Source organism: Capra hircus (assembly GCF_001704415.2).
Source record: "Capra hircus breed San Clemente chromosome X unlocalized genomic scaffold, ASM170441v1, whole genome shotgun sequence".
NCBI lineage: Eukaryota > Metazoa > Chordata > Mammalia > Artiodactyla > Bovidae > Capra > Capra hircus.
In genome coordinates this window covers 46,580,563-46,652,651 of record NW_017189516.1, presented here as the reverse complement: position 1 = coordinate 46,652,651, position 72,089 = coordinate 46,580,563, and the positions used below count along the sequence as shown (strand labels likewise).

At 43.6% G+C, this 72,089-nt stretch overlaps 1 protein-coding gene across 1 annotated transcript; it reads left to right on the top strand.

The window, feature by feature from the left end:
- Positions 1 to 15,911: 15,911 nt before the first annotated feature.
- PTCHD1 (patched domain containing 1) lies at positions 15,912 to 67,339 on the top strand. The gene is made up of 3 exons (XM_018044009.1): positions 15,912 to 16,313; positions 52,835 to 53,495; positions 65,510 to 67,339. The coding sequence occupies exons 1-3, from the start codon at positions 15,963 to 15,965 to the stop codon at positions 67,162 to 67,164; spliced, it is 2,667 nt and encodes an 888-aa protein (XP_017899498.1). The 5' UTR covers positions 15,912 to 15,962; the 3' UTR covers positions 67,165 to 67,339.
- The last annotated feature ends 4,750 nt before the right edge of the window (positions 67,340 to 72,089 follow it).

Sequence of the window (72,089 nt, the reverse complement as noted above, 5' to 3'; positions counted from 1 at the left end):
TTTTATAAAAATAAAAAAAAAGAAAATATTCATGAGTCATCTGACACAAAACTTCAAGTTGGACTGGAAAATATATAAAATATACAAAGTAGGAATTTTCTCGTGTTATCATTTTCAAGTCAAGGGGAGACCTAAAGCACTTCCAAAAAACATGGGAGAGTCACCAAAGTTTCTCTTGGACTCCAAATATTACAGTAACTTTTAGTCCCAGTTCTCTCATATGTGGAGAGGAGGCATCAAGAGGGCAAGAAATGCAAAATGAGTATTTTATGTCCTTAGTGTCTAGTTGACAGCAGATTTCTACTTTGCCTTGATCTTCACCCCGAACCATCCTATCAAAGAGCTCACAGAGACATTTGGGCCTCTGTGGAGGTGGTATTAATGTCTATACCCTAACAGTAATCTATACCACATGATAGGTTGACCAGTCCACCTCCCTCCATATATTAAAGGCCTAACCCCTCAGTACCTTATTTGAAAGTAGGGTCACGGCAGTCATTAGTTAAGATAAAGGCATACAGAGTAGAATAGGCCTCAAATTCAACATAACTGCTGTGCTTATAAAAAGGGTGGAATCTAGAGACACACACAGCCAGCAGGATGACACTCCCCTCAGGGGTGCCAAAGGTCACCATCACGCCACCAGAAGAAAAAGAGCATGGAATAGATTCTGCTGCACAGCTCTCAAAAGGAACCAAACCCTGCCCGAGACACCTTGACCTCATACTGGCAGCCTCCAGAACTCTGAGATAGTAAATCTCTGTTGTTACCAGGGGTCCCCACCTCTGAGATCTAATGCCTGATGAGCTGAGATGGAGCTGATGTAATAATAGAAATAATGTGCACAATCAATATAATGTGCTTGAATCATCCTGAAACCATGGTCCCTCTCCCTGGTCTGTGGAACAATCATCTTTCATGAAACCACTCCCTGCTGCCAAAAAAGTTGGGGACCATGGGTTTAAGCCATGCAGTTTTGAGTGTTTGGTTACAGCGACCCCAGGAATTTAACACAACAGATTCATCACTGCAGACTCCAATGGGTGAGTTCCCAAGAATCAGCTCCTCCACATACTATCTTAACTGCTGCTAAAGAACTAATTCCACCACAGTTTTCAGTTATCTTTAAGTTGCCTTCTGCCTCTGGTCCCTTCTTATATGTTTACTTCCTTGCCACGGTTAGAAAAATCTGTGTTTACTAATTTCTAAGATGGGACTGATGCAAAGCCATCTGTTAAACGAGAAAAAATTCTGTATATATGAGATAATCAACAAATATGGTTCTAATTAATGATTTTTAAATTATCATTTAAATATTGACTTGGACTGTGCCCATATGATATCAAAATAACCGATTTGCATGTGAATATTTCGCTCAAACAATTAACTGTTTTGTCTGTATAATTCCAAGTAAATGTGGTTGGTTGTTGTTCTATTACCATATTGACTGGATTGACTGGTGGGTTTTGGCATCATAAAGCAGAGCCCAGCTTCTCTTATGAGTACCGAGAGACCAAGCCAGATATATAAAAAGGTATTTCTTTCTTTTAAACTCCCAAGGACTATTAATAATGAAATATTACAGTGGAGGGAATTTTCACCAAGAAAGCATCACTTATTAACATGAGTTAATAGTCCTTCCTGTGGGATTCTGTCATCACCTTATTTCACCTTTATTGTTCTATAGGGGAGTTCATTACCATGACTTAGGTAATACAACTGCTTTATGAAAACCAAAGTGTTATCGCTTCAGGTGAGGCAAATTAAACAGAATGCCCACCGGGCTGATAATAAATAGGGAGGTGCAGAAATAGAGGAAGGGTCATGAACACATATGTTCATATTATTCTCTTTTACATACTCGTTAATTTTCCTCACCACCCACGGGCCAGATTGATGGGGACTGGATGCATAAATGCAGGGTGGAACTGGAAGGAATAAACTGGGGTAAGTAGTTTCAACTGGAGAAAGGGTAAGAAGTGAATTTGACAAGCTTCCAAGTAGATTCAAACCAGACCCGCTATGGTACCTCAGGCACTAACACCTCTGGCTACCTTCAGAGCTATAAAGGATAGTTGGCACATTAGGTCTTTATGATCTTCCCACAGCTCTCTCTGAGTTTTTCATCTTCTTTTGGCTTCCCCCTCCTTTTTTTCCCCTTCTGATTGGAAAATGAGAGAGCAAAGATAGTGGCCCCAATGGCCCCAACTGCCATCTTTGCTGTTGCATGACTTAAAGGAATGCCCTCAGATTGGAGATTCTGTGGAGGTTTGGGCATCTCTGGTAAGACGTAGCCCTCACAATCTGAAATTCAAAATCCCCAAACAATGAGCTTCCACATGTATCTAACTAATACAGTAGTCCAACTAGTAGTAATCTAGTGTATTTTCTAGACAATCTCATTATTTGAATTTTTCTTATGATATCATGGGGATTTTCAAGTAACATTTTGAGATGTAAAAAAAAAAACAAAAACAAAAAAACAAACAAAAAGAAAACCAAAAAAGAAAAAAACACCTCTTTCACCAAAAAGGGAGAATTTAAAAGACAGACAAATCCAGAAAGAAATTGCAAAGGTTTTGTGAAACTACCATCTAATAATGGTCTTCCCTTGTGGCTCAGATGGTTAAGTGTCTGCCTACAGCACAGGAGACCTGATTTCAATCCCTGGGTCGGGAAGATTCCCTGGAGAAGGAAATGGCACCCCACTCCAGTACTCTTGCCTGGAAAGTACCATGGACAGAGGAGCCTGGTCGGCTATAGTCCATAGGGTCACAAAGAGTCTTCACTCACATTCACTCACCATCTAATAATAAGTAGAGAAAAAACTAGTATAAATAATGATTAAAACAAACAATCAAAGAAACAAAAAAACATTGCTGGTGCTAATGTAAAATGGTTCAAGCCCTTTGGAAAACAGTTCAGTAGTCCCTCAAAGTGTTAAGCGTGGAGTTACTACATGACCCAGCTATTACATTTCTATTTGTAACCAAAAGAAGAAAGAACACACATCCATACAAAAACTTGTACACAAATGTTGATAGCAGCATAACTCATAATAGGATTAAAAATATTTCATTAAAATGGTCTAATATTTACAGTGCCCCCATATAGACATTAATAAAAGAATGAGGTCTAATACTATAAAATGTTGATTTCTATTCTCTTCAATGTGATTGCTAATTGTATAAATTTTTTTTCCAGGAAAACATATTTTTCTCTTTTTTTAATTTTTATTTTTACTTTATTTTACTTTACAATACTGTATTGGTTTTGCCATACATTGACATGAATCCACCATGGGTGTACATGCGTTCCCAGACATAAACCCCCCTCCCACCTCCCTCCCCATAACATCTCTCTGGGTCATCACCATGCACCAGCCCCAAGCATGCTGTATCCTGCGTCGGACATAGACTGGCGATTCGATTCTTACATGATAGTATACATGTTAGAATGCCATTCTCCCAAATCATCCCACCCTCTCCCTCTCCCTCTGAGTCCAAAAGTCCGTTATACACATCTGTGTCTTTTTTGCTGTCTTGCATACAGGGTCGTCATTGCCATCTTTCTAAATTCCATAAATATGTGTTAGTATACCGTATTGGTGTTTTTCTTTCTGGCTTACTTCACTCTGTATAATCGGCTCCAGTTTCATCCATAAAAGTACCCACATGTTGCCTGCATGTGCATTTCCTAACAAAAATATAAGTTTCCACCAAGGAATGGGGCCTTATATTTAGGGTATGGTCTTTGGTCCCCTTCAGGGATGGGTTCTAAAAGGTTATCAGAGGGGAAATCCTCAGGGGTGCACTACAAAGAAGAGAACTGAGATGAACCAAAGAGGGAGGTTTCTGGGAAATTCCACTCATGAAAGCCATACATTTCACTTTCCTCCCCACCCCCAGCACCTCCTCCTTATTTATCTCCTTTTCTTTCTCCCCACAATGAAGTTGTCTCATTTAAGCAAACTGGCCTTAGGATACAATTCAATCCACATGAATCACCATATTATGGATTTGACCTAATTGACTTTAGCCTCCACACTGTTGTCTCCTTCAGGTTACTGACCTCTCTTGTCCAACTCTTATGTCCAAACTATTACATTCAATCTCTACTTGGTGTAGCTTAGAGTTTTGCACAGTCCATTTTTCCCTTCTTCCTTTACCCTGGCAAGAAGCTCTGTTCTCCAAAAGAATTTGGCAAAACAAACTAAAAGTTCTAAGGTTGGACATAGTTTAGACTAGCTCTTTGGAATGAAACTGTCTTCAAAACTCATGATGCAGTGACTTAGCTCCATTCTGCAATCACATCAGTCCTATCAATTCTATCTCCCTAAAAATGTATCAGTCCCTCTCTTGCTCTCCATCCCACTAACCTCCACCTTGCTTCAGGAATTAATCTCTTCTTGTCCTAATTATTATCATGACCTCCAATCCTGCTGTCCCTTTATCCACCTTCCACATGGCCACTGGTATAACTTCACAAAGCATGCTGCTGCTAAGTCGCTTCAGTCATGTCCGACTCTGTGCCATCCCATAGATGGCAGCCCACCAGGCTCCCTCTTCCTTGGTATTCTTCAGGCAAGAACACTGGTTGCTATTTCCTTCTCCAATGCATGAAAGTGAAAAGTGAAAGTGAAGTCGCTCAGTCGTGTCCGACTCTTCGCAACCCTTTGGACTGCAGCCTACCAGGCTCCTCCATCCATGGGATTTTCCAGGCAAGAGTACTGGAGTGGGTTGCCATTGCCTTCTCCATAAACCTGGCCATAAACTCTCCCATTTAAAGCCCTGAAATGACTCCCCAAGACCATCAGAATCAACACAAAGCTCTTCATCTAGGCTTATAAGCCCTTTTTTAACCCAGCTCCTCTCTACTGTTGCAAACTACTGCCCATCCATCTTGAGCTATCTGTAGTTCCCACAACAGGCTATGCTTCAAGGTGAAGGAGATATAAAAACTTTCTTAGACCAAAAAAATGACAATTCACTGCCTGCAGAAGCTAAACTCTCTATGGCCACCCTTATCATTTCAAATGTTATTCTCTCTACAGGAAATATTCTTTCCCTCCATGGTAGGTTGGCCAATTCCTTTTTTTTTTTCCCCAAACAGATTTACTAAAGTATAATTTACATACCATAAAAGTCACTAGGCTTGACTAACCACTAACCTTTGAGAGTCCATTTGGATGTCATCTCCTGTTTTCATATGGGTTCCCTCAAAGACAGATCCTGAAACCAAGATGTGGGGGTGGGTAGTTTATTTTGGATGGGATTTTCAGAAAACAGAGTGAGGGAGTGGAAAAGGGAGATAGAGAAGAGAGAAAAGTCAGTAAAGGGTGTGTTCACAATTGGGTTCTTACTGTGGGCAACTGAGGGAGGTGGTCAATTCACTGCAGTGTCTTTGAGGGCCTGTGTGAAACACCTCTCTGAGTTGTCCTACAGAGCCAAAGACATTGGGGTATTTTTTTTCCTGTCCCTCATTAATTGAGGGTCACTCCTAGAGGTGTTGGCTCTCTGGCACTTCCAGCGTGCCTGCCATGGTCAGAGAATATCTCAGCCAGAGAGAGGAAGCCATCAGTACACATAGGAACTACCTAGAGTGAACTTCTAGAGCAGGCCAAGAGGATAAGGATGGAGCGCCAGATAGCAGCTCCACACACACTCTTTGCAGCCTTTCCAAATCCTACCTCTGCCTTTCAGATTGGGTTAGAGGAACCTTCTCACTGGACCCATAACACCAATATCCTTGCCACACTACACAATTCTCTTGTTTCACTAGTTGACCTCTGGCCACTGTAATGTAGACATCTCAAAAGCAAGGTCTTTACATGTCTTCATTCTCCATATTTAGCAAGATACCTTGGACTTATCAAGTTCAATAATGGATATGGTTGTTTCAAAGCACTTCATATTCATTATCATGTTTTATACCCAAAAATCTCCCTCCTCTGGAGACATCATCATCTTTATTATTCTGATTTTTATGGGTAGAAATCTGAAATCCAGTGATGAGAGAGAGCTAGATGGAAGACCATATTTGCTGATGGCTAGGCCAGTAGCCAAACAACTTCAGTTTCTGCTGAAGGTGGACCACAGGAGGTAATGGCATTCACCCGAGGCTAAACCTTTCAACTCACGGTAGAAAAGGCTTTTCATATCTAGAATAGTCCCCTTTACAATATTCAGAAGATGCCTGAAGGTGGAAGCAAAGCAGCCCTAGAAATGCCAAGTCGTGTGCTTTGTCTGAAAAAGGATTCTTTGATTTTTTTTCTTCTCTCATTTACACTCTCCTAGGAGCTGCCTCCTGATGTAACTTTTCTACAATTCTAATATTTGTGAATATGTAAATCAGATTTTACTATTAATTAATTCACCAGCATCATGCCATTCACTAGAAGGAAGTGATCAGCCATGGGGAACAGAATGCCTTATAGCTCTGTATTTTTAAAAGTCAAAGCAAGAAGTACACAGTTCTAATAACAGAAGGGATGAAGTGCTTTGTTCTTAGGTTATGCTCTGGAGCCCAATTTTTAAAGGGATTAAGTATATAAACATCAAAGAAAGACTGCCTGAAGCTAAGAACTGTATCAGGAAACCCCCTGCTTTTTTATGTCCCTTATGCTCATACATAAGACAATGCATCTGGTGATTATAATGGTCTCTGTTCACTTTATACAGCAAAGCAAAGGAAGAGAATTAAAGAATCTTTCCCTTTGCATTCTAATGACTAGTGGTGAACCACTAAAAAATGGAAGAATTTCAACCGGCATAAGATCAGAGTCTATTTGGTTGCTTTTTCTGCTATGTATTTTGGAAACCACTTGAAAGTTTTCCATTTTAATATTTTGAGGGATTTTCCTTGGTAGAATCCAGACAAGGACTGCAGAAGTTTTGCCATCTGCAAAAACAGTGGGTTGGATTAGATCAGCAAACACTTTGGGTTCCACAACAATATTTTTGTTGGTCCACAGAACTCCTCTAAGGAGTACCAACATCAGAAATGAATACAAACACTGAAAATCTGATTAATGGATCAGCCATTGATATTGCCACTTTACAACACTATTAAATGAGTGGCAAATACAGAAATAGCATCAAATTTTTTATAATATTCAGGGCACATTATATTATCTGATTACAATGTTTCTGACTGACAAGTATGATATCAAGTAAAGGTATTTTAGAAAAGGAATTAAGTGATTTTCTGCTTAAAAGAATGATTCAATAGAAAAACATGGATTTTTATATCAGATAGGCCTGGGTTCTATTTATACTTCCATTACAGTACAACACTGCACAAGACAGTTAATCTCCTTAATCCTCAATTTCCTCTCTTTAAAATGGGTTTGACAATACTTAATAGCTCACAGAGTGGTTTTTACAAATTGCATAGGCTAAGATAGGGGAAAGTGCCTAGGGTTAAACTTTGCACATAAAACACATGAAAATATCATTTTCCGAATTTTCTATCATTCCTGTGAGCTTTCAGAATAATCGCTCCCAAACTTCAAAAGATTATATTTCAGAATTAGTTCTAATGTTTTCCTTTAAATGTTGCCCCTGATACAAACATATCACAAATGAATAAAATTATTAGGCACAATTTTAAATATGATCATATTGAATTTAGCTGTGTTTAAATTTATTTCCACTTTAATTAACCTTGTTTAGAAAAAGTTATCAACTCCCTGATTATGTTAGTTCAAAGAAACTCTTTAGCTCTATAATTTCCTTAAAAAGTGATAGAGGCTTGAAAAGGAAGGAGTAACTCGGTTTGAATGGATCTGTCCATGGTGCTGAAAGTTAATAAAGTACCTAAACTCTCCTCATTTAGATACAGTGGAAGGAAAGCTAGTTTACCTTAAAGAAAAACCTAAGTTGCACTTAGATTTCAACAAAGTGGTATTACTCAGGAATTCCTAGAATGAGAAGTGGTCATCTTCTTTGACCAAGCTCAAAACTTTAGGACCATTCCAAGGGAAGAGAGAAGGGGACATCTATCAGCCTAGCCCAGCAATCAAAAGCCTATCAAAAACTGACATAATATTTACATTTCATTAACATGTATATATCTATAACACTAGATAATAAAGAAGCTCAAAACAGAAAGATGTTAACTCTGGGCTAAAAGTATTCTAAGACTGGAGACCAACCAGATATCATTTATGTCTTTTTGGTTGTGACCTCTCCTCTAAACATTTCCCTTACTCTGGTTCCTATTTTAACACTCAGTATATTTATTCAACCCATTAGACTAAAAATTTCATAAGAGTAGGGAATCCCTTGCTCAGTTTCTCCTAGCTGTTGACCACAGTAGAAACTTTCTCACTGAAATAATTCAAATAAAATTGTTCAATTGAGTTAAATTAATCAATGTTGCTTTGGCAGTCAGAAAAATCTTATTAGATATACAAGCTAGGATTTTAAGAGAATCTTGAAGGACAGAAGAATTTTGAAAGATACAGAAAAATGTTAAGGCCATGCTTTCAGCTTTTTAGGAGGAAAAAAAAGCGAAGCAAAGATCTGGAACCTAATGATGACATAGTGAGCCCAGACATCCAAATAGTGTCTTCCAAAATGTTTCTTCCTGAATCAGTGCATGAAATATCATTCATTCCCTTAGCCCTGAGTCCTATGTTTATTCAAAAAATAATTTTGCATGACTTTTTTTCTTTTGTCATGACTGATCATTTTTCTAAAAGACTCATGATGATAGGAGAGCCTACTGAGTTGGCAGGATATCCTGAAAGACTCAGATATCCAATCAGCACACTTTTGAGAGGGGATCATCTACACAAAGCAGTGTACCTCTTTATCTTAAGCAATCTATTAGGACATGCCACACACAGGTTCTCTCTTCAGCTGCAAGTTCTCTCTTTGCAAGCCCCCCTTCGTGTAAACTTCTGTGAATACAGTGTTGCTTTACATAAAATTGTTTTTCGGTCAAAACAGGGCTGAGTGCCAGTAGATATTTAATACAGGCATCCTCAGACATACACACACAAACAACAACAACAACAACAAAAACCTGATGTTTGTCAGGGGACCTTCCCCATTCTGAAAAAAAAACAGTTACACTCTTTCCTTCCCTGCATGTAAAGAATGTGTTCCCATTCTCCAGAAATCTTACCTGGATGGCATCTTTTAGGATGGCAGAAGCACCCAACACTTAGAAATCTATCAGGGTTCTTGAGATTAGGATAGCATAAAGTGATGATAAACACACTATGCTAAGAACCACCCTAAATTGCAGCCACCCAAATATCCTTTGCATGACCCTGCTATGCACAATGACTTCATGGTTGACAGAGATCAGTTTAGGTTTAAGAGATATATTAATACATGAAAATATTTTGTTGTTTCTCAGGCAGACGATGATGGTGTGATTATTGAAAGCTAGTGCTTGACATACTTGTTTCTAACCTTTTCAAACCAAAAAAACTTTTGTTTGGGTCCACATTCCCTCCACACCATGATCAATCCCTCTACCATCTCTGAGCAATAGTGAGCCAAGAGACCGATTCCAAATGTAACAGATGACAGAAATTCCCCATCTTGCCCTCCAAACAGGAATTCTTCACTTATTTGACCAAGGAATTTAGCTTCCCAGGTGGTTCATGGTAAAGAATCCACCTGCAAAGAAGGAGACTCGGGTTCGATCCCTGGGTCAAGAAGATTCCCTGAAGAAGGAAATGGCAACCCACTCCAGTATTCTTGCCTGGTAAATCCCATGGATAGAGAAGCCTGGCAGGCTACAGTCCATGGGGTCACAAAGAGTCAGACATGACTTAGTGACTAAACAACATGGTGTTTCCAGTAGTCATGTATGGATGTGAGACTTGGACCATAAAGAAGGCTGAGCACCAAAGAACTGATGCTTTCAAACTGTGATGTTGGAGAACACTCTTGAAAGTCACTTGGACTGCAAGGAGATCAAACCAGTCGATCCTAAAGGAAATAAATCCTGAATATTCATTGGAAGGACTGATGCTAAAGTTGAAGCTCCAATACTCTGGCTACCTGATGTGAAGAGCCGACTTATTAGAAAAGACTCTGATGCTGGTAAAGACTGAAGACAGGAGGAGAAGGGGACGACAGAGGATGAGATGGTTGGATGGCATCACCAACTCAATGGATATGAGTTTGAGCAAGCTCCAGGAGATGATGAAGGACAGGGAAGCCTGGCGTGCTGCAGTCCATGGGGTTGAAAGGAGTAAAACACGACTGAGTGACCAAACAACAACAAACATTACATATGCCTTGGCAAATCTCTCCTGCCAAAGACCACCAGGACCATGCCAGTAATTGCACAAGCTGGTTTCATTTTTCTTTGCAGCCATGGAGAACTTGCACCATGGAGAACTGAAGGGCGTCTCAAGAAGTAGTTGTTAGAAAGGACTTATTAGCGGATTTGAGCTCATGTTAAAGATTTGGCATAAAGTTTAAGGCAGTGGGGCTTGTTCTGGTTTCAGTGCTCTTCAGAAATTGCATAGTTTTATCACTGGGTATCTTACTGAATCTTTATCTGGAGGGACAGAAGACTAGAACAAGGCTAAAGCTATAATGTGTTTTTCAACATGCCACAGTAGTCTCTCTTATTAGCCAGGGTAGAAACATGTTTGATCATTTCTGCGGCTTGGATAAAGTTCCTGTTTTGTCCATGTTCAGACATGATTATGGAGTGTTTCTAATTTTGTCTAGATCCATCACAGTTACAAAATGACCTTATCTGCCATTAGTGTTTGCGGGAATGGATATTGCTCCACAGAACACCAAAGCTTAGCTGTGAGTACCAGGACAGGTCCTAGTAATCCCAAGTCCCAGCAGGTTATACCAGGCCAACTTGTGGATGGCAGGGACTGATTTTCTTTTTCCCACACACACATTTCAGAAACTTCTGAAAGAGATAGGAATACCAGACCACCTGATCTGCCTCTTGAGAAACCTATATGCAGGTCAGGAAGCAACAGTTAGAACTGGACATGGAACAACAGACTGGTTCCAAATAGGAAAAGGAGTACGTCAAGGCTGTTATTGTCCCCCTGCTTATTTAACTTCTATGCAGAGTACATCATGAGAAACGCTGGGCTGGAAGAAGCACAAGCTGGAATCAAGATTGCTGGGAGAAATATCAATCACCTCAGATATGCAGATGACACCACCCTTATGGCAGAAAGTGAAGAGGAACTAAAAAGCCTCTTGATGAAAGTGAAAGAGGAGAGTGAAAAAGTTGGCTTAAAGCTCAACATTCAGAAAATGAAGATCATGGCATCCAGTTCCCATCACTTCATGGCAAATAGATGGGAAAACAGTGGAAACAGTGTCAGACTTTATTTTTTTGGGCTGCAAAATCACTGCAGATGGTGACTGCAGCCATGAAATAAAAGATGCTTCCTCCTTGGAAGAAAAGTTATGACCAACCTAGATAGCATATTCAAAAGCAGAGACATTACTTTGCCAACAAAGGTCCGTCTAGTCAAGGCTATGGTTTTTCCAGTAGTCATGTATGGATGTGAGAGTTGGACTGTGAAGAAAGCTGAGCGCTGAAGAACTGATGCTTTGGAACTGTGGTGTTGGAGAAGACTCTTGAGAGTCCCTTGGACTGCAAGGAGATCCAACCAGTCCATTCTGAAGGAGATCAGCTCTGGGATTTCTTTGGAAGGAATGATGCTAAAGCTGAAACTCTAGTACTTTGGCCACCTCATGCAAAGAGTGGACTCATTGGAAAAGATTCTGATGCTGGGAGGGATTGGGGGCAGGAGGAGAAGGGGACAACAGAGGATGAGATGTCTGGATGGCATCACGGACTCGATGGACGTGAGTCTGAGTGAACTCCGGGAGTTGGTGATGGACAGGGAGGCCTGGCGTACTGCGATTCATGGGGTCGCAAAGAGTCGGACACGACTGAGCAACTGAACTGAACTGAACATATTCAGTCAGAAAAGACTAGAATGTAACAAATATCATTTACTGTTTGTGATACTCCAGCACAGTGTCCCATGGACAGAGGAGCCTGGTGGGCTGCCGTCTATGGGGTCACACAGAGTCAGACACAACTGAAGTGACTTAGCAGCAGCAGCACAGTGTTAAGTGCCCTACATCTTTAACCTATTTAATCTTCACAGCAACTCTATGGAGTAAGTACAACCAATATTCCCATTTTCCAGAAGTGAAAAGTGTGGCATAAAGAGGTTAAGTTACTACCCAACATAAGCAATAGAGCAAGAATTCAACTTAGCGGCTATAGACCAACAGCCTCAACCTCTACCTATTGTAGAGATTACTGTCTATGTGTACAATAAATTATGAGCAGAGATTACCTTTCAAAGACAATGGGAGTACAGGGATACAGGTGCCTTTTTCTCTTCTCTTTCTTGTCCTTATTTTCTATATTATCTACAATTAATATGTATTCATTTTCAATCAGAAAAAGGAATAATTTACGAATGTACTTATGGAAGCTCTGTACCCAAGCCAAGGTCACCGTCCTAATGCAAACCCAAGTCTTGGGTGCTGTCAAAGCTCCCCTGAATGTCTGAATCAAAAGAGAAGACATCAAATGGGGAGGAGGCAACGCCCTCTCTGCACACGCGCTTTCTCTCTCTCTCTTACTCCAACTCAATTACTCCAACTCAGTTTAGATCATATTAACTGGATTTCCCGCATTAAAAAGTGGCAGGAAGACCCACTCTGGGGCCATTCCGTGTCTCTGAATTAAAGCCGGGAGAGTGGAAGTCCCCCAACATGCCCCATATACAGAAGAACAATTAGGAATTGAATTGGGAGGACTAGAACCAAATACCTTGGTCTCCAACGAAAGACCCTTTCCTGGTGGGAGAACAACACTCCTACTCGTCAGGTGAGCTCTGCTGAGTTTGTCTCGCTCTAGGACGCAGCCCAGGCACTGAGAGCGGGACACCAGCACTGCAGCCTGCGTGAGGGCTTACATGAAAGGGCTGAAAATTCTAGGGAGGGCAGTGAACCGAGGTTAGGCGGGAACCATTGGGAGGGACAAAGACTTCAGAATGAAAAGAGCTTTGTGGAAATGTTAAAGGCTCCCGATCAGACCTGTCGGCTGCTTTCCCTTCTCTCACTGCGCTGGCGGCAGAGCACACGAAACATCTTTGTTTGCTCCCCGCGCAGAGACCGACTTCAGGCCTCCTGAGAGGTGCCCACCCACCAGCTGCCACTGGCTTGGCCGCAAAGAACTGGGCTCGCAGTCATTCCCGCTGCCATCGCACCGCCCCCCCCCCCTCCACCCCACTCCCCCGGCCCTTTCCTTCTTTCCGTCTGCCCCGGCCGAGAGCCACGAGAGGCAGCCTCCCTGCCATTTAGCACCTCGGCTGCGCAATGGTGGGTGGTTTCCCAAAACGTGTGCCCTCGCAGCCGCTCGCGCTCGAGTCGCCGCTTGCAGGGGCACAAGTCAATGAGGCTTTTCCCTCCGCGATCATCGTGAATCAGCAAAGCGCTGCAGAGCCGCCGCGTCTCCGCGGGCAGAAATTAAGATGATGGGGGAAGGGCACAAGTAGAGTGTTGCAGGGGAATTTCTAGCCCCTCCCGGGAATGGCAGTTCGGGGTTGAAGGGGGCGGGGGGCGATGTCAGCTGGAAGCTGCCAGAGGGAACCTTCGGAAATCGAGAGCGATGAACCAGAGGAAGCCTTTGGAAACAGAGAGCGGTGTGGGGAAGAGTGAGGCTAAGCTGAGAAAGTGGACGGGAGTCCGGCTAGGCAGGAGGACCCCGGGAGCGCAGGCTGAGCTGAGCCGGTGCGCCCCCGGGGTAGGCAGCCCGGACGCTGCAGGTGTTGCTGAGGGAATATAGGATGGAGGGTCTGGAGTGGGGGAAGGGAGGAGAGGAACCAAAAAAAGGAGGATTTCCCGGCCCACGACTTCCTGTTTCTAACGTGCAAGTTCCCAAGTTCAGTTGGAGAAGTAGAGGGCCGCTAGGCATTGGGGAATCTGCGATGGGAACGTTAGGGAAATACCTCCCACAGTCGCGTTCTCCCATCCGTTCCCCTGTCCCTCTCTTCTTTCTCCTCTCTCTCTCTCCGGCTTCTTCCTCTTCCTCGTCCTCCTCTCCCTATCCCGTCTTCCTTCAGCTTTGATTAATATGCATGTCCATGCTCAGTAGTGCGGGCCACACTCCAGGGACCGCGCCTCCTGTCACCGCCGCCTTTCGTTAGACCCTTGGCACCAAGAGGCCAAGCGGGAAAGGCTGGAGGCGTGGGATGAGAAGACCGAGCGCTCAGAGCGCGAAGCCCGGGGACCCCTCTCCGCGCCCCGGTCCCCACCCCCCTAGCTGGACAGAGCGCCTCAGTGGCCCAGACTCCGAGGTTCCGCTCGGTCTGCGTGGCAATGGATGGATCCCGCGGCTTGGAGCGCGCAACAAACCGCGCTAAATTGTACCTGTGCGTGGCCGTTCCCGCCGCCGCCGCAGGTCTATCCCGGGCCCAAAGCCGGCGCCCGCCTTCTCGGGGAATTCTCTGGAGGGGGTGTGCGAGGGGAACCACCGTGGCCGCCTGCTAGCTCACGCCTGGCGCGCACAAGCACACGCCCAACTTTGCCGAGCTGTCAGCGCCCCCCCCCCGCCCCGAGTTCCCCCGCGCCCCCTGCGGCTCGGCACTCTCGGAGACCAGAGCTCTCCAGGTCTGAGATAAGGTGTTCCCCACTCCCACACTCTCGCATTTGAGGAGGAGAGGGCAGGGTGGAGGAGAGAAGGGAAGTAACGCTACCGACTCCCTGACCAGCTGTTCACAAACACTCTACGCCCGCAGGGGCGCCCGCTCCAGCCCCGCCAGGTCCCCCAGACCCGCCAGTGACGACAAAGAGAGGAGGAGGCAGTGCGGAGAGGCGGGAGTCCGGCAGCACCAGAGCCCTGGAGACCGGCGGCTCCACGGACTGAATACCATTATCAGCCACTTTTATTACGGGGGTCGGGGTGGGGAGGTTGAGGGGCGCACAGCAGAACTGTCTAACCCACTCTGGAGAGACCCTCATGGAGAACGAGGAGACTCTCTACAGGCGCCTTCGGAGTGGACGTGTCCCAGACGCACAAGCGGACTCTGGTCCCGCGGAAGCTGCAGTGTTGGGGATATTTTAAATGGCTCTTACTTGAGAGGAGGCGTGATTTCCACGTTCGAGCGTCTTCGCTCCCCACCCCCTCTCCGCACCAGCCAGTGCGCGCCACCACCTGAGCCTGGCGAGAGCCGGGGCGCACGCAGTCTTCAGCCTCCTCCTTTTCGCCTCTGGGGGGGATTCGGCTCTAAGCCCGTCTGCCCGACGCCCCCAGGGACAACTCTTTACTTTTTGTTTGGAAAATCGGGGCCATTTCTTTATTCGTCTCTGGGTCTCCCCGGAGGAGGACAGGGGAGGGGAGGGCGCGCGCGGCGGGCCGGGCCAGGGGAGGGGAGTGCTGGGAGGGGAGGGGACTGGGTGTAGCCTGGAATTCTCCGTCCTCGTGTTCCTAGGCTGGCGCGCAGAGTCTCCCCGCGATAGCGCCGCCGCCGCTCCCCGCGCCACCCCGTCGTTGGCTTCGGGGGTCGGGTGAGTGGGGTCATGACGCGCCGCGGGGGCCGCCCCGGGCCCCTCCCGCGCTGAGCCGGGACGCTGCCCCGCCGCGCGGAGCCCCTCGGGCGGGGAGGCGGCGGGGGGTGGGGAGGGCGCACGGGGTAGGGCGGGGTGGGGGCGGCGCGGAGGCCGCCAAGCTGGGGGGCTCTCCGGGCGGGCGCGGCCGCGGGCAGGAGGGCGTGTCTCCGGCCCGAGGGGACCCTCCCGAGGCGCGGCGCGGGACTCCCCGATGGTGGTGCCGCGGCTCCGGGAGAGCACCGGGTCTCGCCTCCGTCGCCGCCGCCGCCGCCGCCGTCGCCGCCGCGGGCGCCACCACCGCCGCCGCCGCCGCCGCCGCCGCCCGAGCCCGCGCCGAGCGTGCGCCTCGCCCTCCTCCCGCGCCCGCTCTGCTCTAGGATGCTGCGGCAGGTTCTACACAGGGGCTTGAGGACGTGTTTCTCCCGGCTCGGCCACTTCATTGCCAGTCACCCTGTCTTCTTCGCCTCGGCGCCGGTGCTCATCTCCATCCTGCTCGGCGCCAGCTTCAGCCGCTACCAGGTCGAGGAGAGCGTGGAGCACCTGCTGGCGCCCCAGCACAGCCTCGCCAAGATCGAGCGCAACCTCGTCAACAGCCTCTTCCCGGTCAACCGCTCCAAGCACCGGCTGTACTCGGACCTGCAGACCCCTGGGCGCTACGGCCGGGTCATCGTCACCTCCTTCCAGAAAGCCAACATGCTGGACCAGCATCACACCGACCTGATCTTAAAGGTGAGAGGGGGGCAGGCGCGGGCAGCCTCTGCCGGCGCCGCTGCCGCGGTGGGGCTGGCTGTGCGCAGGGGTCCGGGCTGAGAGCGCCGCCTCTCCCATCCCAGGCGACTGCCGCAGGGGCTCTGCTGCACCGCGCGCCCCTCGAAGGCCGCCCGGAGCCTCCCAGCCTCCCGGACGGGTAGTGTCCGGGCCCGGCCCGGCCCTGGCCGCCGTCGCCGCCACCCCAGCAGTCGCTGCAACAGTTGGGGCGGCGGCGGCCACCGTGCTGTGATCGGTGCGCTTGTTTTGGATGCAGTGGTCTTGGGGGCGGGGAGGCTGTGGGGTAACTGGGCCAGAAGGAGCCCAACTAGAGAAGACATTCTAGAAAGTCCTGCTACTTGAAAACAAAATACTCTCTGGAAGAGGGGCGGGGGGCGGATTCAGAGAGCCTGCTCCCCTGTCCTCGTTTCTTCTTCATTGCTCCAGTCAGGTAGTGGAGTGTTTTGGAAAAGGCTGCTCCGAGGGGCTGCGGGTGGGCCGAGGAATGTGAAGCGGGAAGGTAAAGAAGTGTGTTCCCGGAAAGCAGGGGCTGCCCTCTTCCCCTCTTCCCCGGGCAAGGTGGCCATGTCTGTTTTCCGGAGTGGGAAATGATGTTTGTAATTCTCAGTCGGTTCACATTTCACAGTAGCTCTCCTCCTTCAAGATGCAAAAAGTTCTCTGGGAAGGGGTGGGGGGGTGGTTCACTGATCCACTTGTATGTGGGTGCGTTTGGGGGTGAGGGTGAGAGTCAGAGCAAGAGAGTAAGGACAGAAGCCAGGCTGCGTGGCCACGACAAGAGCACAGTAGTCCGAGCAGCTGCTTAAAGGGTGACACTGGGAGAAACAGGCTGTGCCACAGCCCTAGGTGAGGATTTGGTGTAAAAAGTGAGGTCAGTGGTGATAACTTTCAGGAAGTTCCCAAGAAAAGCAGAAGAGTGAGGACTAGAGAGATGGAAAAGTGAAGACCTTAGGAAAGAAAAGCCAAGATAGGTTAGAATGTTCCATCCCAGTCCTGGTGGGGATTCTGGGTCTTGTTTACTGAAGGTCCTCCTCTGGGGAGGGCACACAGGAACCAGTCCTGCTGGAACCCTGGGGTGGAGGGGTGGAAGGTGCTGGTCTTGTGTGGGTCCAGATCTAGGACTGGAGGCTGGGTAGATTTCTAATCTACTTCTCCCACTGGGAGTCAGCCAGTGAGCCCGGGGAACTCTTTCCTTCTCTTTCCCTCTGCAGGTAACCCCCTAGAGACAAGCTCTTTTTCCTCTATAATTTTCCACCGTCTATTTGTTGACATCAGTAATTAGTAATGAGGGGAATCTGAGTAGAGACTCAATGGAATTAGGACCTTCCCACATTGGGTGGCTCGTGATATTTTTAACAACACACACATCATCACACATACTCATCACAGAACCTTAGTAACATCAATCCTGAGTTGTTTGCTTTTCTGATGATTACACTCGCAACATCAAAGTGTTCCCCCCCCATGCTTCAGTTAATGTATTTTGACACACACATAAATACTGCTACAAATGCTTTTCCCAGAAAATATGTAATAATTTCACCATAGGCTTAAGGAAACTATACTTTAGCCAGTCCTGACAGTTAGAAAACTGCTCCATTTTTTGATATATGATCTATTTAAATGATGTTTCTCTTTGTTTTTATTTTATTTTTTGAGGTGATGGTTCCACTGGCTGTTCATTTCCCCTAACAATCCGTCACGCAACTGTGATGGGCAGTCACCAGTTACACTGACTCTCAAGGTTAATGAGACATCAACAGGCACGTCAGATCTCTTTTCAACTGGATTGTTTCTCTCGGATTTGATTTTGATCTGTTCAGGACAGAAAACCGTATTAGACGAGAAAGTTGGGAGTGGAGAGACGGGAGGCTGGCTTTGCTTCATACCTAAAGGGCAACTTTAAAGGACTGCGGTCTTGTGAGTGAATTGTTTTAAGAAATTGGGTGTTTTTTCATGCTCTAGGTTTCTGGGGAAGATCAATCCAAGTAGAATAGTGGTGAAAACTCATTTCTAGCTGATGGCTCTCTGGTGAAAATGAATTCACAGAGCTTATGAAAACCCAGACTCGGGCAACTGAGGGAATTGCCTTCAATTTTATATACTCATTGTTTTCTTCTTATATCCAACCTCTCTATGTGGTAGGTGTGGAGCTGGGGACCAGAAAAATGGACCCTTGGTAGTCATGGTAATGAAAAGTGTAGGAACAAGCACTGACTTTCTTCCACTCTTTTTCTATGAGAGACATGATAGATTAGTCCTTTACAAAAGGTGTTAGGAGTGAGAGTCACGGTTTTCTACCCTTTCTGGTGTTTCTCTGATACTTTGTTGCTGGCATCAAGGAGACCTGACGCTTAACATTGTACACAACACCAGCCCGCCCCTGCCTGTTTTATCACATCACAGGGGAAGTGAAGTGGACAAAGCAGAACCAGGCTTTGAGGCTTTCTCAGGCTCCATGACAAAACTGAAGAAGTAGCTCCCAGGGTTGTGTCATTTACTCCTCCTCAGGCTCTGGGGGTGTACCTATGCAATGAAGGCGAGCCGGCTTGGAATATTAGTCCAGCTACTTTCTGATCCAAAACAGACTGAGGAAGGGATGATGACAAAAAGTGAACACCCGTTCACTTTGGTGTTTTGGTGTTGTTTTAAATATTGGGCTGGCCCAAAAGTTCATTTGGGTTTTCAGCATGCTGCTACAAGAAAACCCAAATGAACTTTTTGGCCAACCCAATATAATTGGGAGTATCACAGAAAAAAAAATAATCCACATTTGCAAACTCAGCTCATCTGCCTTGGAGGAGCTTTCTCAAATTCGTGCAAGTGACATGACTGCCATACACTGACCTCTGCAGTATAGAATCTGATCACAAACTACAAGAAGAGGGATTCTCCCTAGCAACGGTTTCCTCTGAAGGCTACAAAGCAAAGATGTAATTTGGGGTGAAAGTAGGTGGGGCCTGATAATGCTGGTAAGAAGCCAGCCATTAATTTTTGAACCCTTTTAAATACATGTTGATCTTCAAAAGTCTTCATTTTTGCTAGGAGAATAAATTTAGCTCATTATTATATCTTAACAGAAAATCCAGGATGTTCATCTCAGAGCAAGTTTCAGAGTAGTGCCTCACGGGCTTATATGGACATGCTTCTTTCTGATCACCTAAAGTGAAGTGTGAGCAAGACCTAGTTGATAACTGATCTGGCTGTAACTACGACAGTACTTGATTTCTTCCAGGATCATCTGTGTAAAGAACCAGTTCAGCTTACTCCTTCTAGTAATGATATCACCTTTATAACAGCTTAGTTATAAACCTGTAATACATTTAAATACAGCAAACACCAAAGGGTAGGCAGGCAGGAAAAATGGTGTGGTTCCCTTATACAGTTGAGAAAACTGCTCCTTAGAAATTAACTGACATACTATAGAAAAAATAAAAAACCAAGGACAGAACCAGGACTGTGACCCAGGATTTTGACTCCCAGCCCACTGCTCTTCTCACTATCATATAATAAACTCCTTGAGTGATTTAAAATGTACATTTCTGGTATCCAAATATATTCGATCAAAATCTCATCGCCATCTAACAGCGACAGTAGAATCATAAGGACATTCTCTTGACTGATGCTGCCCCGTGTCAATGGAAATCCACTAATAGAAAGTCCACATGCCCAAAGTAATACATTTATCATTAGCAATATACAAAGAGAGAATATTTTAGGGGAAAAATCTCTGGATGATTGAACCACGATTTCCTGTTTGAGTGCTGTCCACAGGCCAGGTCGGGGTGGATTGAACCCCAGTGCTCACTAACACAGTCCCCACCACATGACAGACCTTCAGTAACTGTCTAAGGGATCTGCCCCCATCTGTTCAGATGTTTACGTGATGGGCAAAGAAAATGCCACCAGAACTACTCTGAAAGGTATTTTCAAAATGACATTTTTATGTTTACAACTTTACAGGCAGCTTCTAAGGCTTTTCTTCTTCCAAGATACCATCCTTCCTTCCATTCTTCCTTTCTCTTTTTCCAAGATCACCTCTGTAGTCATATCAAAACCCATCTCAATTTTGAGATTGGGTAGGGGCATCTCCTTCACATCTTGTCCCCTTCTTCAGAAGAACCTCATAGGCTGTTTGACTCCAAACCAAGGGGAGGTCACGTACTCACTCTACAGACATTTTTTCTTTTACTGGGGAATCTTATTTTGTTCAAATATCAAGTTTCTATGTTATACAAACTTTTTATGTTTAAATGTACTAAGGAGAAAAAAAGTTGCGAAATGAGATTAATAGAATTTAAGTTGGAACTCTTTAACTCAAGCTTTCCACGAAGGGCAGCACAACTGCTAGCTCAGGGTCACAGAGACCTGGTAGCTGGATCAAGATCTCAGTTTTTCCAAATACTGTCTCAGCACTTTCAATCATTACAGGAAGCGCCATCATTTCTTTCTCTCCAGTCTAAGGATCGGCAAATGCCAGCCTTTTTTTTGAGCTTAGGCATTTTTACATTTTTAAAAAATTGTAACAAAAACAAAGAATAATATGAGACAGAGATAGCCCATGTCTCTCAAAGCCTAAAATATTTGCTCATAATATTTACATAAAGAAGTTCCTCTACTGTATTCCAAACCTTCTATACCGTATTCCAAACCTCCCTGACTGGAACGATTTGAGAAGTTAATGCTGTTAAATCATCTCTAAGGCAGTGGTTCTGAACCAGGGGGGACTGTGCCCTGCAGGGGACATTTAGCAATGGTTAGAGACATTTTAGCTCACATCTGGGGGTGACTTGCTCCCGGCGTTTAGTGGGTGGAGGTCATGGATGCTGTTAAACATCCTCTGAGTGCAGAATAGCCCCCCGCCACTTCCCACAGCAAAGAATGATTTGGTCCCAAGTCCCGCCTGAAAGGGTTCATTTGTATATTTCTTTTGTTCTGTCAGGATTTTTTTCATGTGCATTGATTATGTAAAATGAAAAAATGCCAAAGAGAAGTTCACATCCAAAAATTTTATAGAAGTTTGACTGGGGACAAATAGTACAACCTCTGAGGACATGCTCGTATGGGTGGTGAGGCAAAGACCAGATTTGCCAGTGTAACATTCCCCAAGAGACAGCTGTCTTGCTCTCGTACAGCTCTGTCCTTTATGGTCCAAATCCCACTCCAGAGGAACCCAGGAAACTGAATACAGTCTAACTGCCTGAATGGTAAAGCTGGCCTTGAGACTGGTCAGAGTGTCTATTACTGGCAGGCCTGGCCCCCAATCCTGGCCGTCACCCACTAGGCCCGGCTTCTCCTGATGGTATGTAAGCTCCCACTGTGAGCAGTGACCTGCTGAGGAGGCAGAAGGCAGCACTTTATTGCCTGGCCTAGCTGCTTTGCTTTGCTGAACATTAAGTGACAAAGGAAGGGCTTGTATCCAGAGGACAGAGATGGAAGACCCTTGGGTTTGGAAGGCACCTTAAAGGTCACCTCCACTGATGCTGGAATGTGCTCTTAGAATCTCAGGGTGCTTTGTCTGGTGACAGGTACTATGATGCTTTGGGTAGCCCAAGTGCCTTCAATGAGTGACCCAAGTGGCAGATACTCTTAGAGAAGACTGAGGCCAGGCCTGAAAGAGTGGCGTGTGTGTATGTCGGCTGCACCAGGAGCAAAGTAAGGGGAGGATGAGATCTCGTTTCATTCTCCTTGCATTTCATAGAAGGTGCATCCGAAAAATCCAAGTTCAGTGTCATTCTAGGGTTGTCTGACTTCTAAGCACATGTCATGTGTGTCAGTAGCATCCTCCAGTGCCCACCCTGTTTCTCTCATTTAGATTTGAGGTGCCATCTTTTACTCTCCTGTGTAGATAAGCATTGGGGCCAAACTTTGGGTAAACTGCTAATTTAAACTGGAATTTAAATATAAAGCTGTCATGTGAGAGGAAGCCCACCTTTTTAATGGCTCAGAGTAACTTGACAGATGCCACATTAGAGTTAGAGAAGGAGGCTTTTTTTTTTTTTAACCAACACAAAGACTGAACCTCTCAGGATTCACCAGACTTACAACCCTACTACAGCAGCTGAGCATTTAGCCGGTGACTTCCTGTGATAATAACTAAGAGAAGGAGAAGAAAGCTAACAGAAGTTATTTGCTTCCTGCCTGAGAGGTTGCAGCATCCCTGGCACACGAGCTTGGGGATCTAATCAGCTGTGACTCTGTGGTATACACCATCTGGTACCTGACTTTGGGGCTCAGTGTGAGCCCCAAGTGATACCTGAGATAGGCTTGAAGCAGACCTTTGAAGTCACCTGCTTGCTAGCACATCACAGCAAGCAGGCCTGTCTGCAGCCCTGCCTGTGCTGCCGCCACATGCCCGGAAGGCCACAGAACTTCCGAGGAATCCTGCCAGACTGATTTAATGACCAGCAGGGGAGGTGAGTAATCTCTAACCTTTAAAAGACAAAAAAAAAAAAAAAAGGAAATCAACACCAGTTGTTATTTCATATGGGAAGCCCTGAATAATATGTCATACCTTTGACTCCAGAAGTCATATTTTGAACAAAAGAAGGCAGTGAGAGAGCAGAGAAGCTATTTTTATCTTCGTGCTCTCTAAGAAGTCCTCCTGAGAAAATTGTTTTGGGTATTTTGAATGAGCCTCTTTGTTAGGTCTTCTACTTTAGGTTTACCTTGTGGGCTTCAGATACAGTCAAGGTGAGGACTGGAGTGCCGCCTTGGGATGTGATATCCCAAAACATCGGCAAAGAAGTGAGGACGTGAAGTAGAGAGTAGCGGGAAACAGTCAAGGGAGTGTTCTCAAACAAGCATCCTCTGTGAGCACCTGGCGCCCAGCCTCACTGGGGAACTTTGGATGATGCTGGATAACTTCTGTCCAACTTAGCCCAGCTATGGGTAAAGGACCTGGCTGTTAACCACCACCCCCCCATCCCCTGCCACGTCTCCAGCAACCATTAGTTGATCTGGGACATGAAATAGTCTCTAGCAATCCGAGATGCCACATGTGTCCCTGTAATCAGAATTGTTTTTGTGGTTGCTCTTTTATGAAAATGAAACGAAAGTGAAAGTGAAGTCGCTCAGTCATGTCCGACTCTTTGCGACCCCATGGGCTGTAGCCCACCAGGCTCCTCTGTCCATGGGATTCTCCAGGCAAGAATACTGGAGTGGGTTGCCATTTCCTTCTCCAGGGGATCTTCTCGACCCAGGGGTCGAACCCAGATCTCCCGCATTGCAGGCAGACGCTTTAACCAAGGCACAGGCAAAGAGCTGCAGACGTTCCCGTGAGTGGCCTTGACCTGTAGAGGTGAGTGAGAGGAGAGAATGTGGGTGGGACTCCGAGAGCATCTCCACCCATCTAGAGACAGACAGCTAGGAGTGTAGGGCCTGCATTGCTAAGGGGTGTTCCTCGCTTCTGGGCAAGAATCATCTAGCATAGCTGTTCACTTATTCCTGAATTTTGATAGGTAACTGCCATTTTCAGTTTTGCCACTGGATGGTGGTAAAGAGGATTCCAGGCTGGACCTGGACACTACCCGGATGTGTGGTTTTATAAGGCAGGCCCCCACACTTGAGTGGCCAGTGTCCAGCCCCTCTTCCCCTCCCACAGTCCCCTTCTTCACACATGTACCTGCCTTGTTCTCTCCCCTAGAAATGCATTCACTGCTTATCATGAGGTCAGACTTACATGCCTCCTACTTTATAGGCCTTCCCAAATTCAGGGCTCCCTCCTTCCCTTAAATCCATCTGTCTTTCAGTTGTATCCACATTCTTTAATGCTGAATTAGATAGTATTATATAATTTGCTTCCCTGATAACTCAGTTGGTAAAGAATCTGTCTGCAATGCAGGAGACCCCAGTTCAATTCCTAGGTCGGGAAGATCCCCTGGAGAAGGGACAGGCTACCCACTCCAGTATTCTTGGGCTTCCCTTGTGGCTCACCTGGTAAAGAATCCGCCTGCAATGTGGGAGACCTGGGTTCGATCCCTGGGTTGGGAAGATTCCCTGGAGAAGGGAAAGGCTACCCACTCCAGTATTCTGGCCTGGAGACTTCCATGGACTGTATAGTCCATGGGGTCGCAAAGAGCCAGACATGACTGAGTGACTTTCACTTTCTTTCATATAATTTGCTGTAATGTCATGTGATACTTTCTCTTAAGCAACATCATAAAGCTCTTCAAGGGTAGCACCATGTCTTATACACCCAAATCTCTCCTAGAAACCAGTATAATATGGAGTGTGCAGCAGGTGCTTAATAAATTGTTGCTGCTTGACAGCTCATAGGGTATAGAATGTGATAGGCCTTCCCTATTCATTTATTTTGCTCAAATATAATTTTGCCAGATAGCATGACCATGTGATTTTTTCAGATCTGTCTTTATTTCTCATCCTTGATAAATTTTGGTTTCAAACTTGATGATAAGCAATAAGCATCCATTCTGCCTCAGGATCTGCTGACACTTACTTTATATGAGGAGAAACTCATATAAAGAAAAACCAAGCCCAAACCCTGAACACCTCTTTTGGTTCAAGTAGTTTGGCAAGGTGTAAACTTGACCTTGGTCTCCAGGGGTCCATTCCCATTTGGGAAGGCAGAGCACTCTGCAGTTCCCAGCAAACACCCTCAAAGTCAGCTCTCCACTACACACATCCTTACTTGCATAAAATGAAGTCTCAAAAACCACTGGCCAAACCCATACTCAAATGTAAACATGAAACACATTTTTTTTTTTAAAATCAAGAACAAGTGGTTTTCACAGCTATTAGCATCAGAGTTCAAGAGATCACTGTTGTGATGTCATTCAGCCTTTCATTTTTCAAGAGGGAGCCCAGGGTAACATAAAGATTTGTTCTTAGAGATAAACTTTAAAAATGATGCTGGTACAAAATCAGTGCATCTCTGGTAAGTTTAACAGACACACTTGTTCAGTTGCTAAGGCATGTCTGACTGTGACACCATGGACTGCAGCACACCAGGCTTCCCTGTCCTTCACTATCTCCCAGAGTTTGCTCAAATTCACATCCATTGAGTCAGTGATACTATCCAACCATCTCACTAGAACTGTTCATTTCTCAGCATTCAAGGTGAGATTCCTTTGCCCATTCTTCCATGGGCTCCACAAATTTCTCAAATACCATGGCTTTCTCAGTTTCTTATAACTGTCTCAATAAAAATGCATCTCTACTAAACAACTAGCATAAGTGCTCAAAAAAATTTTTTCCAGATGCTCAGTACCTTAACTTTTTGGGTTCTGTATTGTTGTCTCCTGTTTTTATTCTAGTTTTGGTATAGCATGTAGGCAAGTAGTCATATTGAGTAAAGACTGGCTGCTCTTAGATGCTTTATGCCCACACATCACCTGGGCATCTCGTGAAAATACAGATTCTGAATCAGCCTGGGGTAGGAGCTGCTGTTCGGCATTTCTGACAAGCTCTCTGATGATGCTGCTGGTCAGTGGAGCACAACATTGAGGAACAGGGCTCAGATCTGGCTGTTGTGAACAAAGCACTGGAGCTGGAAAGCCAAGCTCAAATCCCATTTCTCCTAAGGATTGTGACTTTGCGGAAGTAGCCTAACCTCCGTGAGAAGCAGGTTCCTATCTGCACTGAGTGTAACAGCATCCTGCACACCCGCTCAAGGTGAAGGGTGCGGCACGATAACATATGTGAAGGCACTGCGTAACCATTTCCTTCTGTAAGTGTGTTACCATCATTCGTATTTACTTTGAAAATGGCTGTTATTTCTGCATATATGCCAGCTCTTTCAGAGCCATTATTGCCTGTTGAGTAAATACACATAGGCATTTTTTTCCTTTGATCCAGGAGGCAATAATGGGTGCTCAATCTACATTCTGAATACTCAGATTGGCAATTTGTTGGTCTTTAATGACTCCATCTGAGTCATTACACATGACTGGATTCATCGTATGCTGAGCATACAGCTCCTAAGTTCGCCGGTGGGCAGAGCCTGTCAATGGAGATGGGCAGATTGCATCCCAGCTCATTGAGGTGGTTTCTCAGGGCTCAGAACCTCTTCTTCACGCTTGCCAGGGCTTTGCATAAAAAGGAAGCATTCACTTCCTGTCCAGAAGTATCTTTGGGATGAAAAGCTCTGGGAGGCTGAGGGGTCCTGTGTCAAGGTTCTCTTCACTATTTTACACAGACCGCATGCTAGAAAGGGATTCTCCCGAGACATAGTTAAGAGAGTCAGTAACTCTCCCCTCTCACTTAATTTACATGACTACAGTGCTTCCCTGGGATCTTGCTCACATAAGTAGATCTGCAAGCACTTCAAAGGGAGGAGTGTGTCAGAATGGCCAGAGACCAGGAGAACCAGGCAAAGTGATAATTGTGAAGACCTTTGAAACTGTGAAATGGAAAATTTTGCTGACTACGGGTTTTAGCCATTTAGGTCAGTGCATTTCCCCATCTTCCCTTTTCTACAATTTCTTTTCAAAGGGTTAGGAAAGAAATCTACAATTATTTAGGATCAAAATCAAATCCACCAAAGAAAACGTCTCAGCCTTCCTGATTCTCTACACCTAAACTCTTCAAATGAAACTAACCTCAGGTTAAGAGAAGATGAGCAATTCTTCTCAAATTTGAATATGCTTTCAAATTCCCTGGGAATTTTATTAATGTTCATATTCTGATTCAGTAGGTCTGAGACAATAGGCCTGTGTGCATTTTGAACACACTCCCAGCGCTGCTGCTGGTCTGAGAGCTATGCCGACTAGATCAGTGAATTGGTGGACCTGAAGAGCCTTTGTGTATCCTGACTAACTAGTACCATTTAATTGCCTCCATACTCTGAAGCAGTGGTTCCTCACCTTGAGTGGATATCCCATGGAGGGCTTGTCCAAATAGAGATTTCAGATTTCACCTCCAAGTTTCCAATTCTTTGAGTCTAGAGTGGGGCCTGAGAACATGCATTTCAAACAGGTTCACAAGGTGATGCTGTACCTGCTGGTCCAAGGACCACAATTTGAGAACCACTGCTATAAAGCATCCTAGTAATTAGCTGCCAGGACTAAACCTAAAAATGCCATTTTTCTCTCAGTTGAAACCTGGACAACATACACAGCAGGGTGAAAGAGTTATTTGTTTAGCCGTTAATTCTGGGTGATATTGTCATAGCTATTATGCAAAGGATACTGTTTAAGCCTAAACCTTGAAGCTGGCAGTTTAACACATGCGTATTGAATAGAGGGACCTGCCCCTGCTGTCTATCTCCAGGAGTTGGAGTTTAGGAGAAAGGGGCTGAGTAGAAGAAAAGATGCTCAGAGAGGAGGGAGAGAGAGAGCCCCCACTCCACACATATACAGTATGGATGGTGTTGCTACCATCACTGTATGATTCCCAAAGCTTCCTTCCTTCCAGAAGCTTCCCACACAGGGCCACCTGCCATTTGCTGTTGCAGAAACATAATTTACATCAGACCAGAAGCCACAGCAGGTACAAATAGGAGCTACATGCTGTGTTTCTGAGACAAGGGCCCAGCTCTGTGGTTGCCAGAGGTGAAGGGTCCATGGGGAGGGCCCTGGAAGCTACTGTTCAGCTTTGACAACTGACTGATGTCAGGTACAGTTAGAGAGAGGTGAAGTCGAGCTGGAGCTAAGGTTAGTGAGTACTGATTTTGGAACAGTAGAATTAGCATTGTTTCAGAGCCCTGAAGTTCTGTGTTTGATGCTATGAACCATCAAAGTGTCCATGATAGTCATTTATCCTCCCTGGGGTCTTAATTTCCTCACCCATAAAACTGGATCGGCAATATCATCATCATGGTGTTGGAAGAGAGAAGGAGACACAATGTGTAAACAAACTCTGTAAAGTGCAGCATACCTAAAGCCACACACATCTCCCAGGAGCTGCACTGAATGCACACGTGTTTGTCTGGGGCAAGAATACAAGCTCCTGGGGATTCCTAGGGGAGACGACTAACCACCTTAGTCACTCAGCTGACACATTCCACATTCCCATCTCCTTTTATAAAAAGTGCCTGTACCATCAGTGACTGCCTTTTACTAACAAGAAGCTTTGTTGACATGGCCTCATGCTCCCAGATGATGTAATATTACATTAGTCTGTGTTTTTACTTTGAATTACCCAAGGAGAATTTTAAAATAGCATATCTGATCATCCATCATCTACACTTCTAAAGCCTTAGACCTACACTGTCCGATTCAGAAGCCACTAGCCATGTGGTGCTATCTGATTTAAATCTAAATTAGCTAAAATGAGAAATTCATTTCCTCACTTGCACTAGCCACTTTTCAAATGCTCAATAGCCCCATGTTTCTCTAATAGAGAGAACAGGTAACATTTTCATCACCAGAAAAGTTCTACTTGACAGTGCTGCTTTTCACCAATGAAAAACTGATACATCACATAGTCCAACAAACAAGCAGAGGAGTCCAGAAGACTTCGAAAGAATCATTAAAAAATAACTACCCCACACTGCCCCCAGGAAATAGACAAGTAAGGCATGGCTCCTTGTGTTGGATGGCCTGGAAATAATATTTCAGTTAGCAGCAGAGTAAGCTGAAGCTTTCAGTTTCAACATGTAAAGAGCTTGGAAGTTGTCATCCCCATCCTTACAAAAGGAAAACTTTGGACAATCTGAAAATAAATGATTTTTCTTGAGCACATTGGAGAACTGAGGTCATGGGGCAAACTGACATCCCAAAATCTGCAGAGGCAGTCACTTCCATAGAGATAAAGAAACAATCTGCTTACGTGGAACAGATGTCACTGGTAGAAACACTTAAATGGTAATTTTGACAAAGTGCACGAACCTTAGGGTGGAGTAACAGGAGAGTGGGTTGCAGTCTCTGAGGGATGAGGGAGCTTATACTTTCTTAAGCTTCCCCTCCAGAAACCCCACCAGATACTCAAGGAAAAGATCTGGCAAGAAGTGGAAGAGAAGTCATCCTCCTGAAATTCACCCTGTCTTCTCCATAACAAAGGGCTACACTCTAGGGAAGAGGACTTTGCCAGAGCACAATTCTAAAACTTTATCCTAAGTTTCTCCTTCCCACAGAAGCCCCTGTAGCTTTTCTGTCTCAGATAAGTTGAAGATGGGGAGTTCACAGGTGTCAGGAATTTAAGGAAATAGAGTAGATGCTGCAGCCAGGAAAAGGAGTAGAAGGCAAGGGAAGAAAACTATACCACTGGAGAAATAGCTGTGAAGGCCATAGCCCCAGGGCAAGGCCCACTTAAAGACTGAGATTTCTTCAAAAGATTACAAAGCATTTCCCTTCCAACACCTTACCACCACAGCAACAGGGCTCCAGTATAATAACAGTGAGTTACAGGTGAAGAGCTGCAAGACATAGATTCTCTCAGAGAAGGAGTACTTCGGTAAGACAGAGTTAAGAGAAGAGACGAAAAGAATAACAACAGAGAAATTTGAAACTCCTGGCACCTAGAGCCACAAGAAACATTAAATACATCCAACCTCTTAGAATAGCGTAAGTCTTTACTATAAAACTCTATTTACCTCATTTCCCACTAACTGATACAACATGTCCAGCTTTGGGAAAAAATTACAAGACATGCAAAAAAGAAAAAAATATAGTCTGAAGAGACGAAGCATCAAAACTATACTCAGATATAATACAGATGTTAGCGTTATCAGACAAGAAATTTAACTACAATATATCATGAACTTTAATGGAAAAAGGAGACAACATCAATAACAGATAGATGCTGTAAGCAGAGAGATGGAAACCCTCTAGATGAATCAAAAGGAAATGCTAGAAATCAAAAGTGTAACAAAAACGAAGATTGGCTTTGATTGGCTATCATCAGAACACTCAATACAGCCCAAAAAAGAATCATTCTATTTTAATCATATATTAAAACCAAAGGTAAAAAAGTAAAGGGGAAAAAATAATGAACAAATGCAATAAATAGAGAATAGTTACAACTATGGTAGATATTAATCCAACCATATCAATAACTATTTTAAACATGAATGGTATAAATATACCAATTAAAAGGCAGTGGATCTGAGTGGATCAAGAGAAAACAAGACCCAATTCAGTGCTGTCTACAAGGAACCTACTTTAAATATAAAGACTCGGGTTAAAAATGAAGGGATAGAGAAATTTGTATGTATCTTGCTAACACTAATCAAAAGAAAGCTAGAGTAGCTGTATTAATGTCAGGTACAGCTGACTTCAGAACAAGGAAAATTATCAGGAATAAAGAGGGGCATTACATAATGATAAAGAGATTAATTCTCCAAGAAGACATAACAACCCTAAACATATATACACTTTAAAAACAGTATTAAAATACGTGAGGGAAGAACTAAGAGGAGAAACAGACAAATCCAGTGTTATAGCTAGAGACTTCAACATTCCTCTGTTGGTAACTGGCAGAGCAAGCAGGCAGAAAATCAGTAAGGATATGGGTGACTGTGACAGAAGTAAGGGCCAGGATGTCTAATACTCTGGGGAGAGTCATGACCCAAATTTTATAAGGATAGTTCTTACAGAAGTATAGAGGTTAAGTTGGAGAGGCAAGATGTTAGAGAGGGGGCCATCTGCTCCTCCACCCATGAGACTTAATGTAAGTTTGTAAGAGGCTTTGAGTAGAATAGCTGCAGAAGGAGAAAAATGGGGCTAGATTAGACCACCATTTTCCAAAATGTGTTTAGTAAAATTTTCTGTGATACTGCAAAAAAAAATTGGGTTCTGTGACCAAATAACTTTGGGAGACAATGCATGTAGTAGCCTATATCAGATGGCCATATTGAATGCACATTAGCATATCAAAAGCTTTTAAAAGTTCCTTTGTAAAGAAATCTATTTAACTCTACCCAGTTCAGCATTTCTGAAATTTGTTTTGGTCATGGATACTTTTTGCTTTTTTGGTGACCCTTATTAATATCCCAAGGAACTAATGTGCTTCTGAATATAGACTGAAAATACCATCCCCAAAATAGGGAAATGGAATCAACAGGATTTGACATTCACTGGATCTGTGTATTGTTGTTGTTGTTGTTCAGTTGCTAAGTCGTGTCCAACTCTTTGCAACCCCATAGACTGTAGCATGCCAGGCTTCCCTGTCCTTCACTATCTCTTGGAGTTTGCTCGAACTCATGTCCATTGAGTTAATGATGCCATCCAACCATCTCATCCTCTGTCACTCCCTTCTCCTCCTGCCCTCAATCTTTCCCAGCATCAGGGTGTATAAACAAAGGGAAAAGGATAATGTCGGGTTAGAAGTTTCATACCTGGCTAAGGAGAAAGAGGAGAAGGATGTTAACCATAACAGGAAACAGATGAAAAAATTTGCAGGAAAAGATTCAGCTGTTGGATATATGCCAGTTGAAATATCGCTGTAATATGTATTTGCAAATCTTTAGAAGGCAGATGGAAATTCAGATCAGGAGTTTGGAAGAGAGGGGAAGTATTGATGTGAACTGGGGATTGGTCAGCATAAAGATGACAAGCCAAACTGTGAGATGGAACTCACTGCCCAAGAAGAGTTTATGAAGGTGACAATATCAGAAGTGCTAGAGATAGAATCTTGAGTAATATTAAATTTACAAGGTATATTTTCAGTTAGGTAGATACTGGAAAGCCAGGTTGAGAGGTAGGAGGAGAGGATAAAGTTGTACCGTGGAATTCGTCATAGCTGAGAAGGAGGGTTTTGGTCAAACCACACATATTGAGAACCTTTGTCTGTCAGGTACATAGTCAAGGATATAGCAGTGAGGAAACCAACCCCATGCCTTAATGGGGCCTACTGGATTCACATGAAAACCTCAAAATGCTTAACCATCTTAAGTATGTTGAAAATACTATTTAAGCTCTGCATGATTGACTTCACTGTGTATATCTGCTGAGAGTTTAGGAAAATGAGGAGTGAAAAGTTGTCATTGGATTTACCTGCTTTGAAGTCGTCGTGGACTTTGGTAGAGTGCTGGGACAGAGTCCAGAATGGAGTGGTTTGAGAAGTGAGTAGGAGGTGAGGAAATGAAGTTAGCAAGCATGAATCACTCTTTCAAGTGCAGTAAGAGACAGCAAGTGTAAAGAGCTTTTTAAAGGAGAGCAATGGCAAGAGTTGGAAGGGGAGTGGGGTCAATGAGGCTTTTTTAATATGGGAAAAGACAAGCACATTTCAAAGCTCATGGGAAAGAACTAGTAGAAAAAGCTTGAGGACACAGGAGAAGAAGAGATGAAGAAGGAAAGGAAAGCCAGAAGCCAATGGAAATAATTGTTCTTAGAGGGAAGGTCATGGCCTTGATTTTCACATGAGGGGAGGAGAGAAACGGATGGATGTGGGTATTTTTAGAGATACAGTGGCAGCCAGTTGTGGATAATTTTCATTTGATGGCTTGGGATTTTCTCTGCAAGATACTCAAGGTCAGCAGCTGAAAGTCTTGTCAAGTGCTGAAGAAAGTGAGCCTCTGCCATAATAGCTATGGGCTTGGAGGCCAGTTGACAAGGGAATGAAGAGACCAAGTGGTAAATTGGAGGTAGGTTGTCTGGAATTTGGGTATGAAAGTAAAGGGACAATCTCTTCCTCCCTTTTTCTTAAGATGGGCAAAAAGTATCGGGTTGGTGAAAACATTTGTTCAGGTTTTTCCATAACATCTCATGGAAAAACTCACACGAAATTTTTGGGCAGGCCAATATAAAGAAGAAATTAAAGTGCGAGTGAGAGGCAAGTTGAGAGAGCTCACACTGTTGGTGGTGGTAGTCGCTTAGTCATGTCAGACTCTGTGACCCCATGGACTGTAGCCTGCCAGGCTCTTCTGTCCATGGGATTTCCCAAGCAACAGTACTGAAGTGGGTAGCCATTCCCTTCTCCAGGGGATCTTCCTGACCTGGGGATCAAACCTGCATCTCCTGCATTGCAGGCAGCTTCTTTACTGTTTAAGCCACCAGGTAGGTTAGAATTCACACTGAGTACATTTAAATTTCAGAAGAATATAAATCATATAAAAGCAAGGATTTCTTAACTCCAAGAGTTGTCTGGCATTTGAATGGCTCATCAGAGGAGACTGAAATGACCTTGAATGGTTCAAACAGAGATTGGGATGGTGTGATCTCCAAGGGTGATATGGCCTTAGAATTCCATCACATATCTCAATGGTTTTCAGCACTGACTACATGGTAGAATCCTGGAGGAATTCAGACATACCATGCCTAGGTCTCACACCCAGGAATTCTCATCCCACTGGTCTGAAAACAGGGTGGCCTACTCAAAACGTGGTCTACATACTGACAGCAACAGCAGCAGCATCTGGGACTTTGTTAGGTCTGCCGATGCCACCAAGGCTCCACCCCAGCTGAGTTGTATACATATTAAACTCTGAGAAATGCTGGATTGAAGCATGGTATAGAGCATGGGTCCTTTTTAAATTCCCCTAGGAATTTCTAATATCCAACCAGACTTGAGCACCACTGCTACATATAAAATGAGATTCTTTTGCCACTGTCTTAATTAACCTCACATGATAAAATGGCACGGTATTACACACACAAAGAGTATATGTAAAAACTGGTGAAATCCAAACATCTGTAGTTAATAGGCTTGTACCAAATCTGTTTCATGCTTTTTATCGTATACTCTGGTTATGTAAGATGTTTTCATTAGGGGGAAGCTGAGTGATGGATACATAGGAACTCTGAACTGTAGCTACAACTTCTTGTGAGTCTTAAATGACTTTAAAATAAAAAGTTAAAGAGAAAGCATTTTAAGCTAAGAGAAAGCCTGCCTAGGATAAGAAGCAGCTGTTCTCCATCATCATCTAAGAAATAAACAGGCTCCATCATTCACTCGGAGCGGAGCCATTGGAGGATTTAAAGCGGAGGGATGACAGGTTGGGATTTGTGTTCTAGAAAAATAAATCTGGTGGCAGTTTGGAGGATTGACTTAAAGCAAAAAAGATGAGTTAGGAACCTGTTTCTGTCATTCAGATGGGTGATGAGGGCTAGAACCAAATCAGGAGCAATGGAAACAGAGCACACGAGGATGGACTGGAGAGACAGGCAGGGAAGATCAGCAGGATTTGATGAATGGTTCTAGGATTGTCAACCTTGGCTGCGTGTACCCGCCCTGGAAAGCTTTTTCAGACAGAGATACCCAAGCCTTTGCCAAGGGGTGGTGATGGAAAGGTGTGAGGGGAGACCAGGCATGTGAGTTTGTGGACTCCACAGGTGGTTCAGATGGGCAGGGCTGAGAGCAGCTGGCTCCGACTGAGGAGGCGGGAAGTGCAGGGTAAACCTCACAGGTTTTCAATCCAGTCGTGCTGGAACCAACAGAGGATGAGGAGGAGGCAGCAGAGAGACAGCCAGGATAAATTAGGGAGGTAGTCCGTCCTCTCCCGTTTGTTTTGAGTAAAATTTGTAAAACGCTTGAGTTAAAATGTGTAAAGCCATTATCCTTGCAACCTAGCTGTCTTCCCATGGCTTATCTAAGCATATGCTTTTAAATGAAAATAAAACCTTAGTTCAGTCGTTTCTGCCATCCAAACATAACTTCGGCTTATTTAAAAACGACAACAGCAGAAATTAACATAGTGTTGTACATCAATTATACTTCAGTTAAAAAGAAAAACCAATGACAACAGCAACATTCTGTTAACCCCCAATTCTGAAGGATTTATACAAACAAATCTTCAGGAAGCTAGGCTCAATGCTTTGAGAACAAGGTGAGAGTCCTTGTCTTGACTGCTAGTGGCCTGTCTACATATTCTGGAATGCCCCTCCTCACCTTTCTCCCAAATCTTTGCAGATACCGCTCTCATTTTCTTCTGAATGAGTCTCTCCTTTGGGGTTGGTGTGGCTGTTTTTTGGAATTCACCCACTCACTCACTACTCCTCGCCCCCCCCCCCCAATCTCCTGGGCCAACAGGGCAGCAGGTGCATTGAAGCCTCTGCAGTCAGCACTCACTGCTAATAAACCCCGGATTCCAGGGACGGGCTTCAAGGGGCACTCACTATGCCCTCAGAGCTTCGAGTCAGAAGCAGCCAATGGCTAATGGTTTATCTTTTTCAGGGTGACCCCCCCAAAGCCACCAGTCCCCATCTCACATAAACAATCTGGAGTTTCCCCACTGAGAGTCCCTTGCTCCCTACTGGGAGCTCTCTGTCTTCATAAACTTGTGTACAAAACACCATGAATATGTTTCCATCTCAAAACAGTCTGGGTGTTTTTTTTTTTTTAGCATTTCTACTTTCCCCATTAAGATATTTCTGCCCCTTTTTGAACTTAAAAAGTTACAAAGCTCACTACTATCCAAAGCTCACTATTATTCCATAATAATGCAGAAGCACCTCGTAACATATAAGACACACACTATGGAGTATAATAGTTATTTAAATGGTTAATGTGAGATAGAAAACACTAAGGTGGCATTTACAGGGCTACTACTGTGTTTATGTCTCAGCTTTCTACTAACTATGTTATTTACAAGGTAACAGAGTAATGTCTAAGTTTATGCATTTTTTAAATAAACTCAAACTTAGTTTGAGATCTGAAGGCTATTTTATTTAGATTGATTCTGATGCAGCCACTTCAGCTTGAAAAAGAAGACAGGAAATGATAGACTGAAAATTTTAAATCTCTTTATTCCTAATTCCAATATCCTATTCTTTCTAGAACTGCCTTTATTAATAACTGCCTGGGTATTCCCTTGAGAGCTGAGCTGGAAAGGCATTACAGTGCTGTTTTATTTTGTGTTTAAATTGTCACAGCATCTTTACTTTTAGACATAAAAGTACGTACACTCCTTGTAACAGTCATCATCTCTCCCCACATGTTCTGGTTCCTCTTGCTGTGTGTTTGCCTTTCTGTTTTCTTTTTTCCCCCTGAGTATTTGAGAACTAGGTAGTTCTTCTGCTTGATCACTTCTCAGTATTTAACTAGGTTTCAGGCCATGCAAATGGAAGCTGTTTAATGCATGCTAGTGATGCCAAGGCGATTGGACACAGTGTGTTGGCTTGTCCGGAACATTTCTGTCTTGAGTACTGTGTGCCTGCACTGTGTGGGGCATGCAGCTGCAACAAAGAATAAAACTCAAAGAGCAGAAAGAAGACAGATGTGTCCACATGCAGGGGGACCAGAGAGGACCTCATCTGCATTTCCAGGACAGGCTTCCTGGAGGAGGTGATGCAGGAGCTGAGCCCATCACCCCTCCGAGAAGGGAGGACTGGGGACCACGACCAGGCTGCTTGCTCACTCTGTAGCCCTTTCTGAATCAGCCTCACTTGCTTATTTATTATTCCTGCTCCGCAGCACCTTCTCCCCCTAAACAGAGTATTGCTCTAAAAAGTGCCCTGCAGATGCTTCCCGCCTCACATCAAATAAAGTACTGTAGAATATTATGTTTAGTAAACCTTGCCATCATGCCTCCCACAAAAAGAAATGCTATTTCTCATGAAGAATTAAACCCTACATCAGGAGACAGGTGGTAGCTCTATGACAGGAACACTACTAGACAGCCAGGAAGAACATGGGATTTCTAGGCATTAAAACCATCACATGCCTCATGAATAGAAGCTCACAGGTTAAGATGCCAGATTCACATTCTGACTGAGATGTGCTGGACTCTTAGAGGTTCCAACACTAAGAACCTGTGATATGTCTCTCTGCCAGGCATTCTGTCTTCATTGTCCCATTCAGAAATCAACAACACTCTAGATAATAAGCCCATTTTGATGATGTTGAAACTGAGGCTCAAGAAGGAGATATGCTCAACATTGTCAAGTGGTCACCAATTTGGCTGGATATGAACGCATGTCTGTGTGACCCCAATGTCAGGCTCTTTTTAGCATGACAGGCTTCCCCTGGAGCACTTCTTTTTGGCTTTCTTTACAGCCAGCCCCACTTGTCTTGAACTTAGATATTCTCTTACAAATCAATAAAGATACAACAACCCTATAACCAAAGGGACAAACAGCTTGAAGGGACACTTTGGGAAAGAGTATAGCCACATGGCTAGTGAGCATATGCAGAGGTGCTCGCTTCAGACATCATGGAAATGTACCTTAAACCAAAGTGAGATACCACTACACATACCCTCCAGAATGATACAACTTTTAAAGACTGGGAATCCAAGTATTGCTGAGGATATAGGGCAACTGGAACCTGTATGCATTGATGGTGGGAACTTAAAATTGTACAGTCACCTTGGAAGACTTCAACTAAATATATGCCTACTCTCCCATTCTGAACTTCCACTCCTGGGTCTCTACACCCAGTGGTATGCTGAAGCTGGCTCCTAAAAGCTAACTGGGCACTTCTCTTCCTACATCCTACATCCCCCTGACATTGACCATGGTGGGGGTTGTTTACTAATGGTACAAGTCAGAGCTATTTTTGTTAGAGAACTTACTTTTGCACATTTACTAACACGCCACTGTGTATACCTGAGAGAAATGAGTGCAGATGTCCACAAAAGGACTTTACAAGAATGGCCATTACAATTGTATTGATAACAACCCTAAAGGTCCACTAATGAGAGAATGAAACAAATGCATTGTTTCATGCAATAAAATACCCTGCAGTAAAAATTAAACTGTAAGCTATAGATAAAAACAATATGGATGAATCTTAGGCCATGGTCTGAGTCAAAGAAGGCAGACACAAAACAGTACAGTTGACCTTTGAACAACACGGGGATTAGGGACGCCAACCCTCGGCATGATTGAAAATCCATACATAACTTTACAGTTTGACCTCCCAAAGTCGTGGTTGTGCATCCACAGATTCAGCCAACCACAGGTCATGCAGTACTATAGAATATATTGATATTTCCTGAAAAAACCTGAATGTATGTGGATCCATGCAGTTCAAACCTATGTTATTCAGGGGTCAGCTGTACATAATGCCTGATTCCATTTATTGGAAACTCAAGAATAAGCAAAGGTAATCAATGTTGATAGAAGTCAGAATAACTTTCCTCTGGGGGTTTGTGCAGGTACTGACCAGAAGGGGCACAAGGGGGCCTTCTGGGTGCTGTGGATGTTCAGTGTCTTGATCCAAGCAATGTTTATATAGGTAGGCACATATAAAATTCATTGAGCAGTCCACTTATGATTTGTGCCCATCCCTGTATACAGGTTATGCCTCAATAATGAACAGTGAACACACATACACATTTTATTCAGTGACCCTGTTAATTAAGGCAGATGTGACCACCCTCCCAGCAGTGCAGAGTGTTCCCCAGTGTTGAGGACCAACATGAAGGAAAGCTGTCTGAATCTTGGCAGACCAGTCAGCTCAGTTTTACTGACATCCAACATGCCGCCATCATGGAGGCTTTCAACACCTGTCCTGGCAGCGCTGCCGATGCATGAAGAATTTGCCTCCACCAGCACATCCTCCCCAGGCACATCACTGCCTGGGAAGGAATCCAGTGAACACATCAGCTGTCTCTCCCACACACCTACCTCCGTGAGAGCAGAAATCCAGAAATGTAAAGATAGAGACTCTCATCCAACTTGGGCAATATTCCAACACTTGCTGTCAACAGAGAACACTGAAGCCCAAGACCTCACCTGCTAAGATGTTCTAGAAGGATGCAAAGAGGCTGTTAACTGTGTCTCCGAGTGGTCTTTTTTTTTCAAATAAAGAAATGCCTGCTTCCTTTATCATCAGCAAGAAGAAAGATGAGAGAACATGTCATCTCATAGCTCTCCATTCCTGGCAGGATGCAGGCCTTGTCCTTTCTTGAGGGGTTATGGTGCATTCTTGTCATCAATATACCTGGGACTCAACCTTAATGAAAAGACTGGACTATGCCCCAGACAAGGGAGAAGTGCTGTTGGCAGCATCCAGACACTGACATTTATGAACACAGCAGAGCCCCTTGAGAAATGTTTGCTGCATACCTACTGCACACAAGTTGCCAACATCAAAGAAATGTTTCCACCATCAAAAGACAATATGAAGAGAAGCTCAAAAGATCATGAATTTACTCCCTAAGGGTTGAGTTTTGACATAACCAATTCTTGAATATACAGGAAACTGGGGGTTGGGTGGTTTTAGAATGGTGCGGTATTTTGAGGATATTAGAAAACATTAATTCCAGAGGCTTTGAGCATTATTAGGATTGCTCTGTCTTCTTGAAGGATTTTGTTTTGTTTTCTGGCAGTGCAGTGTGGCATCTGGGACTCCCTTCCCCCAACCAGGGATCGAACCCATGCCTCCTACATTGGAAGTGTAGAATTTGAACCACTCGATCACCAGCTAAGTCACTTTGAGCATTATTAGACGTCTTGGTTTGGGGTCCCCCAGAAGCAGACCTTAAATCAAGTTGTTTTTGTTGTTGTTCTTGTTCAGTCACTCAGTTGTGTCCAGCTTTTTGTGACCCCATGGACTGTAGCACACCAGGCTTCCCTGTCCTTCACTATCTCCTGGAGTTTGCCCAAACTCATATCCATTGAGTTGGTGATGCTATCTAACCATCTCATCCTGTCATCCCCTTCTCCTCCTGCCTTCAGTCTTTCCCAGAATCAGAGTCCTTTCCAGTGAGTCAGCTCTTCATATTAGATGGTCAAAGTATTGGTAATCAAGTAAAGGTAGTTTATTTGGGAGTTACAGGGCAACCAGAAGGAATGCAGGGTAGTGAGACAAAGGGGAAGGAGATTCAAAGGGCATGTGATCCAGCAGATCATGGCAGGTTCTTTACCACTGAGCCACCTGGGAGAGGTGCCCTTCCCTTAATATCCAGTATTTCTCACATCCTAGAACTCCATGCAGATTTTGTTATTGCCTCACTGCTTGTCTGTCTCCCATAGGGTGGATATTCTCTGAGGGGAAAGCCATATCTATCTGGTGTCAGCAAGGTTCGTGTAGGTTGTTGTTGTTATTTAGTCGCTCAGTCACATCTAACTCTTTTTAACCCCATGGACTGTAGCTCACCGGGCTCCTCTGTCCATGGGGATTCGCCAGGCAAGAATACTGGAGTAGGTTGCCATTTCTTTCTTCAAGATATCTTCCCAACCCAGGAATTTAACCCATGTCTCTTGTGTCTCCTGCATTGGCAGGCATGGATGAAGCCATATCTATCTTGTTCACATAGCTTGATGTAAGATTTACTAACAGTGACTAAAACATATGCATTAAATGGTTGAATGGGAAGATCCTTCATCACCTGGCCCATCTTCTCTCCATATTTGTATTTCATTGCACCCCCACCATGACTACACACAAACAAATACACACATCCCATCATGTTAGACTCCCTGTACCCCTGTTATATCCTTTGGCTACTCCTATCACAGAATTGTAACACTTCATTCTACTAACCAATTCTGAGAATCTGTCTAAAGTCCTTCCACTAGACTCTAAGTTTATTGAGGGTAAAACTACATCATAATATTCTTTACCTCCCCAGGGCTTATATTAATGTCCAGCATAGTGTAGAGACTTAGTACCTGTTGAGTAGATGGCCCATTGCTGTAATTGGTGATCAAATGCCTAAGACTTTCTCTCTATGACCTCTAACTCCCAACAAAGCAAAAATTCTCTGGCCTCCCACCTGCCACCTGCCTGAGACTCATCACAGACTTCACATCTGGGAGCCATTTAGAAACTTTATCAGCCAACTCTGTGAGCCACTGTTGGCATATTACATCAAGATAGAATCACCCAGAGTGACACCTTTGGACATAAAAGCAACCTCTGCTCCTGGCTGGATGAAGCCACATGTCACTGAGACAACCAAGGGGAAGTGCTCCGTGGATTCCAGAAAGGTCACTGTGCTCAGGGCAGGTGGATGGAATGTTCTAAGGGTGCTGCAGATGCACCATGCCTCTGCAGTAGTGAAAAGAACTAGGCTACATGAGAGCTGAATCTTGTAAAACATCAGAGCCTTGACGTGGATGGAAGGAATTCGCAACACTGGGAAGGGAGGTGTGATTGGAAGTAGTTAAGAGACAGAAGGAGTTTCTCCAGATTCCCAGAGGCCTGTCTGATGACAGGATAGCATCACATGCAACAGTCTAGGTTCCATCAGCAGTGATGAGTCTGCAAACCAAAGGACTGCCATTTCAGTACTTCCCTTGTGGTCCAGTGGTTAAGAATCTGCCTTCCAATGCAGGGAAAATGGGTTTGATCCCTTGTCAGGGAACTAAAATCCCACATGCTGCAGGGCAACTCTACCTGCATGCTACACCTCCTGAACCCACACACTCTAGAGCCTGCATTCTGCAACAAGAGAAGCCACTGCAATGAGAAGCCTACATGCTTCAGTGGAGAGCTCATGCACCACAATGAAGACCCAACACAGCCAAAACAAAAAACCAAAGGACTGCCGTTTTACAGCCATTGTGAGGCATAAATAGATGAAGTAACATCAATGCTCACATCCTCTGAGACTGCACAAGTAGGGAGAACATTCTGCTTTGCTTATGATGATCCCACTCTGTGCCTGGTGTTCCTGTGAAATTACTGCCCCTCTCTTGCACTCCCAAAAGTGTTCTAGTTTGCATGATAAATTATATGGTCACCCTACCCATGGACAGCATTAACAGCAGGGCCAGAATCTTTGAACAGACATGATGCTGGATATAGGTACATGGGAGTTTTTTATATTAGTCTCTAAACTTTTCTGTATTTTAAAAAAAACTTTTCCCTCTCCAAAAAAAGAAATCCAACAAACAAAAACACTAGAAAAACTTCAAACTACTCTATAATTAAGCATAACACATAATTATTTCAGAACCCAATCTCTTCTACCTAAATTGTTTCTCTGCGTTTATATTTTGTAGATTATAGTCTAACCATATCCATTTGTCTAATGAGGTCAGCCATTTGTCTGCAGTGTGTAAGTGACAGGATTAAATTCAATGTCATCTGTTTATTTAAGATGGAAATGATATGCATGTAGCACAGTAGCCTTTGGGTACAAATGAAGTATCATTCAATGTCACCAGAGAAAATATAAATCATCAAGAAGGAACAAACATTGAAGGCTCAGGTGGCATGGCTTTGCTGGGCTTCCTTTATGTGCCAGGGAGACAGGATAGAGCGAAACAGAGTCCCTGCCCTCACGGAGCATTTATATTCTGATGTTAAACTGCCTTTGGGGAGGGATAATACTCAAATCCTGTAGGAACCCCCAGCTGCAACCTGATGTTTTGCAAAAAAATCCCCCAATTGCCAGCTCTTTCCATAAATATGTTCTGTAATATATATTTTTTTCTTTTTCCGTATGTGTGTGTGTGTATGGGGTAGGCGTGGGGTCACACAGAAAACATACAGGATGCAAAGGATGCTATCTGGACTGATGAGACACTTGTTTCTTCATACACCTGTGGTGCTCATCTCCAGCTCAGGGCAGTGTGCCTGTGACTGGGACCAAGAATGTGGCTTCCCTCTGAAGTCTCTGTCACAGATACCTGGCATTCACTGGGCCTCACTGGTCAGTAAACGGGGTCCTGCTGCTCAGTCATGTTTGACCCCTTGACTTTGTTACATCATCACCACTTTTAATTCATAGCTGCTGCTAACCATGTCATCCTGTGGCTTGACTGTGCTTAGGCCTAATACCACTAAACAGGTTTATCAATATTCAGATGGTCAAAGCAGAGAGAAGAGGGGTAAAGTCTTGACACTGTCAAAAGAACTCCCATGAGGGAACAATTTTCTGAGCCCAGGATTTCAGTCTGGGCCGATCCTCTTACTAAATGTGTGCATGCGCTCTCAATCATGTCCAACTCTTTGCAACTCCATGGATTATAGCCTGCCAATCCGTGGGTCCTCTGTCCGTGGCATTTTCCAGGCAACAGTACTGGAGTGGGTTGCCATTCCCTTCACCAGAGGATCTTTCCGATCCTGTGTCTCCTGCATTGGCAGGTGGATTCTTTACCACTAAGCCACCTGGGAAGCCTTACTAAATGTGTGACTGTGGGCAAGTTACCTAAGTTCCTTGAGGCTCAGTTTCCTCCCTGTAAATTCAGTATAGCAGTAACCTCTTACAAAGCCCAACCCTTTGCAGGCAATTAACACCTTTTAGTTTCCTTCTTTTGCCCACCCGCCATAGAGCCTAGTTGGATGCTCATGGTAATCTAACTGGGAGCTAACATGGAAAAGGTGGAGTGGTGTTAGGCTGGGAGCTAATCTGGAATTAGGGAGTCCTAACTTATAAACATGTACCATCCAGGTCTTAAGATATTTGTACTGATGCATGCTATTAACCCTGTTTACTCTTTAGCCTCTCAGCACAGATGTGAGCAAAACTCTGTCACCTACACATTTCATTGACTATATTGGGTTGGCCAAAAAGTTCCTTTGATTTTAAGTAAACATAAAAGACATTTTTTGTGTTCACCAAGAACTTCATTGAACAATATATTCAGTAACTGAATGAACGTTTTGGCCAACTTTTCAAGAACAACTGAGAAAGTTCTATGGGTTAAAGAAAAATATTAAGGGAGACAAGTCAAACCAGAGGATAGAAAAGGGGTTTTTCGCTGGCTCATTTTCATTTTTGCTAACAAACCTCTACTGGATACCACTTGTGTGTCAGAGACCATATTGAGTAGTTTATATTCAGTTTCTCACTTATCCTCTAGCAACCATAAGGAGATGGGTCCTATGACTGACCCCATCTTACTGATGAGGAAGCTGAGGCACAGGAAGAGCTACTAACAGCTTAGTGTTCAGGATCCCACATCTACTAAGAGTCACGGCTGGCAGTTGCACCCACACTAGGCCACCAACATTCACACCTCCCAGAAAGGTCAAAGCCCTGGCAAGCTGAATCACAGAAACTGTCATGGCATCAACCATTTGCTCTGTAGGACCTCTTTTCAGATCCCCAAAAGGAAGGAAACATCCCTGTGACTTTTAAGGTCAGTAGCTTTGTAAGGTCAGCAGCTTTGTAAGGTCAGCAGATTGGGAGACAGAGAAAAAAAATATTTCAGGAAGAAAAACTGCTATCAAGTAGCACACTCTTTCATGAACTAAATCAAGTACTCACTCTGGCCCACCGTTCAGGAGTGCCATCACCACATCATAAGGTGGAACTTCTTCCTTGCTCCGTGCCCCTTAGAAACAGTGAATCCTTTGAAGGAGAAAAACAATTGTCAAAGATCTCATCTGATGGAGACACTTGCTCATCGTTTTGTAGATTTAATGTTGTTATTAATTATCTGCAGTTTCAAATATTTCAAGGGTATGGGTTATATGGCATTTTTTCTCTTAAGATAAATCTGCTAAAAGCATGCATTGCAGTTGCATGCAGGGACTCATGGCCACAGTATCTGCAAGCCTTACTTCTCCTCATGTAAAAGGGAATGAGTTGATATTCTACCCGAAACTGTTGTCTTTTTCCTAAAAGCCTGTCCTGCAACCACCAAACTGGCCCTTGGAAACCAAATATAAATCTGTTCCCCCCTCCCCACAGGGAGCTCTGGTTCTGACAGGACTTTTGGAAAGGAGGAGGGGCTAGAACGGGGAAAGAACAGACCCTCACTGAAGGTTAGTTAGGTGAGCCACATAAAATTGCCAACACTGACCCACTCTTTTATCTATAGAAGTAGCAACTTCATATGGTTTAACCCAATATTGAATGCTAGATCAGACACCTTTTATATGTTATCACATTTGATCTTCACAATGATCCTATGAGATCAGGTTTATCCCCCCTTTACAGATAATGAAACTGAATTAAATGCCTAAAGTAGCTGTCTTAGTTTGGGTTACCCCCAAAGTTGTCGCAGAGTCAAGAAATTGATGCGAGTAGTATCTTGGAATACAACTTTGTAAAGCTCTGGTCAGAGAATGGCTGCGTAAGACAGGGAAGGAAAGAGGTGAGTTATGGGGACACTGTCCAGCTGGTGGCTCTGTGGGCAACTGGAGCCCAATCCCACTGGGAAACTCCAGGAGCCAATGAGGAACATATGCCACAGAGTCAACCCACCTTGGGGACAAGGGAGCTGGGCTGTTTATACACAAACTGTTTTTAGTCATCAATCCAGGCCTCTTGGGATTGGGACAGTATGTTAATACCTCATTATTTCCACATCAGGCTGGAAAGAGGGCTGGTGTGCACTGAAGTGGTAAGGAGACAGGGCAGCTATCTGTGTTTGCTATGGTCTCATAGCTAGAACAATAGACAGGGTATGAACTGGTGGTTTTCTGACCTCATGTCCTTCCCCACTAAAGCACAAGATGTCAAATCACAGGAAATATCACAAGCTCCAGGAAAACTGGGAATCAATTTTAGGGTTGTAGCTGGACAGCTAGAAGACAATCACCACTCCATGCTTCCCTGCTAAAGAATAACTACATGTGTGTGGCCCTCCAGAGTTTACAAAATGCATGCAGATCTATCACCTCATGGACCCTCATCATGCCCATGAGACAGACTAAAATCTACTCACTCACAAGATTATTATAGTCACGTGTATATTATACAACTATTGAGTATACATTCCAGGAACTATCCTAGGTAATAGAGAGGTAGAAGTGGACCAAAGAGATAAACACTCCAGCATGGTAAAACACCAATTCTAGTGGGGCCAGCAGAAAAAGAAACAAAGGGGTGCATCATGGAATGCCATATCATAACAGGTGTCATGAAAAACTTAAGCCAAGATGGTGATGGCCAGGGACACTGTTGTTTTTTTTTAATTCAGGCTGAGGTCAGAGAAGATGATTAAATTTGAGGAGGGAAGTGAAATAAAGATGTTCCAGGCAGAGTCATGACAAAGGCCATATAACTAGGGCACCATGAGATACGAATCCGGAGAAATCACCCAGGGCAATGTCTCATCTTGCTGGCTACAGTCAGGACTTGGACTTTTGCTCTCAGCATGATGAGGAATCACTGGAGAATTGAGGGCAGTGAAGTGGCATGGTATATGTTTTCAAAAGTTCATTTTTTATTTATCTCTAACTCATGTGGCCAACAAGAGCCAGAACAGGGACCCAAATGGAATTCTTCTGACTTCCAATCCAGTGGTTTTCCCACTTAAGTTCACAGCTGTTCTCCATACCTAGATGTCCTTGGTGTTCTTTTTGTTTTCCTGTCCCTTGCATAGTTATTTGTGATCTCCTGACCAAATCCTAAAACTGTTGTTGCCAGTTCCCCAGGCATTTGGCTCTTTGGGACTTCTCTTTGCCTCTTAGCCAATCAGCTTTAACATTCTCCCATTTCTGAGAGTGTCCTGTTCTCTTAGAGTTACCTAGCAAAACTCATGACCCACAAACTTGCTCAAGCAGAGTTTAAGCTTGACCATGAAAGTCAAGTAAGAACAGCAGGATTCAAAAATAACCACTCTAATCAGAAACTTTAACTTTACAGATTTCCAGGAGTCTTCCTATCAAGGAATTTTAACAGTCAAGAACAAATCAAATTTCTTCCCAGGCTATGGGGAAAAAAGAGAGTATTGAACCTGTGGTTCATTGCATTCTTTCTCATCCAGAGCAACGTGGAGTCAGGCAAAAGTCACAATGAGATATTGCAGTTGTCTTTTCCTTCGTCATGACTATATTTTGTTTTGAAAATCTCAGATTTATTTGCTTCAAATCCAGAGCTACAGTGTCTTTCCAGTCAGAGCTGCAAAGACAAAACAACCTGTTCAGGGAATTATAATGTGGGGCTTTTAAAAGTGTCAGTACCCACAGTACAGTGTTTACCCCCTGGTAAAACAAGGAGAAAAACAGAAACATTCCACTCTCTCAGACCTGCACTGGCTCTGCAGTACTGACAAAGGTGACCATTTGTCTCCTGTCACTGGAGCTGGTCAGCATGACAGCGGGCACGCATGGGTAGAGGAAGCGTGTGGATAGACAGTCATTTGTTTAGCTATATCCACAGCTTAAATTCGGTATCCTCTGAACTTGTTATGTTTCAAAGGCAGAATGATATTTCTGTTCACTTATTAAGGGATGACTAACTTGCTTTTGGCTGCACTACAAATGAATCACAGTAACAATCCCCAACTTGCGACTGATGTTCTGATGTAATGCATTTCTATTAAAAGAAGAGGAAAGAGAGTGGGTGAGAGTGAGATCATGCAGCTACAGAACAGAACACCAAGGGAACTAGCGTAATTGATGAACTGCAGCGACCAGACCCATCCACTTCAAGGTGTTTTCTTATGTCCTGGGGGAGAACACCTTGCCAGTCTGTTCCTACTCCCTTAACAGGGGCAGAATATCAACCTTGATCAAGGCATGGAATGTGGAGGGGTTCAGTGAATAAAATGCTTCACTTGGGGGTGAAATCCTGATATTCCTTGAAAGTATTCTGAAGCAATTTTGATCTCGTGTCACTTCGAAGGAAGTATTTGGGGGCAAATAATATAGGTTAGGTTAGTCAAGCAAACCAACAATTTCCCCTTTTCAACTATTTTCCCGTGAGCAGCTTATTTGGGAGTAGCAAAAGGAGGGAGCAGCAAGGTAAGATAGGGAAAGGAAGGGAGCCCATAAAGGTGGTGTCACCAGACTGATACCCCTGGGGACCTGCACCCTCCTCACAGCCTCAGTGCAGCTGAGCTTTCTGGGGGACAGCAGAGGGTGTTAATTGCCCTGCCTGGCAGGATGGCCTTCCACCTTTATCTGTCCCCCCTTTTCAACATGAAACAAATACAAAAAAAGCTGGAAGGTGTCAGAAGAGCTCTTCTGAACCCACAGGTATTTTTCCTATGTTAATTACCACTCAGGAGCAGACACTTCCTCCCGGATCCCTCTGTACTCTCCTCAACAAGGTGCCCCTGCTGTCTTCTGAGGAAGATCTGCCTGTGCCAAGGAGAGGCAGAGAGGAAATGAGACTCTGGCCTGTCGTGCCCAGCAGCCCACACTGGCTTTGTCCCAGGCTCTGGCAGAAGGGGATTATGAGAGTCAGTGCCTCCCCAGCCCGGGAAATCACTCAGAGGAGGGAATTTTTTTTTTTTCTCTCCAGTAAACCTATTTTTCCCTACCATGTGGTTTTCTTTCTGGGTTTCATCTACTATCAGATCTGTCATTGACCTAAAAAGTACTTCAGTGTGTTAAAAAAGCATACTTCAAGCAGGTGTAATAAATCTCAAATTGATATTAATGGAGTTAACTTTCTCTGGCTGAGGATCTGATTGTATACTTTGTGGATGTCACTCATCTTAGAATTATGTCATGTTAGAACCAAACGGTCTGTCCGCAGAGATTAGTGGGACCAACCTCCGTTTTTTACTGAAATATCTGAGATATGAAGTAGAGTGACATTCCTAGGGTCTCTGACATTCGTATCTCAGCAGCAAAAGCCAGATTTCAACTCAAAACTTATTACTGAATTCTATTATGCCCCACAGTCTCTTTGCTTGGTAAGTCTGTTTTAAAAGTTTTCTTTGGCAACTGAAGAGGCTGGATGGAGAATAAGCAAAGTCAGTAAGTTCAAACCCATCCTTCATTGCTTGTTCACATCACCACATTCGGTTGCTGCCTAAACATGAAGTTGGCTCTTTGGATTATTTCTGGTCTCTCAATGGGCCCCATAAACCCAGGTGCAGCTGCCCTGCAGCTCAGTCACATCACGGCGAGTCATGTGAACCAGGTGGGCAGACAATTCTTCACTCTTCCCCACGTCCTCTTCAACCTTACTAAAGTTCTAAAGCTGTCCTGGTCTAGATTCTCTAGGCCTCAGTTGCTCCAGTTATAACATGAAAAGAATGATTTAACCATTTCCATAGAGTCTTGTATTCAATAAAATTTGAAAACAGTATAGACAGTACTAAGCAGACTAGTTACTATTACTATCATCATTCTTAACCTGAAGGGTAATGAGAGCAAAGAATATAACAATTTAAACAGAGCCTTAGAATGAATCTCAATTTAACATTCAGTCTGGCCTCTTTGAGGGGCTTCCCAGGTGGCTCAGTGCTAAAGAATCCGCCTGCCAATGCAATATATATGGGTTTGATCCCTGGGTTGGGAAGATCCCCTGAAGAAGAAAATGGCAACCCACTCCACTATTCTTCCCTGGGAAATCCCATGGACAGAGGAGCCCAGTGGGCTACAGTTCATAGGATCACAAGAGTCAGACGCAACTGAGCACACACATGTACAAACACTGGCCTCTTTGGCAGCAAATTACAATAAACATATTGTGATCAAGACTGACACTGGATTATGCTTTGCTAGAGTGCTCAGCATTGTCTATTGTTAGGATCATTCCTTTGTTTTGGACATCAGATCTTTTATGTGATTTCCCATATGTAAGTGTGAGCACCCTAAATTCATGGAATTTATCCTATTATTGACAACAGAGTAGATTTGATGAGTACTTATTGAATGTGTGTTGAGTGAATAATCTAAAAACTTATACAGAGTTATAGAAACGAATTCTATGTTGAGCCACATGACAGATCCAGACTATATTAAGGGTCAGGACTATTACATCATGATGTTTCCCTCTCCTTTTCTTTTCCAAGTGTCTGTAACTAATAATAAGCTTGCAGCAACTGAGACTGTCCATTCTGTAGACTGAAGTGTGTTGTAACCATTTCACTATCATGCTTTGATGTTTTCCTATCTTTCTTTCCCTCTTCTGCCCCTAAGAGCAAAATTTTATTTAAAGGCTAAGATGAAGTCACTGTAAGCTAACTTGTCATCATTTTCATCTTGCTTTTCTTTTCCAGTACAGAAATTTAAAGTAAGTATAGACCAATGACAACAACACATAGCTGTGATCTCTGGTTTCTATTCTCCCCTGTGAATGAACTAAGATCATCTACTAATGTGTCTGCTGTCCTGAGTGGGGCTCCTTTAGGAAAGTAAATCTGGGCATTCTAAAATGCTATACAGGAAGAAGTACAAGTAGCATGTGCAGTGTGTCCGCCCATGGCTCCGGGAAGAGCCACGCACACTCCAGAAGTCCCAGGAGGGAATCTCCACTCTCCTTTCCCAAGCCTCCCACTATCTACTCCCCTCTTACCCCCAGGAGAATCACGCAGACGCCCCCTGCCAGGTGGGTGGCTTCAGCCAACACCCCATCTCTGGCTGCTTTGTCACCCAGCATGTCCCTGCCACTGAGAAGCAAGAGTGCCACACGTTCTACCCACCTGACCTTCAGAAATTCAAAGCAGGTGAACCCCACAGAAGCTTTGGTACTGAGAGTTAAGAAACCTCCCCTCTCTAATTTCACTGAGGTTCTCACTTTCCAAGCCTCCCTCCTATGTGCTGGTGGTACAGGGGTTAACAGCGTGTCTGCTTTCTTTGGTCTGTGGTCCCAGGGGTCCCAGAGCTGCCAGATCACTAAATGGTTTACAACTCCCCACCCAGCGTGGCATGGTCGCCTCAGAGAATGGATGGAAAATATCCCCTTGCTATAATTGGGTTCAGCCCTGTGGCTTAACACCATCTTATTTGGCAATCTTTTTCTCTTGACATATTTAGTAATCACTCCAAGGGAGATTTATTAGACCGTTCATGGGAACAAACAATGCACTAAATATTACACATATGCATGCTTTCAATACCACTCCTTTTCTAGCCTATTCTGAATCTTTCCCCCAAAGTCTTTTAACTCCCTCTTGTCACTAAATTCCTCTTGGTTCTTCCCTCCTCCTCAGTAACCTTTCATATTTGGGAATTTTCTTTTTTAGTTAGGAGTTCTTTTAATCAAAACTCACTGGACCAAGCTTAGAACACACTCTTGGTGTGTCTAAACACACTCTCGATGTTTAAAACCATTTGAGTCATTCTGCTCCTCATCAATCCCAAAGCATCAAAACAAAAATTTAGTATATGGTTAGAGTTTGGTGAAAACAGTCTCCTAGGTATCTCTGGGACATCAACTCTGCGTGTGTGTGTGTGTGTGTGTGTGTGTGTGTGTGTAGGAAAGGACTCAGAATATTTCAGACAAATGTAATACAGTGAAGTGTTTCCTGAACCTCAGGGTTGTGGCCTATGAGGAGATGTGAGGGAGGAGACACTGAGAATTAGGATTAACAACTCATGCTCTGCACAAATTAAAGGACTTTGATAGCTGGTGTCCCTCAGACATTTTCTAAAACCATAATCAATATCCCATTCACCCTGCCACAGGCATGCACAGCAAAATGTCTTAGCAAATAAACCAGCTACAGCAGATTTCCAAGCAAATCTATCAGGGTCATGGAGACACTCAGAAGGTTATGAATCACAATGGTGCAGCAACAGTATGGCAACTCTGGGTGTGAGGCTTTCATTCCCTTTCTGTGGGGAGTGTTCTCCACTCACCAGGTGTGGAACAATGGCCAGCTCTGCTCAGGAGAGTGCTCTGCACTCGGCATGGTCCTAGGTGTGCTCATGTAATTCTCACGGCCACCACTGGCCTCATTTTGGAAACTGGCCTCATTTCACAGGGAGAAGGCCTTACTTTCTCACCTTAGACCACAGAATACACATGTTCCTACATATCTGAACTTGATGGAGCACTTGTAATTTCTTAGGGGTGAGGTGGTGAAAGCCCCAAATCAGGATTTATCCAGCTGCTGGCATTGCCAACCTGGAGGTGTCTGGTGAGGAGCTAGGAGGACAAGTATTAGAGCCAGACTGCCTGGGGCAGCCCAGCTCTGTGCAACTTTGGGCAGATGACTTGGCCTCTCTGTGCCTCAGTTTCCTCATTTGTAACACAAGGCGGGTACTTGTACCTACTGCAGTTTCTTGTAAGGATTAAATGACATAATCTGTAGGAAGGGCATGGAACTGTGCCTGGTATGTAGTAGGTGATGTTACATGAGTGTCTGTATTCCCACGGGCACCTGGATCACAGGCATACAGAACCAGGGCATGGCATGTTTGACTTGGGGCAAGCTTTACAGAATAAATCCTGCTGCACTTCCTTAGCATGACTGCCCTGTACCCCAGCCAAGCTCTGCAACTACAGCTCCCTTCCTGTAGAAGCAGGACTATGAGGATCCTCAAGGTGAACTGCTTGTCTTGTACGCCTCAAAGTGATTGCACTGAACGGGGAAAACATTTCACTGCCCTCCAAATCAGCCACAAGGGATGGGCCTACATAGGACCTCTGTGCTTGGACTTGTGCTTTAATTCACTTTTGCCATTATATTTTCAAGGAGGAGACTGAATGGTAGACCTGTTGAGATTCTCAGATAGTTACAGACCCACTGAATCACACTTAAAGAACACAACATGGAGAAATAATGCTGTGCTTCTCCAACTTTTGTATCGGCCTCCCTTGGAGGGCTTGTGAAAACCCAGATTCCTAGGCCCCACCCCAGAGAGTATGACTTACCAGATCTGAGATGGGGCCTGGGAATTTTCATTTCTGACAAGTCCCCAGGTGGTGCTGATGCTGCTGGTCCAGGGACCACACTAGGAGGCCCTCGAGTCAGATGGGTGTCCTACATCCTTACTACTCAGTTCTGATGTAAGGTCCTAACATTTCATTTGAACTCTTTAGCTTGGAGATGGCATGAGTGACTCCCTTTCCCTTCCCCTACAAAAAAAATAGAGACCTTTGGGTCCACAGAGCTGTCAGTTAGGAATGTCTTATTTTTGGTCATCAACACTGACTTTCATTTTTTTCCCCATAGTTGCATGCTGCTGTGACCAGGATCCAGGTTCCAAGGCCTGGATTTAATTACACATTTGCTCACATCTGTATCCTGAATAACGATAAGACTTGCATTGTGGATGACATCGTGCATGTCCTAGAGGAGCTAAAGAATGCTCGGGCCACCAACCGGACCAATTTTGCTATCACGTACCCGATCACTCACTTAAAAGATGGGAGGGCAGTTTATAATGGGCACCAGCTGGGAGGCGTCACTGTGCACAGCAAGGATCGAGTGAAATCCGCAGAGGCCGTCCAGCTCACCTACTACCTGCAGTCCATCAACAGTCTCAACGACATGGTGGCGGAGAGGTGGGAGTCCAGCTTCTGTGACACCGTCCGACTGTTCCAGAAATCTAACAGCAAAGTCAAAATGTACCCTTACACATCCTCCTCGCTGAGGGAAGACTTCCAAAAGACGAGCCGTGTATCAGAACGTTACCTGGTCACCAGCCTGATCCTGGTGGTCACCATGGCCATCCTCTGCTGCTCCATGCAAGACTGCGTCCGCAGCAAACCCTGGCTGGGCCTGCTCGGGCTGGTGACCATAAGCCTTGCCACCCTCACTGCGGCTGGGATCATCAATCTGACTGGTGGGAAATACAATTCCACCTTCCTGGGAGTCCCTTTCGTCATGCTAGGTAATTATTGTCCTTTTTTTTCCTTCTATTTCCTCCTTCTTGTGGTGGTGACAGGGTTCCTGAAAGGCTAGGAGCAGCTGTCTAACAACTTTGTTTCATTTATAGCATCTTCCTTTAGTCCAGAAGCCCTGGGACAAATTCTGTAAGGTGGTGCTGGGTCTCAAGAAGCAACCTTATCTGGTTGATGTGCCAGAAGCCCAAAGCCCTGGCTTCTAGTCCTGGACCTCCATGAAGTAGCTGTAGATATTAATTTAAATTCAGCAGATATTAATCTCTGTGTACCAGTGTTTTAGGTCGGGCTTCCCCAGGAGCAGACCCTGAGACAAGGATCTGGATACAAATAGTTTATTGGGGAGGTTAGCCCGGGAGACCACAACCTGGAAGCAGGGACATGAGACGGGGAAGGAAGACGATCTGAGGGATGTTAATCAGCAGGTTACCACTGTGGGCATCTGTGGTTCAGTCCCACTGGGGACCTTGGAGAGACCTCAGACGTGTCCTTGAGGGGTGAGGACTCTTTAAGCTGCAGTATGGACCCAGAAACCCTATGTATGATTCATTGAGGGTTCTCCCCTGGGTCATTAGCTCCCCAGCACTTCCTGGGAAAGGCTGATCACATTCCTGAAGCTGGAGAAATCTCTCAGGTTACCAGTATTTGGAGTAAGAAGGCTTCTGTGAGCTCAAGAACGAGGACTTGAAGGGCCACGAGTGGGGCACCAACAGTGTCCACCAGCCCTTGGTTTCCCTACCCGATGGGCAGGGTGGATGCGAACATCACACGGAAGGATATGGTCAGTAGACAAGAACTCTGAAGGCAACAAGCTAGACATAAATAGGAAGGTAACTTTTTCTTGTCTTTGCTATGAACTCAGGAGAATATTTTAAAATGAATCCTATTATGTAGTCTCTTGGGGGCTGCAGAAATTTCCTCATGGAGATTCTGGTATATGTAAAGCCATAGTGCTCATAATATAATGTCAGTTGCTCTGTCCATCTGATATTGATGATGGCAGAGGTCCAGCAAGCCTGGTACCGAGTTTCTCATGGGCCAAGGACCCAAACACTTAGCTTCTCCCTCTTCTTTGGCAACTTCTCATCAATTCCTTTAGCAAAATTAAAATGTCATTTGGAATCAGATACTGACATGACAAATGAAGTGGCATTTCTAACTGGCTGAGAAATAACTCTGATTGAGTTCATTAGTATGCCTGATGCCCCGTTTAGAGGTAGTAGGAAAAAAAGGAATTTACTCAGGACATCTTAACTGCATGATGGTTAAATGATAATACACAGGGGCTGGTGGGGCCACAGAATTATGTGCTGCCCTCCATGCTCTGCTCTGGTAGCTCAGCTGGTAAAGAATTCGCCTGCAATGCAGGAGACCTCAGTTCAATGCCTGGGTCGGAAAGATCTGTTGGAGAAGGGATAGGCTACCAACTCCAGTATTCTGGACTTCCCTGGTGGCTCAGCCAGTAAAGAATCAGCCTGCAATGCGGGAAACCTGGGTTTGATCCCTGAGTTATTCTGGCCTGGAGAATTCCATGGATGGAGATGCCTGGCAGGCTACAGTCCATGGGGTCACAGAGAGTTGGACACAACTGAGCCACTTTCACTTTCACTTTTACTCCATGCTCTGCAGGAACTGTGGAGAAGGTAATGGCAAAGCACTCCAGTACTCTTGCCTGGAAAATCCCATGGACGGAGGAGCCTGGTAGGCTGCAGTCCATGGGGTCGCTAAGAGTCGGACACGACTGAGCAACTTCACTTTCACTTTTCACCTTCATGCATTGGAGAAGGAATGGCAACCCACTCCAGTGCTCTTGCCTGGAGAATCCCAGGGACGGGGGAGCCTGGTGGGCTGCCGTCTATGGGGTCACACAGAGTCGGACACAACTGAAGCGACTTAGCAGCAGCAGCAGCAGCTGCAGGAACTGAGACCCAAGCAATAAACATATACTAGTAGCTTTTGTGGAAAAGTGGGGCACTGTGTGGAGACAGAGCTGTGAATTTACCAGATCAGTTTACTCATCTCTGCTGAACACAGCAGAGGAGGAGGCTGCTATACTTCCTCCTGAAATCAGTCTGCTAAGATGGCAGCATAACTTGCCTCTTTAAAATAACCTCAAGATGATGTGGGTCAATGGTGGAATACAGGGTGGTTCCTTGCAGCCTGAGTAAGGAGTGGCTGTGAGTAGCTTCCACAGAGGATTGAGTCAAGATTTAAATTAAGATGTTTTGCTCATGATTAGTCACATGCTTGGGGTGTTTGGTTGTTTTTTTTTTAGCTTTTCATTTTAAAAATACAGTGTTTTTTGCTGTGATTGTTTCTGTGGGAGGAAGATAAACAGGGATAAGGGTTCACAGGAAACTGAAGGGAGACAGGTTCTTAAGTGAGGAAAAAAGATGTTAGGGCTAGAAAAAGAAGTATCATTCCTGGTTTTTGACACTCTTAAGTAATTATTGAGTGATTTCCCTGGTGGCTCAGATGGTAAAGTGTCTGTCTACAATGCGGGAGACCCGGGTTCGATCCCTGGGTTGGGAAGATCCTCTGGAGAAGGAAATGGCAATCCACTCCAGGACTATCGCCTGGAAAATCCCATGGACAGAGGAGCCTGGTAGGCTACAGTCCATGGGGTCGCAAAGAGTCGGACACGACTGAGCAACTTCACTAAGTAATTATCGTGAGCTCAAAGAAGGGTACAATATTTAAAACTTCCTAAAAACTAATTGTATTCAGTAAAACTACAATATTTAGAGCTTCTTAAAATTAATTTTTAAGCAAAATACAACAGTAACATTAAAACTTCTCCCCATAATTTCACTAAAAATCAATTTCATTGTAAGTAAAAATGAAATTAAATATTCAAGACGTCTTGAATTTTATTAAGTAAAAGAAATCACAGTATTTCAAATCTCTTAAAATTTATTTTTGTCCTTTTTAAAGAAGTTTTAAATATTGTAAGCAAAACTGAATGCAAAAAGGAATACACCAGACAGTACTGGTATGGGGAGGGATGGGATGGAAGAGATAGAAAGATGCTGCTAGCCAAGGAGCATCTTTAAAAGACAAATTCAGAAAGAGTAGTGCCACAACTTCACCAAGACCTAGTATCAGTGAATTTCACATTAATTCAACTCAGAAAAACCCAGCATCTGTAGCGAAAGAGACCAAGCGCTGCAGTGCCCAAAAAACCCTTGTTTGTAATTTGTGAGGAATGTCACATGCATTGATTTGATGGCAGTTTTCCCTGCTGACAGTCAGTAGACAACCTTTCTGTACATTTTCAGTTCAAAGAGATCTCAAATTACTTAGTCACAACATGAAAGGAAGCGACGTGTTTTAGTAGCTAAGGCCCATTTGCAATAAATACTTTGCACCATGTAATGGGTGCTTAATATGCTCGTAAAGCCAGCAGCACCTGGATTTAGGATGGCTGCCCTTCTGTATTTCTCAGATAAACTCATCATTCTCAGATTTGATTGTAAAATGAAATCTAAGCAAGAGCACGTTCATAAATGTTGTGTTCGGTACCAATGTTTCTGTTTTTTTGATGACCAGTCCTAAAATGCCAATAAATATTTCAAATGACCAAGAAGAAATGCAGTGCTAAGGGTTTTGCAGTGTGTGGCTCACTAAACTTGTCCAGCTCCTAAATTTGCCAGTCTATAGCATCAAATGGTTATGCTTAAACTAAGCAGATTTAAGCAAAACTTCTTGATTTTCTGTGGTATTAATATACAGTCAAATAAAACTAAAAAATATATGGCTTCTTTTAGAAGGAAAGGTATCTTAGAAAAAAAATCTCTTAGTCCTTTCCAGATGAAATTTCCTTGGCTGACAATAGGTCTATAATGTGATACACAATTATAGATTTAAAATTCAATAAACTAAACATTCTCAGTGTGATGCCGGTCACTTAAGGCCAGACCCAGCCAAATGCCAAAATGGCAGCAGATTTAGAATGGAAAATTTTAAGACCACGTGTGTCAAACCGTATTAACCTGACAAAATTCCAGAATAGGAAAGGATTTGGATAAACTCTGAGAGTTCACCATAATGGGATGTGACTGTGTGTTTGTAGCCAAGACGATACATGACATCTCTGGCAATAAGAATATATCCTACACAGATGAATCATTTGGGCAATGATGTAAGCATAGATACATCAGGATTTAGAATGTTTTTAATCAGTGTCAGGCATATTAGACAGCCCTACTTCTGCCAAAACCCCTGTCCATGAGTCAGATCAGTTTATTTAGAGCTGAAATTCTTAAAGGTCTACAGTATCATAAATGCTCATTGACATTTTTTAGTTATTATACTTTGGAGAGGAGCTTATTTCATCCACACCCTTTGTGTGTAAAGTAATATCTTTTCTTTCCAAACTATATTAACACCAGGCATTGAGGTACTTGAACTGCCATTTGTAAACATTTGACACTCATCATGTTAATCTATTATGGAATTTCCTTTAAGGGATAAGGATTTACAACATTGCCCGGCAGTTGGGTATGATTTAAGAAATTGGCACAGGTTTTGTACATGCCAGCTCTCCTTACAGGCTTAATATTTCCACAGCTTTGCTGATTAGACACAAATCAGGAAAGGAATGGAATGTTGGGGAATATAGAAGGGAACAGAAGGAAGGTTTTCTTCCTTCTTCATCTGGTAGGTTTGGTGTTTCATGTAAATTCTGTACAGCTAAAAGGGGAAAATTGAAGTCGTGCTGAAAGGTATTTTGAATATTAGTTTATATGTGGTAATCTAATTTATAAGGGTAGCTTTGCATTTATTAAGATACAAGAGCCTCCAAGATCAGATGAGATGAAAAATATTCTTTAAGAAAAATGTTCTTCAAGCCCTTTAAAATGTTTGGGATTTTGAGAAGGTCTAATGTCAGATCCAAGGTTCCCTCTTCCTTCTAAATTATCCAGCCAGGCCATTCAAATTCAAGGATAGGAAAGAAGCAAGGATGTGATTAAATGCTGCTGCTGCTAAGTCACTTCAGTCATGTCCGACTCTGTGCGACCCCATAGACGGCAGCCCACCCTGGGATTTTCCAGGCAAGAACACTGGAGTGGGTTGCCATTTCCTTCTCCAATGCATGAAAGTGAAAAGTGAAAGGGATGTCGCTCAGTCGTGTCCGACTCTTAGTGACCCCATGGACTGCAGCCCACCAGGCTCCTCCATCCATGGGATTTTCCAGGCAAGAGTGCTGGAGTGGGGTGCCATTGCCTTCTCCGATTAAATGCTAGGAAGAGACTAATAGCAAGGATGTTTGGCTTCCTTCAGGTATACATCCTAAGATTATCTGTATTTAGCAGAAACCAGAAGATAAGGTTCAGTTCTCTGAGAAATTGTTTTTATTTGCTGCCAACTAGAATGTGGTGCAGTATACAGAGCTCAGGCTTACAAAGAGGTAAAAGGTCCAGCACAAGAAATTTAGTTCTAAGGAACTGGAACTCTTAAAGTTCAAAGCAAATACAAAATTGTCAATATTCAACCATTCTTCACCTACAAAATTGGTGCCAATATCTGGCTATTTTTGATGTCCAAAAGCAGGAATTTCTTAAGATTCAATCTCCTACATTATGGTATATGTTCATTACTTGCAACAATATGACAATCGACATGATGGAGTAAAAGTATGTTAAGAATGCTGTGGAAATACTCTGCTTAGGTATAAATTACTAACAGGTTCTATGGTGTCTGCAAAAAAAAACTGATTTATAGGTGTTTTGTTGTTCCCATTGTTGCTTACATCTGATTTGAAATAAGAGAGTAATTCCATATACTATTTTCAAAGTGTTTTTTTCCCCAAATATCCTTTTTGTGATGCTCTATGATCACTGTGGGACTAATTTAAAAGGATATTGTGTTACTTTGTGTCTAGTTCTCATCTTTTTATTCTTATCTTCCACCAGTCATACTACAGTACAAGGTGGATGGGGAGAAATAGGTCTGAGGGGATGGATCAGACACATTTTATTGTTCTATCCTTAACCACAAAGGACAGCAAGAATGGGACTAGGGGCACAAGTCCAGGGAGGCAGAGAACAATCAGGCAGAGGAATGCAAGGCTATTCGTCTCTGACCCAGGTCTCCTGGGCATCCTCTGGATGGTCTAGCCAGCTAGTCTAGGGATTAGGGGGTGGCCGATTCCATGAAGGTATCACAGCTGAAATCAAGGACACTGAGCTGGTAAAAAAAAAAAAAAAAAAAAAAGGAGGGACACCTAGTTGGTTGTTGCATTTGGATTAACATCTCTGAAAGTCATTGCTGGGGCCAGGTAGTATTGACCAGATGGATTTGCAGTAGCTCATGATGCAAGCAGATTCATAGTCATTGTCAAGGAAACCCTGCATTTCACCTAGACTATTTCACCAGCCATGAACCAAAATGTAGATGGAACAACACTAACATTTCTCTTCCTCACCAGTAAAATAAATTGCACATCAACCTACTAGTCATTTTGTGCATATATCTGTGTGTGTGTGTGTGTGTGTGTGTGTATAATCTGGGTGTATAATATATATTATACATCACATTACCTATATTATATGTAATGTGATATATAATAAGTTCATGTTGTGTATATATATTTTATGTGTTTATAACATATTATGTATACATATTGTTTGAATGTTTGAAGAGAAATTCAGTACATTTCTCTCTATATTATATAGTATATATTCACACATTTTATATGTAAATATATAAAATGTATTTGAATAAGATATGCCACATATACAAATACTACATATGTCTTCTGTATGAAGAGATATCACACAGTGACCGTAGCATATATTATGAGCTTCAGTTGTGCACACTGATTTTATATAGTGTGTGCATGTGCACACGCACACACACACACACAGAGAATGTAAATACTTTATCTTTAAACACAAAACAGCTATTCATTTCCTGGACTCTTATTTGCAGCTCTTGAGTGAAGGAAATCATTTCTCAGATTAAAAGTCAATGCTGTGATTAGAATTACCAAAATGCGACAAGCCTCTAGTAGAAAGAGTTTAGCTGTATGTATTTGCCCTGATGTGAGCATCTGTCTTAGCTTAAGCAAAGTACACCTTTACTCTCACTCTTAACTGTGAGACAAAACAGGCTGTGATAAACCAAACAACTCAGCATAGAAAGTAAATGTTTATAACAGTAAAAGTGTAAATGTAACCCAATTAATGAACTTCTCTCTAAAAACAAATGTTACTCAAGCCAGACACATACACACTTTAAATTTCTTTTAAAAAAAACCATGAATTTATGTGGATGTCATGGAAGGAAAAGCTTTTTATAAACATGAGCTACTTAGTGGAGCTTGTCTAAGAATAAAATATGTTTTAAGCAGATTTTGCTCATGCATTCATTATACTCTATGGATTTTCTAGAAGAATGTAGTAATTTTATTTTCATATAGGAAATCTGGCACTGCCCAGGCATGCTATAAATGGCTTTATTATCTCCTGATATTAAATGTTTTCACATTGAAACTTAGAGCCATCCCATTTCCCCTCCCCATCTTCTCAGTTATTCCTTACTTGTAGGAACTCAGGATGAGGAAATCCTGCTAGGATTAAAGGATTAAAATGCGAGGAGAGCCCAAAGGCATTAGCCTCTGTGCTGTGGCTCTGTGTGCTGGAGAAGGCAGGAGGTCCTGGGCCTCAAGAAAAATCTGCCTTACAAAATCCCAGTGTACCAAGTAGATTGATTTGCCTATGATATTCATTGACAAAAAATAAAACAAATCACCCAGATTGCCTCTGATAGCAAAACCATTAAATACATTAAAAATATCATTGACTTTATGAATAACCTTCCAGAAGTGTATCTACTGGGTAAAGTTAGGTGAACACTACACTATTCATTTGTCAATTCCTGGGTCAGTGGATTGTAAACAATCCTGAAGGCTTCAGTCAGGTCCCAGAAAAGAGTCTGGGTAAGAGTGAGATTTTATTTAATTTGTGAGTATTCCTGAGACTCACTCTAAATGATTGGAGGATTTTCCACCATTAGTGTTATTTATCATCTGTGCTGTCTTTTCATTGCCTCCAAAATCTGAAAGGTAACTGCACAAAAAGATAGAAAATTCTTTGGAAAAGAATAAAACTGATTAGCCTAAACCCTTTAGTATTTGATTTTACTAGATGAAAATCCCAAAGTCTACTGCTAATAAAATTTAAATTGCATTCCTAGTACAAACTGTCTGAACACCAGCAAAGAGCTCTACTGTCCTTATCCCAGGGCCTGGCTAAAAGCCTGTGCTGCCACAAAGCAGTCACTCATGAATAATTAGAACTTGGACTGGTGTGTGTATGTCTTGACGCACACTGATAGACGTGTTCATATGCATTTAACTATACAGACATGCACTGAACCAAAACAGAAACAAACATCTTGAATGTGCTTTTCAAAGACTAACTGAATGCTTTCAAGTCTTCTTTGCCTTCAGAATTTGATAGCATCAGTATGTGTAGTTTAACAGTTCCCTCTGGTAACTCTTCAGCTTTAAGTACAGGGACCAAAAGAGAGGAGGATCCCTGGGTGCTGGGAGGCAGCTGCTGAGAGAAGAAAGTGGAGAGGAACAGAATCTCCTCAAATCTTTCCTCCCTGCCTTTCCTTGGTTTCCACTGGCCCAGTTTCTGACATGGATATCAAAATGAAGCCCAGGGCTGGCTGCAGGAAACACTGTGAAGGAGTTAAGTCTCTGTGAGATCCTCTTACCTGTGATGTTCTCTGCCCTCCCTCCCCATCTCCCTTCTTTGTCCCACTCCCCTGAGTAAAGGGAAGTGGCTTCAATAGACAACTATTGCACAGGGGGTTGCATTTAAAAGAATCCTGTGAAGGTCAAACCAAAGGGAATTCAGCTGTGGTGACAGACAGAGCAGGCCTTCTTGGGGAACAGGGCATTCTTCAAGTCCTACAGCTTATGGAACATGTCTCCCTGGAGTCCAGGCCAGAGAACAGGAGCCCCACAGTTGAGCTTCCATTACGGTAACAGGCTAACCTCTTCAACACAAGTGCCCAGCTGTGAATCAGGTCTGGTGCTAGCTAGGCACTCCAGGCTATTCTTCCCTGGGAGGCACCAGCAGCCATGCTGGTATGCCTTCCCCCCTTGACTGACTGAGCTTCAGTGAGGAGGCCCAGGTAAAGTGTTACCAGTTGTCCCTGAAATCCAAAGAGTTCTCTAAAGACAGTGCACAACTAGAATTTGGAGTTGAGGGTGTAGGCATCTGCTAGTGGGAAGGTGGGCTTGAGAAACAAGAGTCTGGCCTATCAGAAGAAATGGTGGGGGCCTCGGCACTGGGCCAACAACCACTAGCAACAAAGGCTGAATGATCAGGTAAAACAGACTCTTTCTCATGGCCTCCTCTTCTGGCCTCTCTAAGTCATGCAGGCACACCCCTGAGAAGAATGAAGGAGAAGCAGAGTTTCCAAAAGCCCCTATGAGTAAAATCTGAATCTTCTGGAACTGCCCCCCAGAACCAAGAACATGTCATGCGCAAGGAAAGTGATCAGACTCAGAAGGACAAGGCATTTAAAATGCAGCAGCCATGTGGCTGAGTCCCTTTGCTGTTCACCTGATACTATCACAACACCGTTAATCAGTTATACTCCAATATGAACCAAAAAGTTAAAAAAAGAATAAAGTCAGCTGATTAGGAGATTTCCTGATATAAACATCTTTGATATGGTATGATATTCTTTGAATATTGTATTGAATTTTTTGCTATAACATTAAAATTTTGTAGCAGTATTCAAAAAAATGCAGCAACAGAACTCAAGAGACACACTAACAGCCTACTTCCACATTCCTTGAGTTTGATTATTTTCATTCAGGACCCTCAAAAGTCTTACTCCTTTTACCTAATAGCTCTGTTAATTCAAAATCCTTTTCTCAATTAGCTTCTAAGATTATTCAATACCAAGGTAATAAAGGAATTCTTATTGTATTTTCCAACAAGAGTCAGGGCCAGATAATGTCATTATAAAACATACCCACTGTAAAAAGGGCTGCAAAACAGATTTAATTTAAATCCTACCATACCAGTAATTCTAATCCTGCTTTATGCATCTTTATTTTCTTACCACATTTAATGACTCAGCACCAAAGCCTTGTTTTAAAAATTCTTTTTCTTTCTAGAAAGAAAACACTTATACAATTCCATTTGCCTTTCAGTGAAACTCTAAAGTGTGTTTTCCTATCAGAACTTATTCTCCCTGGCCCCAGATGAAATGGTCAGTACTGTTTCCCCAGGGGGCAGGTGCCTCGGAGGTACTTTCTTTACCCTCATTTCAAGGGATCAGTTATTTTAATCAAAGGTTGGCTGATCCTTCCAGAGAACCCAGTGGAAACAAACTTAATAAACAGTTTTCCCTCTTAAGACTAGATGTTAACTATCTAAAACATAATTAAAAACAGTATGCCAGTCAACAAGTGGACTTTTTACTTCTTGTCTAGGGAGTTTAGGTGTCTTCACTTTAGTAGGGGTCATGGTGCTAGTTATCAAATTGACAGTCTTGACCTGACCTCTAAAAGTGGCTATAAAATGATGCCCAGTAAATTAAGATAAATGCCAAATTCCTCTGAGGAAACAGGCCTATATCATGACTGTGAAATGGGGGTGTGGGTTTGAGGCCAAGACTTCACAATCAGTATATAAATACCAGCCTGGGCACGAGGGCAGACGAGCGCTCAGTTATTGTACACACAAGAGCACAGTGACTCACTTCACTCAGCATTACGCTTGGCTGGAGATTTTAAATTCCTTTTTAAAAACAAGACGATTGTACCACAGGGTAGAGATTTTATTATCCTCAATAATGGGATTGAATATGCCAAGGCAGAGAAGCAGAAAATGAGATCTGCAGATCCCAGTGCCAAGACAGGGGTGAGAGAAAGCCACAACAGGTCACTTGTGGGAGAGGGGGCAGGTTTCAATGTTACGGTGGCCTAGAAACCCAGGGAAGCCCCTCTGGGAAATGTCTGGCCCCCACCAAGAGAGATGAGAGAAGTTAAACTAGATCTAGTTGCAGGCAGTAAAGTCAAACAGGAGCACTCACTGTAATTCTGCTGTTGCAGGGTTACTGGAATACTAACCAAGGAGGAAGGGCATTAAGTAGTTCAGGAGAGAGTTTACTGATCCGGCCCTGGCCCTCAGAGGCCATTGCCAAGTAGTGTAAAGAAGCCAGCAGTCGCCACTAGCTTGAGACATCATCCAACCCAAATGGATTGGACAGGTCCCCAAAGACCAGAGACAAGCCATAAACCTTCAACCTGAATTCATTTTTATCCACTGCAGGGAGAGTTCCTGTGAATCTTGTTCCTTCTTCCATCCTTCCTGTTCACACAAACTTGTCCCTACTTATTTTGTTCCCCTCTGTTTCTCAGATTTATTGCATCCTGCACTGATTCTTGGAGAAGAAGGAAAAAAAAAAAGAGGCTGTGATTTAGTTCCTGTCAAGGCTCAGATTAAATACAGCGCTTCTTTCTCCCTAAAGCCTTCCACTTGGCCAAACTTAAATGAGGTGATGAGACACTAACTCAGACCCCCTGCCCACTGCCTTCCGCTGTGCTAACCTCCAGCCTTGTGGGGATGACAAGCCAAATGCTGAGTGGCCAGGCATCCTCTCTGGAGTGTTGACCAACCAAATACTCTGAAAACTGCAACCAGAGTCCTAAACCATCAATGTGCATAAGCCCCAAGAGACACAGGTGCAAGTCTACTCAGATCTCTTAGGCAAAAGTCCACCCAGCTTTCTTCAGCCAGAAGGAAGCATGAAGATCTTAGCTCTTCTATCTTCCCTCTCTCCCTTAACATGTCTGACTCATCAAAACACAAGTCTGGTCTCCACAGGAGAAAGCACTGACATTGACCTGTCACCGCTAGGATGGGTTATGTGTCCTTTGACCCAGTTGTTCCCCAGGACCAAGTCGGTTCCCCTCTTTAGAGACCTTAGTATTTTAAACTTTTGATCTGGTCTTTTTCTGCCCCCTCAGGTCATGGATTATATGGGACTTTTGAAATGTTATCCTCCTGGAGGAAAACTAGAGAAGACCAACATGTTAAAGAGAGAACTGCAGCAGTCTATGCAGACTCCATGCTCTCCTTTTCTCTCACCACTGCCATGTACCTGGTCACCTTCGGCATAGGGGCCAGCCCTTTCACGAACATTGAGGCAGCCAGGATTTTCTGCTGCAATTCTTGTATCGCAATTTTCTTCAACTACCTCTATGTACTCTCGTTTTATGGTTCCAGCCTGGTATTCACTGGCTACATAGAAAACAATTACCAGCATAGTATCTTCTGTAGGAAAGTCCCAAAGCCTGAGGCATTGCAGGAGAAGCCGGCATGGTACAGGTTTCTCCTAACGGCCAGATTCAGCGAGGACACTGCAGACGGTGAGGAAGCGAACACTTACGAGAGTCACCTATTGGTATGTTTCCTCAAACGCTATTACTGTGACTGGATAACCAACACCTATGTCAAGCCTTTTGTAGTTCTATTTTACCTTATTTATATTTCCTTTGCCTTAATGGGCTATCTGCAGGTCAGTGAAGGGTCAGACCTTAGTAACATCGTAGCGACGGCGACACAAACCATTGAGTACACTACTGCCCAGCAAAAGTACTTTAGCAACTACAGTCCGGTGATTGGATTTTACATATACGAGTCTATAGAATACTGGAACACTAGTGTCCAAGAAGACGTGCTAGAATACACCAAGGGGTTTGTGCGAATATCCTGGTTTGAGAGCTACTTAAATTACCTTCGGAAACTCAATGTGTCCACTGGCTTGCCTAAGAAAAACTTCACAGACATGTTGAGAAATTCCTTCCTGAAAGCACCCCAATTTTCCCATTTTCAAGAGGACATAATCTTCTCTAAAAAGTATAATGATGAGGTTGACGTAGTGGCCTCCAGAATGTTCTTGGTGGCCAAGACCATGGAAACGAACAGAGAAGAACTCTATGATCTCCTGGAGACCCTGAGGAGACTTTCTGTCACCTCCAAGGTGAAGTTCATTGTCTTCAACCCGTCCTTCGTGTACATGGATCGATACGCCTCCTCCCTGGGAGCCCCCCTGCACAACTCCTGCATCAGTGCTTTGTTCTTGCTCTTCTTCTCGGCATTCCTGGTGGCAGACTCTCTGATTAACGTCTGGCTCACTCTAACGGTTGTGTCCGTGGAGTTTGGAGTTATAGGTTTCATGACATTATGGAAAGTGCAACTGGACTGCATTTCCGTGCTATGCTTAATATATGGAATTAACTACACAATTGACAACTGTGCTCCACTCTTATCCACCTTTGTTCTGGGCAAGGATTTCACAAGAACGAAGTGGGTAAAAAATGCCCTGGAAGTGCATGGGGTAGCGATTTTACAGAGTTACCTCTGCTATCTTGTTGGTCTGATTCCTCTTGCAGCTGTGCCTTCAAATCTGACCTGTACACTGTTCAGGTGCTTGTTTTTAATAGCGTTGGTCACCTTCTTTCACTGCTTTGCCATTTTACCTGTGATACTGACTTTCCTGCCACCCTCTAAGAAAAAAAGGAAAGAGAAGAAAAATCCTGAAAATCGGGAGGAAATTGAGTGTGTCGAAATGGTGGATATCGATAGCACCCGAGTGGTTGACCAGATTACAACAGTGTGAGGGCATCTGCCTGTTACAGTTTCACCCTAGGTCTTATCAAGAGCAAAGGGATGATGTTCATGGCAACACATTTAAAGTTGTTTTTTGGTTTTTAAGGATAAGAAACAGGCATTGCCAAAAACAGTAAAGGACTAGGGGAAATGGGGAAATTGTCAACCTTTAAAACAAAAGGTTGTCATCAGAGAAAATTTACTTACACACACACACACACACCCTAGGAGACTCATAGTCTCTTAAACTAAGATTGAATAAGAGAAAGCTTATTAGCAAGCAGAATCCTATTTTATTCACACTGCAGATGTTGCTGGTATGGTGACAAAACCCTTCTGATTGAAAGGTCAGCTGCCAAGGCAGAAATAGCTTTGAGCACTGTTCAAACAATAAGGCTTCCAGAACTTTTGCAAAGCAGTAGCTCCAAGCAGGGTCTATGGTTTAAGGTCTTCACCATCTCATCTAGCTCCCCAACACCCCAAGGAGATGCTTGTAAAAGTTCTGGCCAGAAAAAGCAGCCAGAACCTCAGAAACTGACACGCGGTGGAATGGCCATCACCTATGGGCTGAAACTGAGTCACCTCTAAAGTCACCTGGGTGAGGCAGTTTTCTTGTCGAGAGTTAATTTATCATACCCCCCACGCACCCACCATCAATATACTTTTAATGTTTGTATGATTTGGTTAATATACCTTTAAACCAGTGACAGCTTCAGTAATGCAAAGTTAAGGCCAGTCTATTTTGGAATATTTTGTCACTTGTCACCAAATGGATCTGCAATAGTAATTGCAGCTTTTGGCAGGAGGCTCTGAGTACCCGGAACCACAGAGCCAAACCCAAATACCTGGCATGATGGAGAAAAAGCAGGTGTCTAAATGAACCCAGAGACAGTGTTTCCATTTTAACAACAAAAAAATGGCCAGCTGGTACAGCTGTTTGTGGTTTGGCCCTACATGCATTTTTGCATGGATGCCCAGAAACAACATCTGCCCACGCATAGCTGAGGAAGGAAAAGTTATCGGCCACAGCTTGCCACTTGTAGTGCCAGTCCACCTTTGCTCAGGAGACCTGCCTGCTCAGAGACACAGAGAAGAAAAGTCCTGAAACTGTGTAAGTCCTGAAACTGAGAACTTCAGGCAAAGACACAAAGGGCTGAAAATGACAAAAATGGAACTGATGGGAAGATGTAATCACCAATATAAATCTATCAATGATGACAGTCAAGCTTTCCTGCTCACCCGGCTGCACTTTAATCCTCCTGGCCCCCCTACACCTTCGTTGGTGCCCTCTCTCCTTCCGTGCACGGCCTTTTTGTACATTATCAAGCCTAGATGTTTATACTGTGGGCTTGCAGTATCTACAGGATCTAAACAGAAATGGTTTGATCTGAAGAGGCTGTGTATGTCACCCCAGATCCCTGCATTTCTTTCAGTCTATAAAAATGAAGCTAAAACCTGGTCACACTTGAGGCAAATGTCTACAGTATTTTTCCCTTTTAGAGACGTAGCTTATTTAGACATCTGTAGTGATAAGCATTTCCCCAAAGCACCTTGCCTTTCTGGACCTTAGCGGACGTACTGTGCAACTTCCCCATCCCTGCAGAGGAGGAAACTGAGACCTAGGAGAATAAAGCGACTCACCCAGGGTCACACCACTGGAGGGTTTCCATCATTTCAGCATGCCTAAGACAGGGCAGGCCAATTTTAGATCTTCTCATAAGAGGGCTATTACTCCCTTCAAAGTACATTTCCAAGGAAGAAACATAGGACTTATTGGCCACAAGGCAGACTTTTTTTTTTTAATGTCTGGGTAATGTTTGGGATTTAGGTTTACCATTGTCTTTCCAGACAGCAAAAATGCCCAAATGATTCAGATGTAACTACACCAAGTGCAAACCTGTGCTTTCTATTTCATGTACTGTTGTTCACACAGTTCTAAATATATGTGCAGGGGATCATAGCTAGTGCATTACACACTTGTTCAATCTCTCCTGCAAACACACTAAGTGATCATACCAACGTGTTATGCACTCAACTAGAAGATAATGAGCTTTAATCTAAGGACAAATGCAATCCTCGAGAAAGGGCAAGTTCTCATAATAGATCTGCGATCAATTCTCTCTCCAAGGGGCCTGCAACTAGGCGGTTACTGATAAAACACAGCTGAAGAGGGGATTGGTTTTATTCCTAAATCATATGTTGCTAAGTCATTTTCTGAAAAATGTGTTCTAAATCAGCCATTGATTTAGTGTTGGCCACGTGGAGTACCTTGAGTTACAGTGACTCCACAAAATTGATACAACACACACACCAATTAAGTGGATTTTGTTGAGAATTCAAGCATTCAATTGGGTCAACCAGAATGACTTAGTGTGGAACTTTATTTTATGACAGATAGTAGTTTTCCAACTTGACTGGGTCTCTGTATACCTTGGGATATTGTATTTTTAAATGAAGGGCATTTTAAAACTTGTCAACTTCTCTTTTCAGCACTTGAAATCAAAGCTTATGGAATTCTGACTGTGAAAAGAATGAATTATTTTTACTGGGGGACTCTGCATGCCAAGATTTACTACTTATTATTTATTGTGAGATCATTATTATTTATTTGTTAATATTGATTATTAATAATTGTTCTAATAACATTGGTTTAGCCCCACCATGGATAAGACATTTTAGAAATAGCTCAGAATCACATCTCCTGCAAATTTAAGTCCTTACTTCATGAAGTTTTACTTTTACAATTGCTATCAAGAGGGAGGGAACAATCCTAGCAAACACTTGCAAAAGTTTTCTTTTTCAATTAATTCCAACCAAGACATTAATGTTCACTTTACCAAAGAAACTGATTTGGTTGGTTTTGAGTTGCTATTTATTGTTTGTTTACCAAAGAAAATATTCCATCCATCAGAAATATTTCTCCTGCTCAACTAAAAGAAAAAAACTGATACTTGGGCTTTCTTGGCCATCCATAAGGAAAAAAAGAAAAATCAGGGTAAGGGTGATATTCTTTCAATGAGTGAAACAGCAAAAGGTGTAAACTCACAAGAAACTTGGGGTTTGCAAGAAAGAAAATGATACTTGAAATAGGGCGTTATTGTTAGTCCTATAGCAATGGCCCAGCAAACAGCATGAGGGCTCCTCAGGCTAAAAAGAGTATGTCTGTTCCACAGGAAAAAAAAAATAAGATAAATGCCAATGCAACTCCTTCTCCACTGTTCCAGCTCATAAGTTTTGTTTTGGGTTTTGGGGTTTGGGGATTTTAAGGTTTGGGGGGGTTGTTTTGCTTTGGCTGTGATGTTTGTATTAGCTTGTTTTCCTCCTGCCTGTCCTACCATTTTTATTCCCTCAATTTTCAGGCAGAAGTGAGATAATCCCATCTGATGCCATCCTCCATGGCTACAGTTACTTATGCAATATGCTGCTCTGAACAAGGCCCTTGATAACTCTTTTATTTTAACTAACCACTACCCAATTGTTCTAAGTGGCATTCTGGGACCATGACATCACTTTCCTCCAGCCCCAGCAATGAAGCGTGGCTGTGTCTATCTCAAGAACGGGTGGACTGGGCAGCCGCCTGGGGGGTGTGGTGTGAGGCAGAGCCTCTTGGACACAAATGATATCCTCCTCCAAATGGCTTTTTATTCCTTCCGATCCTATTAAAGCAGCCCTGCAGCTTATAGTAGTGTTTGATTTCTGTGAATCTGTTTTCTCATTTGTAAAATGGCGATAATACAGTAACTATCTTTCAATACATCAAATACTTACTGAGTGCCTAATATCACCCAGGTACTGTTCTGGAGACTGTGGACAGCAGTGAACTAATGAGACTGTTAAAAAATCTGCCCTCGAGAGTGTACATTTGAGTGATGTTGCGGATTTACTGAAAGGATTAAATGAGAAGGTGTTCAGAAAGCACTTGTGGCAAGGCCTCTTGTAAAGAAGGAACTCAAGACATTATTATTTGTAATTTGTCCATCCCACACAGTAGCACTTGAGCTCAGGATGTAAAGCTACAGGGAAGCAGATTTCTGTAGGCTTGAGCCCAGGATTAGGGCTATATAAAAATGCAATGAATTGTCCTGGTCATTTTAAGACATTCAAAATTTGGCTAGATCATCACTTAGTGGGGCGAGTGGGAAGGGGGCACAGGCTCTAGATGGTGGAGTTGGATGGTAATCCTTGAAAGAAAGAGGCACAGGCAGTCTGGGATGGAGTTGGGGGCGGCACATATTTCATTACTGTGCCTGGCTTGTCTGAAGACACTCCTTTACGGTAATTTGCTTTTGAGTCTTAGTTACATAAAAAGCATCAGGTATTTGAAGACAAAGTTCCTATTTTCCACACGGAAGGAAAACATTAAATTAGTACTACTGGATTCTCTGGCAAAGAACTGAGAATTGCTTCAGCCAACACATTGCAGAGTTCCTCCCTGTGGTGGTTACAACTGTTTATTTCTGTTTCATGCCAGTCCAGGAAAAAGCAAAGAGGAAAGTGAATGAGCTAAAATCCATTCACCTGAATAGGCAGTTGTCAGGATGTCCTCCCCAGCCTGTTTCTCACCTGCCCCACTGCTGCCCAGGTGATGTGTTTGAAGCCCTCTTTGATATCTGTGAGGGTGCCATGCAAGGAAGACGAAGTGAAGGAGCAGAGAGCTCTGGCCTGTGTGTCGATTTTCAGGTTAGATTAAAATTAGCATGGCAAAGGTTTGGAGGAGTTGATCTGGAGAAAGAAGGCTTCTTTGCAAAGTACAAAAAAAGCAATGTCCACCAAGAAGGCAACCAATGAAGGGCCCTTGGTGGATGGAATGCTGTTGCTGTGAGATGCACCAGCCTCTCCTCCCTCCAAAATGTTGACATGAGATGAACCTTTGGAGAGAATCAAGCTTAGTCTCCTGTTTCTCACTTAAGAAAATGGAAAGCTGGAGAAGTGAAA

What these genes read in the sequence shown, in the direction of transcription:
- PTCHD1 (XM_018044009.1), top strand. Translation starts at nt 15,963, where the DNA reads ATGCTGCGGCAGGTTCTACACAGGGGCTTGAGGACGTGTTTCTCCCGG. An exon ending in ACACCGACCTGATCTTAAAG is followed by an intron (nt 16,314 to 52,834) that starts GTGAGAGGGGGG and finishes TTTTCCCCATAG; the next exon opens with TTGCATGCTGCTGTGACCAG. An exon ending in AGTCCCTTTCGTCATGCTAG is followed by an intron (nt 53,496 to 65,509) that starts GTAATTATTGTC and finishes CTGCCCCCTCAG; the next exon opens with GTCATGGATTATATGGGACT.